We start from the raw sequence: 72089 nt of genomic DNA, 5'->3' as shown, positions 1-72089 counted from the left end.
CTTTATTTGCAGGAGCTAGGAAGTAGATCCTGATGAAGATTCCTTCTCTGACCGCATCGAAAACTCACATAGATATAGGTAAATCAAGAAGCATTAGTGGTGAAAAAGAAATCAAGAAGCACTAGTTTTTTTTTTTTTTTTTTTGAAAAGAACTGCTGATGTTAACAATGAAAAAAAGAATGCTGATGTTACGTTTGGTAAAATTGCATATAAGTATGCTGGAAAAGCAAGTTTTTTTCTGGTTGATTGTTTCATGCATTCAGTATATTACGTCTTAATCCTCTGCATCTGCAACAATAAGTTGCATTTTCGCAAAGTCATGAAAATTAAAATTGAAATGCCATTTTCAAGTTGCTAGTGTCAGTCTAGTTATTAGGAATAAAAAAAAAGGGCAGTTCGATGCACAAGGCATCTCGCGTTTACGCAGGGTCCGGTGAAGGACCACACCTCCCAAGGGGTGTACAAACAACCTACAATAATGCCAGCATTAGTGATTCTGTGATTGCTTTCACGGCTTGAACCTGTGACCTATAGGTCATACGGAGATAACTTTACCGTTGCTCCAAGGTTCTCGAGATGTAATGTAGACAGTCTACCCTAAACCTTAATGCAAGTATCAGTGACTGCTTTCACAGCTTGAACACATGACGTATAGGTCAAACAGAGACAACTTTAGTGTTAGCTCTAAGGCTCCCCTTCTTGCATATTATGATTAATGTCTCAAAATCACACTCTATTTGCTTTGTGATCTTTCTTGTCAATCCTTCCATCCTTTCAAGTTTGATCCTTAATTTTGTTCACAGTAGCTTTGCAAGTACCACTAATTTTCTCTAATGCAATTAAAATTACCATAGTAAATTACACAAATAAGAAAATCTTCTGTTTAAATACCATCAGTCAATAACTAAATAGTCTTACAATGCAACATCAAAATATAGTCAAGAAATTACTACGTACTATGCAACAAGTGGTTAAATAAATAATAACATTCTGCAACATGCAAACTCTAAATTCTTTCAAAATGTTGATCCTTCACCTTTGCCTTCTGCATTACCATATCCTTGTCAAACACATAGATACTCTCCATACCAATATAACCTTCAAAATTACTCTCCATTTTCTTAACCATAGTAATTTCTTCCCATTTACCTAAGTCAACGATTTTACCGCAATCTTTTTCATGCATTATCTTCTTCACACCATGAAGTTGTAAACTCCTTGTGAAACCTTTCACCTTACCTTTAAATTCTTCCATTTCCAACTGAAACTTCTTTTCCCTACCATAAAACACACGTTTATAGTATGCCATTACTCCTTTGATCCAAATTTTCCGGCTTTTCGCAACCTCAAATGCATATTCTTCAACTTTATCATCAATCTTGAAGGCAACCCTTCGAATATTATCAACCATTTGACTTATCTTTTTGTTTTCCATTTGTTTCTCTTCGGCATCTTTAAGAAATAGCCTCATTTTTATGAGCTCTGATTGAAGATCTTTCACACATTTTTTAGCACCACATAAGAGCTTCCCTTTGTTTAATTTCAATACTCCTTCAACCCTCTCAATGAGAAAGGAAACAAAAGCTTCTGCCATTGATGTTTCTTTAGCACTAAGTGAGTCTCAGAATGGTCATAGGATGTAAAGTGAATGATGTGTTGTTGGCTTCTGGCTATTTCCTCAAATTTATAATCTTGAAAATGAAGTTTCACTAATGACTAAGAAAGTCCTTGTAATTTGTTAAAACTATATAAAGCTTCCAGTTAACTTCACAGAATTACACTATTGGTTAAACTTTTGAAGAATCCTTTTATTGTTTTAAATCTTTAAGGGGTTGTTTTGTATGAAGACAAGTTACGTTGAGATTAGTTATGCTGAAATTAATTATATTGAGATTAGTTATCTTGGTATTATTTTTTATTGACTGTTTGGTATGTTGTATTAATCCTGAGATTATCAATTTTACTGCTTTATCCTGGGATAACTTAACCTGGGATTACTATTCTATCCTTTGATAGGTATAAGTTATCCTAGTACTATTTTTAATCCTAGGATAAGTTGTCCCATGATTAGTAACCTAATAAGGAATAAGGCGGTACTATATTTTTATTCCATGATTATTTTTGCTTATCCACCATACCAAACGATCCCTAAGAGAGTCGTTATGATTAATAGTCTGTTCGGCCAAGCTCATTTTTGTCCAAAAGCGTTTTTTATGCCAAATGTGTTGTTTTTCAAAGTTAAGGTGTTTGACTAAACTTTTAGAAGAGAAAAGAATAATTTTGAATAGAAGCAAAATTCGTTTTTGAGAAGCAAAAAAAAAATAGCTTCTTTCCAAAAATACTTTTCTAATAAGTATTTTTGGAAAAAATACACTTAGAAGCACTTTTAAAAAGTTTGAATAAATACTAATTGCTACTCAAAAGTATCTTTTAAATTCATTAGCCAAACGCAAATTAATTTTAACTAAAAATATATTTTAAAAACACTTTTCAAAATAATCAGCTTTTAGAATCTTGGCCAACTATGCTATAAATAAGAAAAAGGTTAAATTGATTGACTCCATTATTCGTCTAATAAAACGTCAACTAGCATTTCTATAAATTTGATAAACTTTTGAAGTTAAAGTGAAATAACCAATAAAAATAACTTGGCACTAAAATAGCTAAAATACACAAGGAATTAAAAAAGGCTCATCATTCAGTTCAACGTCATTTTCATCTTTGCCTAAAGGTGATAATACGGTTAATCACATACTCATAGGGCAATTATTATTACATTACATATTTAGGTGCCAACAATCAAAGTTATTACTAGAGTGTGAACTGCCATATAATATCCTATTTTTGGCAATTCTTATCCCATTTTACGCGTTTTCTTAATTCATATGTAAGAAAATGACAGAAAATGTAATTATCTTAGGGTGTGTTTGGTATCAAGAAAAATATTTTCCATGGACAATATTTTCCTAGAAAATGAGTGATTCTATCACTTATTTTTCCTTGTTTGGTTGGTGAGTTAAAAACTTTTTTCGGAAAATATTTTTTAGAGTTTGGTTAGAGAGTATAAAATATTTTTAGGAATAATTTTTATGCTATTCTCCTCAACCCACCATTCCTAAAGTCCCCATATTTTTTTGTACTCCTTCTCTCTCTCACAGGACTCTATTTTCTTCAAGAATTTAATTTATTCTTTTCAAAATTCACACAAACTCAAAGGAACTAATGTGCTACTTTACTTTTTCACACATGAACAACGTTGAAATTTGAGTTCGATAACTAAAAAGAAAATACTTTATTTTGTCGAAAAAAAAAGTATTCATTCTACAACATGAAAGAAAATTACTCATTTTGTTGAATGAATGAAAATATTTTCTCTACATTATGAAAAAAAATATTTATTTTGTTAAAATAAAATAAAATATTTTTTCTACATAAAAAAAAAATACATGAAAGAAAATATTTTTTCTACATCATGAAAACAATTTCCGGAAAATATTTTCCTCATACCAAACACACCCTTAATTACACTTTGTTTTCTCTGGTCTATTTGTAGATGCAAATATCTTTGTAGATGAAAATTAGATATTAAGTACAAACTTCCAATATAGATCAATATCTTTTGTTCTTTTGTAACTCTGCACAAAATGCTTAATTACGTCTTGTTTTATCTCCTCATTAGACAAATCAGATGAATTCAATATGTTATGTTCTGACTTTACTATTAACTAAATATCTATCCTATGTTTTGTGGATGAACAAAAAACAAAATTATTTACTTCTTCAAACTTATCAGTTGCATGTTTGGCCAAGCTATTTTTAGTTAAATATGCCTTTTTTTTTTCTAAAGTTAAGGTGTTTGGTTAAATTTTTAGAAGGAAAAAAGTACTTTTGAATAGAAGTAGAAACAATTTTTGAGAAGCAGAAAAAATAATTTCTCCCCAAAAGCACTTTTAAAAAAAATATTTTAAAAAAAAATACACTTAAAAATATTTTTCAAGAGCTTGGTCAAACACTAATTATTACTCAAAAGTACTTTTAAATTAATTAGCAAGATATAAATTATTTCTCACCAAAATACATTTTGAAAAGTACTTTTTAAAATAAACTAATTTTAGAAATTTGACCAAAAACGCTCTTAATCTTGCATCATGTGAAAGGACAGTGATAATGTAATTATAAATCCTGCGCGACTGTCATCATCTTAAGAAGTTAGAGTGACTTGTTTGATTGATGAATCAAGTGAATTCTATTTAGGGGCCGTTTGGCATATTTATTTTAACTTTTTTTTAAAAAAGAATTTACTTTTAATTCGAAATTAGTGTTTGGCCATGAAATTTTTAATTTTCATTTGAAGATGAATTGCAGAATTTTTTCAAAATTTGAAAAATTCCAAAAAACTATTTTTAAAACATTTCACTTCAAATCACTCACAAAAATTCAAAAACAGCCAAAAATTATATTCATGTCCAAACACAACTCTAATTTTCAAATATCATTTTTACTTAAATTTTTTTTCTCTACTTTTTTCGGAATTTTATAATTCTTATGTCCAAATGCCCACTTAGTACATCCAATTCGTAACAATTTAGTAAAATCAACCTAACTTTCAATACATATACTAGTATTTAAATGGGCCTAGAGTTTTGCCTATGCATCCTAGTAAAGTCCAAAAGTCTGTACAAATTGCCCTCCTAAGGAATTGGTTTTCAAATATTATCTTTATTTTTGACTTTGTTATAAAAATAAGCTTCTTCTTCGTCAAGAACACCGTAGTTTTTCAATACTGGAAGCTTGAAATTCTTATTTGAAGGTAGAAACGGGAAATTAGTGATTAATTATTATTAAAATTATTTGAATATTGGTAGTTAAAGGTTTTGTTTTAAATTTGATATTATTTGGAGCAAATTTGGGATGGTTTAATTGAAATTGGAATTTCAATTTCAAAGAAAACTTTGTTGAACATAAAAAAAGTATGTCAATCGAGTAGACTTTGATAAATAATTTAACAGATATGTCAATCGCAGATAATACAAAAGTCATGCCAATATAATAGAGTTTATGTTGGGATATACTATTAACCATGCAGTTTAGCTATAGTTTGTATTTTATTTTTTATGGAATAATTATTTATTTGATTTATCCAATTCAATAAAGTATTATTTTAAATAGATCATTTGTCAGATGTGTGTCCTTTAGTTATGTAGTAGACAATTTTGTGTATGGAGTCTTAGCTCATGCATAGAAGATTAAATTGTCGGTTGTCATAATTAATAAACTATGTTCACAATCAAAGATATTGTTGGGCAAAATATCTTGATGGTTGTAGCACAAGATTAAAGTATAATTTATCTTGATTATGTGGGTGGTTTTTCTCCAATTTCTTGTACTAGTATACTTAGTGTATATTGAACGGACCAAGTAGAGAAAAAATATTTTTGTACTTAATATATATAAAATATTTTCTCTGATTCATTAAATGAGCTTATACTCCTAATCTTGATATAGTTATTATGATCAATGTGATTTGTTTATTATTTTGATTTATCAAAAGGTACAACTCTATTCAGAGTTAGTGTATGCCTAATAGACTGGACAATAACGAATAATATTTGTGAAATAATAATTAGTTGATAGATCTGTGACTCGTCTTTGAGTTTGATGATACCCCTTTATGTAAGTTTATAAGTTTTCATGTGAAAATCCGGCTGGTGGATTTTGTATCCGTCACATAAAATGGTTTAAGCGAAATTATAAAGGATTTAATTAGTTGATTAAATTAAATTATCAGTGATTTAGTTTAACTAACTGGTATTTACAATCTTAACATGGGGAGTTAAAATAAATGTTAGTGAATTTTAAAATTCATATTGAGGAGTTCAATTATAATTTTAGTGGAATAAACTGTGATTAATTATAGTAGGATTTAATTCATCCGAATTTTGAATTAATACTATAATTGGTAGCCTCTTATTATTTCTGTGGTCTCTGTTATACCGGGTGGAAACCTGGACAGACTTGTGTAAAAAGTGACTTGGAAGAAAAGTTATCTGTTTGAGTTAGAGTATGATTCTATTTGCACTAGCAGAATCCTACACGAATTTTAGCCTCATTTTGCCCTAATTTCGAGTCTACAAATATAAGACTAGTTTCACCTAATAACTCACTCTTCAGAGTTGTATTATTTGCCCACTCAAATAATTTCGTCCAAGATCTTATTACAAGGAGCATAGCAGAAGACTACAACCCTGACTTTGGCTCTGTGGAGGGCCTGTGCAATATTTTCGAGAGGTTAGTGCTTTTAATCTCTGTAATTAAATCATTGTTTAGTTTGCATGTTTGTGATACCTGGATTATATGCTTGCTTCCGCTGCGCATTTTCTAACAGTTTAATGAATAATTGAACAAGACAAAATTATACCAAATGTGTAGAGTTTGTGAACAATCTAATAAATAGGTCAATATAGATAATACAAACTTATTCTAATATGGCAGAGTTTGTTGAACAATTAAACAATCACAAAGTCATGCTAATCGGGTAGAGCCTGTGAATAATTAACAATATGGTAGTGATAGGGTAAATAAAGAATAAAATTTACTAATCCGATGGAGAAATATCTGTCCAACAATAAGTGTGTGTAAGACCGGAGGTCATTTAATAAAGAGAAAATGACCCTCTATAACCACTTAAAATTTTAATAGCCCGTGTTTTTTTTCATTGACACAAAATGTCCCTTCGACCCAAACATATTACATCTGATAGCATGAAATGTCTATTATATATATTTTTTCTATAGTGACAGTCTATTTTGTATATTTTTTGTTTAGTGACAGTCTATTTTGTATATATTTTGTATAGTGACAGTCTATTTAGTATATATTTTGTATAGTGACAGTCTATTTAGTATATTTTTTGCATAATGACATTTTATTTTGTATATATTTTGTATAGTGACAGTCTATTGTATATAAATTATATAGTGACAGTCTATTTTGTATAATTTTTGTATAGTGACAATCTATTTTGTATATATTTTATAACATACCAATATTCAAATCTATTTTCACCGAAAGAAATATATAAATATCCATGTAAATATATACTAATGGTGGACCTGAAATTATGATTCCCATCAAAATTAACTAATGACATACATAGTCTAGTAGTGCAGGAGATTTCTTTTACAGTTCCGGCACAACTGCAGAGAAAAAGAAAGTTGGGCTTTTGAGAAGAACGTGCTCTATGAAGGGATTTGAAAAGTGGGTCAGAGATTAGGGTTTTCCATTCTTTGCAAACGCACCTTAACTGTCCCAATGACTTTGTGGTTAACCTTGAGAAAATATCCATAGTAACATCCTTTGCCGGAGAAGTCAAAAGTCAAAAGGAGTTGCCGGGGAATCGTCGGAGAAGCGGCTCAAGATAAAATCAAAGATGGAGGAAGAGAGTTAAAACTCTAATTCCAAATCTTTGGAAGAACAGCGGTGGCATCCGCTTGCCGACGTAGTGGGAGAGTGCGTTAAGTGGTGGTTTCAAGACACTCTTAATGAGGCTAAAGCTGAGGATACATCTATGCATGTGCTTGTGGGTCAGATGTATAATTCGGTGGCTAGCCACTAAAATTACTTTTGGGCTATAAACTGTATATTATAATTTTGGACTATCGGGTGTTATAAGTTTGGCCCGAGTGGCTATAAATGAACTTTTCTCTTTAATAAATACTTAAAAAAACGTGGACAATTTTAAATAGATTTACTGCCCTTATGATCTTCACTCGGCCCATCTTTTAAATTAAGACCCATTAGATCCAAAATGAAATCACGACCCACAACTTCTCTTATCCACCCTCCCTTCTGTTGATTTATTTATTCAATTTCAAATTGTTCTATTATATAAGGAGATTGGGAAAGTGGAAGTGACGAGGGATAGTGAAAATAATAATCATACTTATTACATGGGAAAATTTTCACTGAAACCATTAGACTTTAAGCTTTGATAGTCAAATAAATAAATTTACCAAATATGAGGGTCAAGTTGTTACACTAACTTATGGCCTCCTTGTATCATGACATTCTTACAGATTTATTCTGTTAAATGTGTCTATCTTCTCTTCTTTTATATATGTGATCTTGCATATTCTTAGTTTTTAAAGTTTGTGTTTCTCACTATTTAAAAGTCAATTATGTACTGTTTACTCGAAAAACGGTACAATTGAATTTGTTCGTGGTTTCTAGAAAAGTGAATTAATTTGATCCAAAAAGTAATGAAATAACTGATGAAATATTAAATACTTAGCCTTAGAATGTAGTTGAAACAATAGAGCTAATGAGTCCGGGCACAACAATGATAAGATCAAAAGCGAGAGAATCAAATTGTATTAAAATGCTGTATAGAATTTAACATAAGTTAGCCAGAAAATTCATGTCCTTACAATGATAACTGAGCTCTCTATTTATAGATATGCCTAGGGAATAAAGTCCTAGGACCATGTCCTTCTTTAATGTCAATTATGAGGGCCATTGATGCAGATGTAACGTTAGACATAAATGTTAAATTCCTTATAACGGGCCATCATCTTTAATGCTGCAAAATATTCCGTATTAAATGTTACCGGGCGCAAAATATTTAATACTCCTTTTATGATCGTTATTTCTTCCGGTGATAAGCGGAATAGCTATGTTCGGTGGCCATCTCCATCTTGTGTTCCACATGTCCTTCCTTTAAGCGGCCACATGTCATGTCGTATTTTTTCGCAAATTTTTTTAGTTATACGCATTATCCTTCTCTTATGTACTTCATAATCTCTCAAACTTCAATTTGCATTTTTATTTCCCAACTTTCCTCTGATCTTCTTCGAACCAGAAACTTCTTCGAACTAGAAATTTTCCTTCCTTCTATTCCAATGACTTCCTCTTCAAAACGTGCTAGTTCTTCAAAGGACAGGAACAAAATCGAGGATTCCGTTCCTCCAACAATGGGTTCCATCATTCCAAGAAGGCTCAGTACTTCGAAAGATTTTGAAGAGAAATTTCCTACTCCTAACCCTCGCACATGGGCTGTTAGTAGATACCCTTCTTCTATTCACCCTTTCAGTATTCCTATTGTGAAGGAGGACTGTCGCTGCCATGAGTTGGACATCATTGCTCCTGATCTATCGAAGCGAGGTTAGGAAAGGGTTTACATATTTTTTCACGTATCCCTTTACTTTGGGTGCGTTTTCTTTTAGCGGAGAGCTTGATTCCGTGATTGCGGAGTTTTGCCTTCGCTACCAAGTGTGTTTGGCACAGGTAAGTCCTTCAGTGTAGAGGACGGTCGCCTGAATTCGGCGTTTGTGCCTAGAAACTGGAGAGGAGCTAACCCTAGCTCATATGATGAATCTTTTTCCCCAAAAATTTTCCGCGGAGGAATGATAAACCTTTGCAAGTGTGGCCACCATGCTTTGATATCTAGCATGGATGATGACAACAACCGTGGGTGGATGGAACGGTTCGTTGCAGTTGCCACCAGTGACATTATTCCAACAACGACACCATCCTTTCCGGTTGCTTGGAACCGCTCTCGTAAGTTCTCTTTAATACATCTTTTCTTACTAAATATTCTTTCATGTTTGTATTGATCCTTCAACCTTCGTTTATTACAGAGACTCGGTGGATCCCACCGATGATAGAAGGCTTGGACCGGTTGGTTCAGAAGATCTTGGACATCACAATGCCCGAAATCCGTTTGTTGAAATAACTGTCTATTAAATACGGATGGAATACCAAAAATCATGGAAACTTTAATTTACCTCGTTTACACTTTTTGTATATGAAGAACTTAGTTGAACACTTCTGACTTGCTCACGAAATTAGGTCTACTTGAGGGTTCAGTTGATGTCCCCTAGGAGGATGTTTTGGCTGACCCTACTGATGCATCGAGGCTGCTTTAGGAAGCATTTACTCGAACAAGTGTTTCCAGGCCTGCTTCGGGCGCAAACGTTTCTTTACGGAGTCCCCGGCCATAGAACAAGAAACCAAAAAGAAGACGTTCCTCTGCGACCAGGGAAAAGAATAAGAGGGCAAAGGTTGATGTCCCCGAGTCATCTACGGTGGCGATGATGACTGGTCCTCCTTCCGGGCCGGTCATAGACACTATGATGATCGATGGTGACGAAGAAGCTAATGGTGAGGGAGCTTTTTTACATAGAAAGCGATGATCCTCATCATCTCAACAGGATGCTCAACCTGTTGAGACAGTCATACCAATCGAGGATGATGTCTCAGCACTTTGGGGAGAATTTGATTTGGTAAATAATGCCAACTCCCGTTCTCGGGCCCCAATTGTTGTGCTCGGTACTGCAAGGAAAAGTACCGGGTCCGTGCCGTCTTTTGTTGGCGAGCATCAAATAACTAGCACTGCATTTGATGTAGCTGCTTCACACTTTTCAACTCCATCAACTTCATCTCCACCTTTACCATCACCAGCAACTGCTACATCATTTTCATCTTCGTCCACTCTTCAAACATCGGTTTCTACATCATTTCCATCGGCCGCACCTGACCATGAAGAAGGTATCCCTCCTCCACGGTCCCCAGTTCATGGGAATTTGGGGTAAAATTATGATGCCCCTTCTGAAGATCCACAAAGGAGGAGGAGGAGTGTTACCCTTTCGGTCTCCACGGGGTGCAACTTGCTTTCGAGGCCGGTGGAGCTTTCTAACTATCTGAAGCCTTTGGCTTCAGAAAAAGATTGGGAGAAGATTTAGACACTCTCGAGGGAGTGTTTGTGGAACAATGCTATGCATAACGCCGCAGTGGTACGTTTATTTATTCCTCTGTTATTTCCCCTACTTTTGAATAAATGTATTTTGAGTTTTACCTCTTCTTGTTTTGCAAGCCAATTTTCTTGCTTCTGAGGGCCTTCAAAGGCTGATTCGTGAGAAGGAAAAACTTACTTCTGAACAGGATCAACTTTTGGCGGAACGGGACTAGACTGTTCTCCGCCTCTCGGAACTAGACAACAGAGTCACCAAAGTCGATGTTTTGGAAGCTCGTTTGCAGCAAAGCGAGTAAGAACTGATAACCTTCAGCCAAGAAATTGGCTCGCTTAGGGTTAGATTTGATGAAGCCAAGGCTAAATGGGATGAATTCCAGGACGCCATTCTTGCTGCAAATGATTGTGAGGCTGCCTCCGCTGAAAGAGTAATTAACTTAGAGGCAGCCTTAAACTCAGAAAGCGAAGAGCTTGCTGCTGTGGTAGCGAAACATGCCCAGTTAGAGGAGAAGTACAGAAAACAATCAAGCATAATAGGGTCTACAGTTCAACTGTCCGGGAGCTCGATGTCAGTCTCAAATCTGCTAGGTCTGCCCGGGAAAACCTTTTCACCGAAATTACTAAACTCAAAGAAGAACTCTAGTGCCGAGCGGCTTCCCTCATTGTTGAAAAAACTTATTCCGTTTATAGTATGAGGAGAAAAACCTTGGAAGAATCCAAAATCGGTATCATTGATATTGATGCCGAAATTGCTAAGGCCAGAGAGCTAGAGTTGGTTGCAAAAAATGGACTCCCGGTGCAGTCTGATGCTCCAGGTTCTTCTGATTCTGGTTATGAGTTTTCGGAAACTGAAGAGGGATCGGAAGGTGATGATGCCGAAGACCGAGCTGGGAAAAACGTTGAGCCATCGGTGGAACCAACTCCCGGGAATGCGGATACTTGTCTTCCTCCTGATTCCGGCGACGCTGCAGCTTAGCTTTTTCTTTCTTTTTCTATTTTATACCTTTATCACTCTGACGCGTCCTTGTAAATAAACCTTTATTTTCATTTTGAATATTCATGCAAGTCTTTAACTTTCGTACTTGCTTAAATATTATGCGCATGTTGTTATGTTCATGCTTTATTGTGTGTAATATCAGATGCTTTTTATTCGAAGCATTTTGGTTCCGAGAATTATCCCTTTTACATGAGGGTTTAAATAAGTATTTGTGCAAGTTTGCTTTTTGCGTCTTTTTCGTATGCAACTTCGGGTGTATTTTTCCCCAATGGCATTATGGATTCCGGGCATTGATTCTTCCGGAACCAACCCTTTAACGTGAGGGTTTTTATAAGAGAGGGCCCTCTTATGTTTACGGTGATCTTGAAGAGGACGTCTCTTGTTCATTACGACACAAACATTTGGAGTATTTGTTTAACTTTCAAATGGTAAAATTAATCATCGTTCAGTCAAGAAACAAGATAAAAATAAAAGGATTTCATTTCATTTAATTCCTTCTATTTTCAAACGTACATAAGCATTTTGCTATGCATAAAAGAAATTGCCATGACTTGTGGCTATAAAGAAATTGCCATGACTTGTGGCTATCTTGTACAACTTATTTCTACGAGGCTGGCTGCGCAGTCCCCGGTCCCGATGATGTATTATGTTTCGGATTTACGTTCCCCGGTTGACGTGTCATTCAATGTTGCCTAGCATTCGGTGTTTCCATAACCTCATATCATTCCCCTAGTGTTCAAATGCGAAGAATGCGAATTGGAACACTGGAAGCCTTGTACCTTCGAAGATCCCACTAATGAATTGCTAGGTAATACTTCACTCGACAATATATCTTGTTTCTTATTAGGAACCCATGCTATCGAGCGAAAGAATACCTAACAATCCTCTTGTTGTTTGTGCTCGTGAACGATTGGGTAACCTCTTTTCGGTAGCAAACTTAACTTTTCGGTGGGAATTTGCTGTCGAAGCAAAGATTATCTAATCGTTCCCGAGTGGTAACTTGCTTATCTACCTTGTTATCAAAGGTCTTATCACTGCTGTCTTCGTAGTATGCTTTTCGTCTCTACCTCATTAAAAACCTTGCGAGAAAAACCCAATTAGGACAAAAACTGAACCAAGGGAAAAAGAGTGCAGCACATACTTTTCGTTTGGCTGTTGTTCGTCAGCAGTAATATCTTTTGAGGTGAGCCATATAGTTGCTGGGAAACTTGTCTCCGTTTTGGTTCTCTAACTCGTATGATCATTTACCAGTGATAGCTGAAACACGGTAAGGGCCTTCCCATGTTGGGCCTAACTTGCTCGGGTTGAGTTCCCGGGTGTTTTGCGTTACCTTTCTCAAGACCAAGTCTCCTACTTTGAAATATCGGAGGTTGTCTCTTCGATTATAATAACGCTCCATTCTCTGCTTTTGGGCGGCCATTCTGACATGCGCCAAGTCCTTGCATTCCTCAAGCAGCTCCAAGTTGATTAGCATTGCTTCGTTGTTCGATCCTTCGCTCGCCTCGAAATACCTTAAGGCTGGTTCCCCCACTTCCACCGGTATCAAAGCTTTTGCACCATATACAAGGGAAAATGGGTTCTCTCTCGTACTTGATTTGGCCGTTGTTCGGTAGGCCCATACAACCTCAGGTAATTCTTCGGGCCAGTTGCCTTTTGCTACTTCCAACCTTTTCTTGAGGTTTTGAATAATCACTTTGTTTGTTGACTCCGCTTGACCATTTGCGCTCGGATGATAAGGTGAAGAGGTAATCCTCTTTATCCTCAAGTCTTCAAGGAACTTTGTAACTTTTGCGCGCGGCCCATTGTTGCATGCAATCTCTTTTGGTATTCCAAACCAGCAAATTATATTTTTCCACAAGAAGTCGACCACTTGGCATTCTCCGATCTTATGATAAGGACCTGCTTTTACCCATTTAGAAAAATAGTCAGTCAAAATTAAAAGAAACCTTACCTTTCCAGGAGCCGGTGGCAGTGGTCTGACAATGTCCATCCCCCATTTCATGAATGGCCACGGGGACAGAACCAAATGTAGGGGTTCTGCCGGTTGATGTACTAGTGGTGCGTAGCATTGGCACTTCTCACATTTTCGTACGAAGTCTTTAGTATCGTGTTCCATACGGGGCCAGTAATTTCCCGCCGGAACTAATTTCAGCACCAAAGAATCTGCACCCGAGTGGTTGCCGCATATCCCTTAATGTACTTCTCTCATGACATAGTTAACTTCTGATGCTCCTAAGCACCAGGCCAACGGGCCTGGAAAGGATTTTCTGTATAATTGGCCTTTCTTGAAGCTATAACGTACAGCTTTGGAGCGTAATGCTCTTGATGCATTGGGGTCTTCGGGCAACTTTCCATGCTTGAGATAATAGATTATTCCATTTCTCTAGTCCCAGACCAAACTAGTCAAATTCCTCTCATAGTAACCATCTGTGTCCAAGGCTGAGTTCATCAGTTGTACTATCGTCCCTGATTCCGATCCTTAGATTTCTGTTTATGAGCCCAAATTTGCCAATGCATCTGCCTCCGCATTATCTTCTCTCGGGATATGAGTTATTGAACACTCTCGGAATCGTGCCAATATAGCCTGAACCTTTACCACGTATTGTTGCATACGTTCCTCTTTAGTGTCAAAAATTATATAGACCTGATTTACCACCAACTGTGAATCACATTTGATTTCGATGACTTTGGAGTCAAGTACCCGGACCAATTCGAGCCCTGCAATCAAAGTTTCGTACTCTACTTTATTGTTAGTTAAAGAAATTGTTCTGATGGCTTGCCTTAAGGTTTCCCCCGAAGGCGTAATTAAAAATATTCCGAGCCCGGACCCTTTTACGTTTGAAGCTCCATCCGTAAATAAGGTCCAAACTCCCGATGTCAATTCTGATACTATTATTGCCTCCTTAGCTGCCAGAGGCAATAGTCCCAGACTGAAGTCAACCACGAAGTCAGCCAAGACTTGCGACTTAATACCAGTCCTCGGTTTATACTCTATATTGAATTCGCTCATTTCGACGGCCCATTTGGCCAATCTACCCAAGCGCTCGGGTTTATGGAGGATATTCCTCAAAGCAAAAGTAGTTACCATAGCTATCGGGTGGCATTGGAATTAGGGCCTCAACTTCCGAGCGACGACTACGAGATTGGGTACCTTTGTCCCAAATGTGGGTAGCGAGTTTCTGCTCCTGTTATAATCTTGCTAACATAATAAATGGGAGATTGCGTACCTTCGTCCTCTTTGACTAAAACTGCACTCACCGCAACTTCGAAACCGTGAGGAAGAGTAGCAACGTTTCACCTTTCTTTGGTTTTAAGAGCAACGGAGGGCTTGGCAAATATTTCTTCAATTCCCTCAAGGCTTGCTGACACTCCGGTGTCCACTCGAAATTGTTTTTCTTTTTGAGTAGTGCGAAGAAGCGATGACATTTTTCCGATGAACGGGAAATGAACCTGCTTAAAGCTGCCAATCTACCCATGAGGCTTTGGACTTCTTTTACATTAGACAATTGATCCGGGATGTCATCTATGGCATTGATTTTACCGGGATTTACCTTAATTACCCTTTGTGATACTAGGAATCCTAGGAACTTACCCGAACTGACCCTGAACACACATTTCTCGGGGTTAAGTTTCATATTATGCTCCCTTAGGATGTCGAATGTTTCTTGCAAATACTTCAAGTGGACACCTGGATTCAAAGATTTAACGAGCATATCTTCTATGTATACTTCCATAGTCTTTCCTATTTGTTTTCAAACATCTTATTCACGAGCCATTGACAAGTGGCTACGACGTTTTTTAGCCCAAAGGGCATCACATTGTAACAATATATCCAAAACTCGTTATAAACGAAGTCTTTTCCTGATCTTCTGGGTTCATCTTGATTTTATTGTACCCACAATAAGCATCGAGGAAACTCATTAACTCGTGCCCGATCGTAGTATCAATCATCTGATCGATATTTGGTAATAGGAATGAGTCTTTCGGGCACGCCTTATTAAGATCCTTATAATCTACGCACATGCAAAAGTTATTATTTTTCTTAGATACTGCTACTACATTGGCTAGCCAGTCCAGATATCTTACCTCTCAGATTGAACCAATCTTAAGTAAGCGAGTTACCTCTTATTTGATGAATTTATTCCTTGCTTCAGCAATAAGGCACTTCTTTTGCCTTACCAGAGGTATGTTGGGATCCAAGCTTCACATGTGTATGGCTATCTCCGTTGGGATGCCTGTCATATCTTTGTGCGACCATGCAAAATAATCGGCGTTAATTTTAAAGAGTTCAATAAAAGCAGACCTGTGCTCCGGGTGCAGTGTTGTTCCCAAATGGAATTTCCTTTCCAGGAATTCTTTGAACAATACAACCTGCTCTAGCTCTTCTGCCGTGGACTTCATCGCATTTGTCTCTTCTGGGACTTGAAAATATCTTGGTACATGATATTGTTACGACTCTTCTGTCCCCGAATTATCTTCCTCTGGCTCGGGGGCAGGTGCCGATTATGGTAATTGCTATGCCGTATGTTCCTTTCCTTTGCTATTGGAAACCGAAATTGCATTCATCTCCCTTGCTGACGGTTGATCACCCTGTATCTGTTTGATCCCCTCGGGTGTCGGAAACTTTAATAGTTAGTGATATATTGAAGGCACAACTTTCATCTCGTGCAGCCATGGTCTTCCCAAGATGATATTATATCCCATGTATCCATCTACCACGTCTAAGAGAGTTGTCTTCATTACTCCCTCAGCGTTCGAGAGCAGCAAAATTTCTCCCCGAGTTGTCACGCTTGAGAGGTTGAATCCAACGAGGAGTTTCGTTACCGGGATAACGCTTCCGGTGAGTTTAGCTTGTTCCAGTACTCTCTATTGTATGATATTAGCGGAACTTCCTGGATCCACTAAAATACATTTAATTTTAAAATCCAACACATTTAAAGAAATTACCAGTGCGTCATTGTGTAGCAGCAGTAATCCGTCTGTATCTTCATCCGTGAATGTGATATCATCTTCCCGGAGCCTTTTACTATGAGTTATCGATACTTTTGTCTTCTTTGCTGCCGAAAAGGTGACCCCATTAATTTCATACCCTCCGAAGATGATGTTGATCGTTTGGCGTGGAGGTTCTTCTCCTACTTTCGAGGTTTCAGCGTCGCCTCTACTCCGACCATAATTATTTTTAGCTCGGTTGCTCAAGAATTCTCTGAGGTGACCATTCTTTAATAGTGCTGCCACTTCTTCCCGGAGGTGTCGACAGTCCCCTGTCCGGTGGCCGTTAGTGCCATGATATTCACACCACAAATTGGGATCCCTCTAGCTGGGATCGGATTTCATAGGTCTTGGGAATCGTGCCTCTTTGATATTCCTCATGGCTGACACCAACTCTACTACACTGATATTGAAGTTATACTCTGATAACTTTGGGTAAGAAGAATCTCGCGACCCCCAGATTTCTTTATCCTGCAGCGGTCTGTTGTTCCGGCCACTATCTATCCTTCTATCAACGGTGAACTTGTCTGATGTCCGAAAACTCCTACCGCAACATTCTGTTCACTCGTAGGGCAAACACTAGCCCCTCAAAGTCCGTCTATCCGTGTCAATATCATCTTTTATTTTTTTCTCTATTCTTCTCTCGTCCTTTGGTCGACGATGGGAAGCCAACCTGATCGTCTTCGATCCTTATTTTTGACTCGTACCGGTTGTGGACATCCGCCCAAGTCATTGCTTGGAACTCGAGTAGACTTTCCTTCAACTTCCGGTAAGCGTCCGAACTTCTCGTATTTAAACCTTTGGTGAATACTTCAGTTGCCCATTCATCCGGGACTGCCGGTAGTAACATCCTTTTCTTTTGGAACCGGGTGACGTACTCTCCTAAAAACTCGGACTCTCCCTGCGCGATCCTGAATATGTCGGCCTTTCGGACCTGTACATTTCTCGCACCGGCATGAGACTTGATGAAAGAATACGTGAGCACCTCAAAGGAATCTATGGAATGCTTGGGCAATAGTAAATACCACGTTAAAGCTCCCCTCGTGAGAGTTTCACCAAATATCTTCAGCAACACAGACTTAATTTCGTGAGGAACCAAATAGTTTCCTTTCACTACTGTTGTATAAGTGGTAATTGCTCCTGCAGATCTGAAGTTCCATCATACTTTGACCCTTCGGACATTTTGAATCGCTTCGGGATTAGTTCTAGGGTTGCACTCGACTTGTACGGTAACTGAATATACTTCTTCGAGTTCGGGCCCTTCAATACTGGTGGTGCGCCAGGGAATTGATCCATGCGGGTGTTTACTTCCTTCATGAACAGAAAAAGTTCCTCCTTGAACGGATCGTTATCGTTGTTGAGGTCGAATCTACTCCCCCCGTCCTCATTGGAGCCAACTTCGCCCCTGGGAGTGTTGTTGTCGACTCTCCGCGTCGTTTGGTTTGCGAGAACCTCGAGAGGAATTAGACCTTGCCTGTTCGCATTATCTGAAGCACCTGATAGCGCCTGCTTTAGTTCCGTCATAACATGATCATGCCGCGTGAGATGGCCTAGAATGATTGCGTGTTGCTCTTGCAGGACCCTCACTGCATCCGCTACATGCTCCTCATCAGCATCATCAGGAGTCATCTCCCGAACCTGTCGAGGGTATTGCCTATCATGCGTCTGTGTGGCGTCATTCTCCTCATTGCGAGTGTCACTGATTGTATCCTCGAAATGAGGTTTCTCCCCTTGAATTTCAGGGTTACGTGTTCCATTAATAGTGTTATCTGCCATTTCTTTTGTGATTTTTGCTAAGACAAAAATAATCAAACTTGTTAGTAAAAAAGGCAAGGATCAATTTAATTTCACGGTTGTCTAGGCTCCATGGTGGGCGCCAAACTATTTACCCAAAAAATGGTACAATTGAATTTGTTCGTGGTTTCTAGACAAGTGAATTAATTTGATCCAAAAAGTAATAAAATAACTGATGAAATATGAAATACTTAGCCTTAGAATATGGATGAAACAACATAGCAAATGTGTCATGACCCAATTTTCCCTCCGTTTGGGTATCGTGATGGCACCTAGTCTTAGGGACTAGGTAAGCCTAACAATAATTGAAACAACAACATTATTTAAATAGAATCTCTTATAAATTTTCAAAATCGGTAATACAAGTCATAAGCTCTACATGGTTTGCTATAATTTTCTAAATACAACTGTTTGAAATAAAGTAAACAGTATGAATACAAATCAGAAGGTGACTCCGAAGCTTGCGAACGCAACAACAGGTTTACCTTGAGTCTCCACAATAATAGTCCACACAGCTAGCTAACGAACAAGTACCTGGATCTGCACAAAAATATGCAGAAGTGTGGAATGAGCACACCACAGCGGTGCTCAGTAAGTATCAAGACTAACCTCAGTGGAATAGTGACGAGGAACACCCACTGGTCTAATAAACTGAACATGCATACTTGAACAACATAAGTATGATGTCTGCATAAAGACTATGCAATATGGCTCACAATACAGTAATGGCAATAAGGAAGGAAACAACAAGTATCATCGGAATATCGTGGAAATGACACAAAAGAATGAATGGAACACAACCTAATCCGAAATCACAAATACAGCAAGGACAAGTAATAACTCAGCAACCATAACCGCTTTTACATCAGGTTTTAGTCAACAACTCCACGAGGTACCGAACCTCGGACAAATCATAACTCACGGGTCTCAATACCTCAACCCTAACACTTGGCATCTTGTGCCATCATAACACCTCATAACCGCACTAATGACTCACGTGCTAATAGAGTCATTCTCACGTAGAAGGCAAGTAAACAAGGGTGAGTATCTATGCTCAACAATATCAAGAATGCCTCTTATCCGATAAGAGTGCTTAACTATGTGTATGCTTGTGCAAGTGTCCTAACATAATACATATCAGCAAATAAGCATAAGGGAAAAAAAGAACGGATATCACGTAGAATATTTTCTCACAGCTTTCACAAGATAAAGCTCACACAGGTACGTATACCACTACACAAATATTAACAACAAGAATGTCCCCAGGCCACAAATTATCACAAATCAATCCCTGACACAGCCCACCTTGTCTTGCCACGTGTGCAATAATAAAGTAGATACCCGCCTTGTCTCGTCACACGTGCATAATACTATTTCCACCTTGTCTCGCCACATGTGCAACCCACACATATATATCCCGCCTTGTCACGTCGCATGCGCAAATATCAATAGTAACAATAGCACGGCCGAAACCTCGTGCAACCCCATAATAACATCCGCAAGGCAGAAATCTCGTGCATCGTAATAATAACAACCGCACGACAGAAACCTCGTGCATTACCACAACAATTAAACAACAACAACAATGATAATAATACAAAGTGCGACAAATAAATCAACTCAAGAACTTTAAATTACAAAGAAACGGTAGAACCAATTCACCAGGAATAACCATAGTAAAGAATGCTAGGCGTAAAGAGAACAACTCAACAAAGGAAAACTAATATGTAGCAACAATCCCACAATATATATTTCAACAATAGGGAATCTAACATGAGTCAAATAATTCCAAATTAAACAAGTCGACTAAGATATAGGATATCTAAAACTTCTCTTAAGGTTGAAGAATTATGAAGGATATTCAACAATTCAATTAAGGATAGGCAGCGGAAAGATAATCATAGCCTCAATTAAGACCGAACAATTATAGGATGAGGTAATAATAATTCCAAATAAAGATAAGCAATTATGAAAAGATAGCATGACAATAGAGGAGGTAAAATCTTCAGTCAAGTCAAATAAGAGTCGAATATGCAATAAGAGTGAATCCTGAAGCAATTAATTATAAGTAAAGCATGTAGAGGTGAAAATAGTAAATAGAAACTTAATCATATCAAGAAAAACTTCATACTTAGTGAATATAAGGACCTAAGAATCCTAAAAGGCCAACTTTCCACAAATAAGTCCGAGCACGCACTCGTCACCTCGCGTACATGGACTACAATTAACATAGAAGACTCAAATCCTAAGAGAAAATCCCCCCACACAAGGTTAGACAAGATACTTACCCCTAACCAAGCTCAATCAATCGATCCAGCCAAAACAATTACATATCATAAATACAACTATATTAGGCTAATCAAATTAATGAAATCAAGATTTTAGTAAAAATTCCGAAATCCATCCTAAAAAGTTGACCCGGGCCCACATCTCGGAATCGGGTAAAAATTATAAAATACGAACACCCATTCACTCACGAGTCCAACCATATAAGAATTACTCAAATCCGATCACAAATCCCTTTTCAAAACTCGAAATCTTTATTGAAAAAGTTCTTCCAATTTTTCCCAACTTCAACCCCAAAATTCCGAATTTAAATGGATAAAACAACTATAGATTAATGGAATAAAACCAAAAACAAGTTAGAAATCATTATCCCAAACCTTCCTTTGAAAATCCCTCAAAAATGCTCTAAAGAATCACCCTAAACCGAGTTTGCAAAGTCCAAAATGATACAAATCACGAAGCCCTTCGGTTTTGAACACTTCCCAGGCATTTCTGCACATGCGGAGCCTAGGTTCGCACCTGTGGGTGTGCTTTGTGCCAACACAATGAGCGCTTCTGCGCAAATCACTTGCCCCTCTACCTCCTAATCTGCGATGAAAGGGCCGCACCTGCCCGTGCGCGTCTGCGAAAATCCCTTCCGCTTCTGCGGAACTTCACACTTGCGATGTCCATTGCGCTTCTGCGTGGTCGCACCTGCGAGCCAAGTTCCACAGGTGCGATTGCACCAGAAGGCAGAAATTTTAGATTTCTTCTATGTCCGAATTTGATTTGTTAACCATCCGAAACTCACTCGAGGCCCCCGGGATCTCGACCAACATACCAACCAAATCCTAAAACACCATACAAACTTAGTCGAGCCCTCAAACCACAGCAAACAACGCTAAAATCACGAATCACCCTCTAATTCAAACTTAATGAACTTGAAACTTCAAATTTCCATAACGGGTACCGAAACTTATCAAACCACGTCCGATTGACCCCATATTTTGTACACAAGTCATATTCAACATTTCGTAACTTCTCCAACTTCCAGAATCGGATTCCGACTCCGATATCAAAAATTTTCCTACCGGTCCAAAACTCTAAAAACTCGACTTTCGCCAATTCAAGCCTAAATAAGCTACGGACCTCCAAAACACAATCTGGACATGCTCCTAAGTCCAAAATCACCCAGCGGAGTTAACAGAACCGACATAACTCCCTTCCAGAGTCGTCTTCATACAGTTCTGACTACGGTCAAAATCCTAACACTTAAGCTTTTGTTTTAGGGACTAACTGTCCCAAATCACTCTAAATCATCCGGTAACTAAATTCAACCACGCACGTAAGTCAATACACATAATACGAAGCTGCTCAGGGCCTTATGCCGCTGAACGAGACTTAAATTCTTAAAACGATTGGTCGGGTCATTATATAATGAGTCCGAAAATAAGGTTTTCGGGCACAACAATGATAAGATCAAAAGCGAGAGAATCAAATTGTATTAAAATGCTATGTAGAATTTAACATAAGTTAGCCAGAAAATTCATGTCCTTACAATGATAACTGAACTCTCTATTTATAGATATGCCTAGGGAAGGAAGTCCTAGGATCATGTCATTCTTTAATGTCAATTATGAGGGCCATTGATAAAGATGTAACGTTAGACATAAATGCTAAATTCCTTGTAACGGGTTATCATCCTTAATGCTGCAAAATATTCCGTATTAAATGTTACAGGGCGTGAAATATTTAATACTCATTTTATGATCGTTATTCCTTCAGGTGATAAGCGGAATAGCTATGTTCGGTGGCGATCTCCATCTTGTATTCCACGTATCCTTCCTTTAAGCAGCAACATGTCATGTCGTATTTTTCCCTATAGTCAAATAAATAAGTGTACCAAAAATGAGGATCAACTTGTTACACTAACTTATGGCCTCCTTGTATCATGACATTCTTATAGATTCATTCTGTTAAATGTGTCTATCTTCTCTTCTTTTATATATGTGATCTTGCATATTCTTAGTTTTTAATGTTTGTGTTTCTCACTATTTAAAAGTCAATCATGTACATAAAATAGAGAGTGAGAAAAGATTATCAATGAACTAGTAAGCTACAAACTCTATTTGGGCATTCACCCAGTACACTTTGTTCCCTTCTAACTCGAGCAATAATACTTAAATCAATTAGCAATGAAGTTTTTAATATCAACTCACATAAATAACTTCTATATGGCTCTAGAAAGTGCAGGATTCTCTGCTTAAAGCATAGTAACGAAGGGGTAAATTTTCAAGATTATTTTTTGAAAGGAGGGATCTATGAAAATACAAAGAGGTTCAAAGATTAAATAGTTGACAGCATATAAAAATTAATTCTAAAAATCAATATATATATATATATATATATATATATATATATATATATATATATATATATATATATATATATATAAATAAAAATAACCAAGCCCTGGAGCCACAATATAAGAACCAAATCAGATTTTTACTAACAAAGCCGGGTTGTCAAATGGATGGGTTGGACATATTTGGATAGGTCAAAATGGGTTGAGTCAATAAATGGGCAGATCAATGACCCGTCCAAAAATTACTTGGACTGAGATGGGCTAGGTCAAGATGAGCTAACATGTGGGTCATAGTCCAATCCGCTCAACTCTTACCAAACTTTAGTTAATATGTATTATTTTCTTAAGAACTGTTTAGTCACCAAATAAGATTTTTTTCTTTTATTATGGTCATATATAATATATCAAACAAAAAAGAATTATTTTAAAGATATTTTAGCAAAGTTGCTCGTGAATTATTTGGGCTAAAAATCAGCCCAACTTTAGATTGATTGAGGTAGACTGAGTTCAACAATGGACGGGTTAATGAGTGGCCCAACCTTGAGCAAGTTAAATGAGGTTGGACTTAAATTGCCACTCCTAGAAAAGGGGGGATTTGGCATGGCATGACAACTAGGTCCAATAATTGGTATAAAAAAACTAACGTTTTAGGATTTGACATATGGTAGTCTAAAATTATTTTCTCTCTTCTAATGGTTCAACCACCATCCTAAAAATAAGCAACATCAAAATTATTTTCCTTAAAAATAGCAAAAAATATTTAAAACCCTCTCTCTCTTCTCTCATAGAAACCATCATCCTAGAAATTAGGTTCCATTTTCTTTAGTAGTATCCGAAAAAACTCTCAAATATTTTTAAATTATTTTTCCAATTTTTTATCTGTATATCCAAATATATAAAACTCAAGTTCAAGACGACTCCACATATATCCCTTGTTGTATTCCGTGTATATCTCTATGTACATAAGTGATATATAATGTATATCATGTGTATCTGTGTATATCCATGAAAATTTGTGTTATATATAAGATATACAATGTGATATACACGGGCGTCCATAAAAAAATTGTGTTGTATACACGATATACAAAGTGATATACACAGACGTCCTTAAAAACCTGTTGTGATATACACTAATGTACACGATATACAACGTCATATACACATGTCTCAGTAAGATTTTTAGGTCTGATATTTTACACGATATACAACATGATATACACAAACGTTCTTAAAAGTCTGTGTGTGATATACACTGATGTACACGATACACAACGTGATATACACAGATGTACACGATATACAATATGATATACATATGTCGCAATTGGGTTTTTAGGTCTGATTTTTTACCTGAAACCAATCTAAATCACTTATAATCTTGCTTAAATTTTGTATATTGTCTTGTTTAGGTATTTTTAACCAATTTCAATCACACCCACTCGTTCAATCTAACCAAAAAAAATAAGAGAGAAGAAAAACAAAGTTAAAATGTATTTTTTCTCTCTTAGTTTTTGCTTCTGATTTTCTCTGATGTGACATCAACCTTATCTTTTCATTCCACTGATTTTTTTTGTGTGCATAATTTGCAAGAATTTTTGCCAAACTATTAGAGCGAAAGAGAAGAGATAGAAGAAGAAATACAAGGAGAGAATTGGGGGGGGGGGGGGAGCAGTGAACAAGAAGAGAAGTGAGCGGCGAGGGGGGGAGGGGGGAGCAGACAGTTTGGGGCCAATTGTTTGAAAGAGAATATATAAGAGAGTAGTTTTTTTTAGCATTTGGCTATATAATGCCAATTGTTTGGGACTATCTTTGCCAAACTTAATATAAGGCTAAAACATTGTCAATTCATGTTATGAGTTGTCACCTAGTGCCATTTTATCTAGAAAAAGACTTCACATAACAATTTAAAAAGGATCTTTACATAACTAGCTTGCCGGATTCATAATTTACCTTTTTTAGCTGGCATATATAGATTGTACATTGATCATACAAATACTACACATGAAGTATTTAGGTTAATTCTTCATTTAATTTAAAAAGTTAATCAAAGCTGAAATTCATCTGACTCCCCGGCAGGCTTTTCCTTCTTATCCTCCTCATTAGTAGCAACAGAGTATATAGTAAGGATTGATCGTCAGTGCCGGCTCAAGGCTAAAACAACTGAAACAAAGGCTTTAGGCCCCGCAATATTTTTGGAGGCCCCACTTTTTATTAAAATAAGCTTTATGATTAATTTTCATAATATATTTAATATTTTAATGTAAAAATTTACAAGATTTGTAAAAAGAAAAAAGAGAGAGAATTGTTTAGCTATATGATTGATTAGCTATATTGTCAATTAAAAAAATACTAGAAGAAATTGATTATAAAAAATGTTGAATATAGATTATATATATAGGCATATGAATGTTGTCCATTCTATACTTTCTTCATGCATTTTTACTTGCCAGTATCCTGATTTACAATCGAATTTACTAAATATCTTTTTTCCTTGTATGAGCACCCTCCACTTCCAACCAAGAGATTGTGAGTTCGAGTCACCCCAAGAGCAAGGTGGGGAGTTCTTGGAGGGAGGGAGCCGAGGGTCTATCGAAACAACCTCTCTGCCCTAGGGTAGGGGTAAGGTTTACGTACAAACTACCCTCCGCAGACCCCACTAGTGGGATTATACTGGGTGTTGTTGTTGTTGTTGTTGCACGTTCTTTGGGATATAGTTTTTTAATCTTTTCGTGCACCATTAATTACAGAGATAAAGATTGACAATTAAGATACAATATGCATTTTTAAGGTAATTTTAGTTCATATTGTATTTGTATTATTAACTGCAACTTCTCAAGTTCTTTATGTTTTGAGAGTAACGAAGAAAAGTTATGTTATTAATTTCTTTTGTCACGTCAACTAGTTTTACTTTTAAGTATTTGTTTTGTGTATTGGTTGTTAGCGGAGGATATTCAGGTGTTCAATAAATCGAAATGAAAAATAATGCCAAGCTTAAGGGGCCTTTATATATAATGATCAATGTATTTGTCCATTCTTACGTAGTTACTTTTATACAGGAACTTTATTAGTGGTATAAAGTTTAAAATTATTGCGGGTATATATACAATTGAGTTATATTATTACGTGTTGGGAAGTCGTATTTGAATTGCGTATTCCCCGTAGGTGTCCCTTTGTCGCTGCGATTAACAAAAAGTTATTTTGTTGTTGCTGGCATTGAACACATACTAGATGGTAAGGATGAGAATTCGTATGAATAGAAAAAGTGTGGTGAATATTACGACCCCATAACCCGTAAATGCATACAAGACAATTAGTCACTCTTTTTTTCGGATACCTAATCGAGGAGAGAGAAAGACCAACATTTCTCTAACTCGAAATTAACCACACAGCCACCCAGGAATGGCCACATCCCCACTCCCCGATAGAGATCCTCCTATTGAAAAACCACCGGAACCTCCTGATATATCAATCTTAGACCAAGCTCTGCTATGGATGATGACAACACTGTAAAAAATTTCTTCAAGGAAGTCCTACTGGGAAAAAATCTAGTTTCTTCAACAAGCTATGATCCATACCAATTCGAGCTGCAAACACAGATTTTTTAACTAAATCCGGGGAACATACCAATCCCAACGTCGATTGAAGACAAAATAAGGCTTTAGAAACCTTGGAAATAATCGTTGATTATCAAACTATTTGAGAAACAAAATCCCACACTATCTACTAAAGGCTAAACTCTTAAATCTGTGAAAACCAAACAAACCATTTACCCGAATTGATCTAGGATGAGACTTCTTCATTGCCAAATTCAGTATGGAGGAAAGCATGAGCAAGGTCCTGAGCGAGGGGTATGGTTTGCAGCTGGGCACTTCCTATTAATCCGCAGATGGGAACCAAACTTTGTTCCAGCAGAATCAAAATTAGCCATAACGGCGGTATGGATAAGGCTCCCACATTTGTCAACAAATCCTATGACAAATCAATACTAGAACAGATGGACAATAGAGTGGGTAAACTACTAAAGATTGATACCTACACCTCTTCTACACTAAGAGGCAGGTATGCCAGAATATGCGTACAAGTTCTATTAGATATCCCAATAACCACGAACATCACTATTGGCACCCATAACCAATCGCTCGTGTACGAAGGGGAAGGGATACTATGTACGGGATGTGTGAGCATTTTCCACACCCTAAGGAGTTATGAGTTCATTTTCATTCCCACTCAAGAAAATCGTCAAGCAACACCCACCGCCGGCTCCAGTAGCGATGCTACCACAAAGGACCAAAGTTCACAATGGTGCACTGTAAGGCCCCGAAATTTTTTTCTACTGATTTAATATTTTAAAGTACGTCAACGGTATTTGGGAATAACATGTTAGAGTATTAAAGGAGACCCATAGGATAGAACTACATTATTTCTAAATAAAAAGTATATGTTTAAGGTGTGTTGAAACATACTAAGGAGTTTTGTGAATGGAAAAAATTCGTGTGGAACAAGTAGGATACATTAAGTGGAAAGGATGTCTCAATTCGCATAAGATCCTACTTCAAACGTATACTGCTACCCAACTATAATGACTTATGCGGTGATCTACTAATCAAATTAAAGCCCTTTGAGTCTAGTTTCTAACGCTTCAAACCGTTCGTCATTCGGACATTCTTACAAGAAGTTATGATCAAATATCCAAAGGCTGGCCTGTAGCTCGCTACAGAGCTCGCGAGGCCAGGTGTAAGACCAAGCTTTAGCTTGGCGAGGCCAGGCCTGTAGCGCGCTAAGACCAGGCTTTAGCCTCGCGAGGCCAGGCCTATAGCACGCTAAGACCAGGCTTTAGCCTCGCGAGGCCAGGCCTGTAGCACGCTAAGACCAGGCTTTAGTCTGGTGAGGCTAGGTTTGTAGCCTGGTCCGGAATTTTGGAGTATCCATTCTTCTATTGTTATAACCCGACCCAACTTCGATAAATAACCCTTGAAGATCATTTTGGAGCAAAAATTTGATATTTTTAGAGAGAAGTGAGAGTGTTCTAGAGAGAGGAAGAAGCTCAAGTGCTTTGTTTATCAAGATCTTGTCCAAGCCTTGAAATCCAACAAGAAATCCCTCAAGTTCTTCATCTAAGAGGTAAGGTTCCATACTCTAGTTTTCAATTTCGAATTTGGGTAAAAAATAATTGATTTGGAGTATGATTCTTGGGTGTGAGAGTATTATTTATACATTCATGTACCAATAAGTTTTATGGGAAGATTGTTGAGCTCAAATGGGTAAAGATTGGGTTGTGAAGTGAAAGAAACATTGTGGAAGAATCTTGTAACCAATTTGCACATATATTGTTAGATAAAATGATCAAATGAGCTGAGACCATGAATATCTTCCTAATAATGGTTTAATTTTGTTATGTCTCAAAATAGATTGGGATTGCTAGAATTTTCAGAACGTTGTAGTAATTTAAGGAAAGCTCAAAGCAAGGTATGTTGGCTAAACTTTCTCTCTTAGAATAGATATCCATAATGTTTCCGTAAGATCAAGTATGATTGGCTCAAGATTCCTAACTTCTATATTCCGGGTTATTCTCTATAAACTTGTTTATTCCGAATCAGCCTTTTGTCAAAAGATAGATGTTCAAAGTATGGTTTGCATATTAAAATGTTGTGGCTTTGAGTCAGTTTTAGATGAGAACTAGTATACTAATTGTGTGAGAAAATCTCAATATTCTTAAGACTCAAAATTGCTCATATGTGTACCTAAAGTCTGAATTGAAAATGTATTATTGTTGATAGCCTATAAAGGTGGTTGGAAATTAAATAATTGAATTGGGATATAAAGTGTGGCCAATGTGCAAGAGTGAAAGTTATACTTATGGCCAATGGTGCCAATGAAATGAAATGATGTGAGAAAGGTTATGAAATGAGTCTCGACTCAAATGTTTTAAAATGACTTCGAAAATAAAATTGCCTAAAAGCTTTCGTACTCAAGTCATGCCATAAGTGGCTGTTTTAACAAATACTATGCTTTGTGAGTATTTCTAATATGTTTTGCGTTCTTACATATTCGTGAGTGAAAATTATGTATTATCCTTTTTGGAAAAAAGTATTTCAAGAATAAATGATGTGTTACTTGTTGATGATTTTAACTTGTGCATCAATTGCCAATTATATTACTCCATTTCTCGAAAATAAATTGATTGTGCTTAAATTGTTCATTTCTAATGAACTTAAAGTTGTGATTTTCGGAGTATTATATGTATGTTGATATTTATGATGATGATACATGAGAGGGAAGAAATAAAAGTGTGGAATATCAAATATGACCACTGTGCCTTGAATAAAGAATCTTGTGAATAGCCAAAAGAGCCAAGAAAATATTGTTATTGTAAATAACTGAAAATACTAGTGAAGATTTATACAATGTGAAAGATGATGAGGTAAATACATTTGCACCTATGTTATTTTTGTGAATTATTCTCCTTATTAGGGATGAGATTGATGTGATAAAATTATTCCTCTTAATTGAAATGGAGATTTTGGTTGATGTCTTCAAATAAGACAACCTAGCCGATCTGATTGTGATCGGACTCCATACTAAAATTACGGTGGTATTGGTATTGATAGTAATTGTGTTTGATTCTCTAAGGAGATAGCCTAGCCGATCGGGTCGTGATTGGACTCCGTGCTAAAATTACGGTGGCATTGGTATTGATAGTAATTGTGGTTGATTCTCTAAGGAGATAGCCTAGCCAATCGGGTCGTGATTGGACTCCGTGCTAAAATTACGGTGGTATTGATATTGATAGTAATTGTGGTTGATTCTCTAAGGAGATAGCCTAGCCGATCGGGTCGTGATCGGACTCCGTGCTAATATTACGGTGGTATTGGTAATGATAGTAATTGTGGTTGATGTCTCTAATGAGATAGCCTAGCTGGTCGGGTCGTGATCGGACTCCGTGCTAAAAGTACGGTGGCATTGGTATTGTGAACACTGGTATTGCGAACATGGGTATTGTGAATAGTGATATTATGAACAGTGGTATATCGGTGCTAATGATCTCCCAACCAAAATTGCATATTAAGTTCGTATTTTGAAAATTGTTATGTTTTAACTAAACATTTGGATATTGTTGATTATGACTTGTTGTTTCTAAGTGTTGCCTTTTTCTTATATGGTCATTTTATTTTGAAAGAGGACTTTTAGCTATGTATACTAGTACTATTTGACAATACTAACGTCCCTTTTGTCGGGGGAACTGCATCTTTAATGGATGCATGTGGCTCTACAGTAGGCGGCATTGATCAGTGATAGTAGTGCACTCTATCGGGGTCATGTATCTTTTGTTTCTCTTGTACTGTGTTTTGAGGTATAGCCGGGGCCTTGTTGCTGGCATTTCCATATTAATCTTCTATTGTACTTAGAGGCTCCGTAGATAGGTTGTGGGTTGTGGTTGATGTTGGGAACTGAACTAGATATGTTGGTATTTGGAATTCATGTTTTTTATTAATTCTATAAACTCGTAATATTTTAAAAGTTATGAATGAAGTTGCTAATGGGAATGAAAAGGAAGTTGTTAATAAAATCTTTTTAGTGTTTAATTAATGTAGTACATCTCCTCTTTATTCATGGATGAGTTTGGGTAGAAGAAAATCTAACAGGCTTGCTCGGCCAAGTTTACTCGGTTGAGCGCCGGTCGTGCTCCTCGGTTTTGGGGCGTGACACGCACTATCCCTTTCTCCAAATACAGATGCAATCCAACCAAGGGTACCCAACCCCATAGACAGAAGCAACAGATATTGCTAGATGAATCCAATACCCAGGTAAAGAGGTTCAATACCTCCTCGGGTCCGTTTCTTAATCTTAACCACAATTTGGCTATGGATTCCGGCAAACTTAGCCCAAATGCGAGGGGGACTACATATGTGATAGGCCCCAATAGTCAGCCTTCTAACCCAACCAAAATGGGCAAATATGTGGGCCAAAAAAGGGGCCTATCCCAAAAGAGCCCAATACCAAGCACTAGCACGGGCAACACACACCCTAGCCTAGAGCAAAAATACATGGGGTTAAAGAGGCAATTATACGCATCTGACTTAATGATGAAAGATCCTTTTTTGGGAAAACGGGATCCCCCAAAAATCCTACTAAATATACATGTCAGGGAGTGGGGAAAAAGGCCGACCCCACCTAAATCCTAGCCACTGCCCCCCTCCCAAATTGAGTAATCTCCCAAAGTCAGAAGTGTCACGCTCCGAACTCGGGGAGCGCAACTGGTGCTCAACCGAGCGAAGCCTATTAGATTTTTTTCTACTCAAACTCTTCCATGAATAAAGAGAATACATATTTTTGTTAATTAGACAATAAGGTGACCATGTCTGCAATACCGATTTTTTACCATTAGTTACTTCATTTTAAAGTCTCAAATTACACACACTTTCATGGTCTGAAGTGGAATATGTAATTCAAACACAACATAAGTAGTTTTACTTCCCCAGTACCAATATATAACCCACACTATGTCTACAGAGACTCTATAGATAGAGAAGAGTACTATGATAATGCCGACAACAAGGCCTCAGCTATACCTCAAACACAATACACAAGGAACAAAAGATACATGACCCCGAAATGAAGTGGGGCTCACCAAGTCTACTGGGAGGAGGGTGTACCACTATCACTGATCAGTGTCTCCTGCTGTGGAACCACATGCATCCATTGGAGATGTAGCGGCCCCGGCAAAAGGGATGTTAGTACATATGGAATAGTACTAGTATGAATGACAATACCCCCACAATAGAAGGATAAATAATACGAGCATGTACAATCATAATATCAGTGGAAGCCTCAAACAATATCAAACCTCAAATTAGGATCAAGACAATGTTCAAATAAGTTTCCATATTTTAAGTTGAGAGGTCTTTAGTACCAATATGCCACCGTTCACGATACCAATATTCACAATACTAATACCACCGTACTTTTAGTACGAAGTCCGATCACGACTCGATCGGCTAGGCCATCTCATTAGAGACATCAACCACAATCAAAATTTCCAGCACAATCACCACCATTTGTACGGCATGGCGTCCGATCATGACCCAATCGTCTAGGCCGTCTCATTAGAGACATCAATCTTTTTATACCCATCATCTCATTTCATACTTCTTTCACATTTTTTTTTTCATTTCATTGGCACTAGTAGCCACAATTACAAAATTATTCTTGGCACGTTGGCCGTATTTAGTATTCCATACTCACCTTTTTCACTTTCAAACATCATCAACAACAAGACATTATAAATCAAAGTTTTTAGTACGCATGTGAGCAATTAAGAGTCTTAGGCACATAGAGATTTTCATACAATTTGGCATAATAGCCTTCGTTTGAACTTAACTTAAAGTCGCAACATTATTAATGCGCAGCCCATACATTGAACATATTCTCAAATGATAACATATCATGATAAAAGTATTTTTGGATGCATATTGAATATATATCTTTCAGCACAAGCTTATTCGGAATAGCCACTTTCATAATGAACAATTCGGGACTTTACATAAATTATATGAATATCGTGGGATTTAATTCTAGGAGAGGAGTTTAGCCAACATACCTCAATGGAGCTTCCTTAAACTCTAAAATTTTCTGGAATTCTTAGCAACTTCAATCTATTTTAGAAATATAACAAATTAAATCAAAATTAGGAGGATGATCATGATTCTAGCTCATTTGAGCATTTTATCAAACACTAGGTGTGCATTAAGGTTTCAAGGCCCTTTTATGGAGGATTCCATCATCCCACAACCCATTATTTACCATATTTAGCTCAACAATCATCCTGCAACCCTTGATAACACATGAATGCAAAATAACCAACTTCCATACCCAAGAATTATCTTACTAATTACCCATTTCTAGTTAACTTTCGAAATGAAAGGTTAGGGTGTAGAATCTTACCTCTAGTATGAAGACCTTGTGAGTTTTCCTTGTGAATTTTCCCAAATCTTGAGTAAAGATTGATGAAAAATTAGCCTAGGGTTTCCTTTCTCTCTAAAACACTCTCACTTCTCTCTAAAACATCAGATTTTTGCTTCAAAAGAGACCCTCTACCTCAATATATCGAAATAGGGTTGGCTTAAAAATTTTAAAAAAATGGCCCCGACATAGGTCTACCGTCGCATATACTACTTTGCAAGGCTAGCGACCTACCTTCTTCACCAAGGTCTGTCAAACTTCAGCCACTAGCTCTGGCTGTCCACCCTCCTCCAAGACCAATCTATTAGCACCCAACAACCTCTGTCACTGAAGGAGCTCAAAAATCTGATGGGGAAATTGTGCCAAATAATGCCTTTTTTACTTATGGACCTGAACACACCACTCCCATCACATGCCTTCACCATATGGCCTCAAGTAAACCAGTCGGTCCCCCCAACCTCGACTCAGTCCACGGCAATGGACCAACTAATCAAAGAGAAGAACCAGACCCTAGTGTACCTCAAGGAGTCCAATGCAGATCTGGAAAACATTCTGAAAAAACTAGGAGGCCCAAAAATAACAGTCATCCTCATGCAGGAAGCTTAGGAGATCGGGTTCAAAGAGCTGTTCGGAGAAATGCTTATTGCACTCTTCCCCAGAAAGTTAATAAGCTGCAAACTAAATCTTCGAGTTCCCTCATCTCCAAACTCAGGGAACTCGGCAGTATCCCTAAGCCATATGCTGGGAAGAGTGAAAGCGACCCCTGTGGGAAAGGGGACGAGCCTTAAGAGGAAAGCCACATCTCAAAATCCATTAATGATGAATTTCATAATATGGAATGCGAGGGGAGCCAACAATGTTGAGTTCCGCAGGCACTACGCCTCCATGGGCATATTGTACAACCCTACTATTCTTGGTCTCCTTGAGACAAGAATGGCTGACCATATGCACCTGACTACTGAGCTCCAATTCACAGCCCAGTTTCAGTCCTCTGCCATGGGGAAAACTGGGGGTATTGTTGTTATATGGAAGGATGACCTAATGAATCTAGAGAAAATCTGTACCACACATCAGAGAGTGCATGTCATGGTTAAGGTAACCCTTGATGACTCTAAATGGCTTTTCTTTGCTATTTATGCTAGTAGTCACATTCATGATATAATAAGATTATGGCAGTCCCTTGAGGACATGACCTTTGTTTATAAAGGTAGCTGGCTTGTAGGAGGAGACTTCAATGAAGTCCTAAAAGCTTTAGACAAATTTGGTGGCAACAACATTAATAATAGTAGAAGCACACGATTCTGAAACTGTTTGAACTAGTGTATACTAGTTAACCTAGGCTTCAAGGGTTCTAAATACACTTCGTCTAATAAAAGGTACACCAACAGGAAAGACCTTATGCTAGAAAGGCTGGATAGGTGTTTTGCCACTGATGACTGGATTGATTCATATCCTGAATCAATAGTAACCCACATCCCAAGGACCCACTCTGGTCACTGCCTATTACTCCTCACCATTACTAGTCAACAACACAATGATCATAAGAGGCCTTTTAGATTTGAGTCTATGTGGTGTAGTCACCTTGAATTTCCTTCCATTGTTCACAATATCTTTCATTCCACAAATGATCTTTTGGGGGACACAAACACTTTTAAAGCTAATGTGACCACCTGGAATAGGCATGTCTTTAAAAATATCTTCCACAAGAAGAAACACATTTTGGCCAGGCTCAATGGCATTCAGAGATCTAATGCCTACCCTTTCAGTAGTTACCTCCAGGACTTAGAATCCAACATTGAAATTGAATTCTTAGCAATCCTTAAGAATGAGGAGGATTTTTGGAAGCTCAAATCCAGGATAAGATGGCTGTATGAAGGAGATGCCAACACTAGATTGTTTCACACCACTACCATTAACAGAAGAAGGCAAAATAGGATCCTAAGCTTAACATATGAAGCAGGTAATCAAATCAAAGACCCCAAGCTCATCAAAGAAACGACCAGAAGGTACTTTGCAAACCTCTTCACCACATCACATGCCTCATCTACCTACAAAAGTAGCTGCTGTGAGGACATCTGTGCATCCCTTGAACAACCTTTTAGGTACTCTGAAATTAAGAAGGCCATGGATTTTTCAAACCCTTTAAGGCACCTGGACCTGATGGGCTTGACCCTCTCTTCTACAAAAAGTACTAAAACATTCTATCTACCCAAGTCAACAACTTCTGTTAGAAGGTATTCAAAACTTCAACTATGTCACTTGAAGTTAATATGACTCTCCTGTGCTTGTTCCCTAAATGCCAAAATGCTACCATGCTTATGAGCTTTAGACCAATTGGGTTGTGTAACACAATGTACAAGCTTGTCACAAAGATCATATTGAATAGGATAAAGCCCTTACTTCAGACCATTATTGGCCCCACATAGGCCAGTTTCCTATCAAATAGGAGGGCTGCTAATAATGCCATAATTATTCAGGAATGCACCACCTACTTCCAAAAGATGAAAGGTAAAAATGCTAACATGGTCCTAAAATTTGACTTAGAAAAAGCCTTTGACAGACTTGAGTGGTCCTTCATTAGGGACTCCCTAATATTTTTTAAGTTTCCACCTAAAATGACCAATCTGTTCCTCTCATGTATCTCTTCTAGTTCCATATCCATCCTAGTCAATGGGAGCCATACTGAGCCTTTCAACCCTACTAGGGGAATTAGGCAGGGTGACCCCATCCCTCCTACATTTTCATTATTTGCATGGAAAGGCTTTCTAGGAATATTGACCAAGCAGTCCTAAGAAAGGTCTGGCTACCCATTACCATAAGCATGAATGGTACTAAAATATCCCACCTTTTCTTTTATGATGATCTCACCCTCTCTGGTAGAGCCAATAGGAAGAATTGTGATGCTATCTTGGCAACCTTGGATGAATTCAACAATGCCTCAGGCCAAAAGGTTAACTTCCAGAAATCCAAGGTTATCTTCTCAGCCAGTTGCAATGAGGATTGGGCTAATAGATGTAGCTCATTGCTAGGAATTAGGAAAAGTTGTGAATTTAGTAAGTATCTAGGTTTCCTCATTTTTCACAAAAGTCCTACCAATAGAGACTTCCAATCCATTATTGATAGCATGAACACTAGGCTGGCTAGCTGGGAAACTAAGATGTTAAACATGGCTGGCCGTACAACCCTGGCAAAAGCAAGCCTGGGAAGCATCCCCAATCATATGATGAATTACATAAAGCTACCCTCCCACATCACCTATCAAATAGACAAAATCCAAAGGAACATTATATGGGGGTACCACAGCTGAGAAAAGGAAACTGCACATGATCAAATGGGATACAATTACTAAGCCAAAGAACATGGAGTCTTGGTCTTTGTCACACCTCCTTTTTTACGAGGGATAGGGAGTTTTTTCAATTTAAGTGACATTATTGAAATGAGATTATTATTTTATTATTATTTTTAAGAGGCCACTCAGAATTATTGAATTACGGTATTTCGAGTCACCATTTATTTTAAATCTCAAATCAAGAAAATATGACTAGGGGTGGGCATAATACCGGCCAAACCGAAAAAACCGTCCGAACTGTGAATTTCGATTTTTCAGTTTCGGTTTAATCGATTTTTTGGTCGGTGCACAATTTTTAAATTATTAATTTTCGATTTTTCGATGCGGTTTACGGTTTTGGTATTTCGGATTAACCGAAAAACCGAAATTTTGGGTATTAGTTATTTCCCATTTTAGGCTGAAGCCCAATACCTATTTGAACTTTGAAGACCAATTTAGTTTACCCAAACCCAAACTTACTGATAGTCTATCTAATACCCAAGCCCATCGGTTACACTGACTAAATCACTAATACACATTACACTTAGTCGCCCAATTCCCATTTCCCAAACTTAAATAAAGAATTAGATTTAGGGTTCCCAAACCTACATCAATTGAAAAGTTCGACTCTTTGGTTCTTCCTTCTTCCTGTGCGACTGCTGCGAGCCTGCGACTGCTGCGACTCGTCGTCGCCGACTGCTGCGACTTCTTCTGAGTTCCTGTTAGTTTTGTGCCTTGTTCCTCAGCTTGACTGTGATGCCTTCTTCCTCAGCTCGTCGCTCATCCTTCATCCTCAGGTTAGTGCGAATTCTTCTGAGTTTCGTGTTAGTCTTTTGTGTATGAAGAAAGAAAATGTCTCATGGTCTTAGTCTTTCACTTAAGTATATTTCAAAATCAGGTCTAACCCTAAAGGGTATGGACAGTTTTACTTTAGTATTAAGCACCACAATTTCTCTCAAAAAATCAAAAAGCAATCAAGTACACCAATAAAATAATAAGGTACTTAGATATTTCTGCCAAATGAGGTTTCCAGGTAGATAGCCAACCTAAAAAGCAAAGGATTTGCTTTACATACCACTACAATAAATAAGTATTGTAAATAAACTCTAAAGTTAAAAGAGAAAGATAAAGATTAAACAACATGTTTCCACTTATGAACATAGGAAAATTAGTATCTACACATAATCGTTTGATGAATGTTGTATGTACTAGTAAATGGAAAATTAATAAATGTTTCCACTTATGAATGTTGTATCTATACATAATTGCACTAATGCCACTGAAGGCTTCCCTGTTCTTTGTGTGCTTGTTCTCTATAGTTTATTCTCGATTTCATTTATAGTATAGTTTCAAATTTGAGCGTTATTGTCAGCAAAACTTGTGTTAGACTGCCGTCTGCCACTGTCTTTCTCTGTTGCTAGGCTGGACGAACAACAACTAAATGACAATTTGTTGGGTTGTCTTTCTCAAAAGTCAACATGACAATTTGCTGCTAGGCTAGACGAAAAGCAAATAAATTACAGCCTTGTTTATTGATGTTCCTACAAAGCGTAAATACTTGTTGTTCCTACAACCATTTAAAATCGAAAAAATAAACCGGAAATAACCGAATCGAACTTTAAAAAAATCGCACCGAACCGCAAATATTTTGGTTTGATTTGGTTATTAATATTATAAAACCGAAAATCGATAAACCGAACCGTACTTTCATAATAACCGACCGAACCGACCGACTCCCATCCCTAAATGTGACTCTGAATTATGGTCAGTGAACACAGAAGACTGAATAAGGAATTCTGTTAACTCGGGAGAATGTGTTAGGCATTTTCGAATTCCGTTGTTCTAGCACGTTCGCTTTAATAATTATACTTGGCTTAACTAATTCTGGATATTTTATGTTCTAGGAAAATTTATGCACTTTTGCCTTAAACCGCTTTTAATTGCTTGATTATTCGTAATTATGAAATTATCTTGAAACGAGTTACGTGTACGTGTACTCATTTTGTTTGGCGCATTAAAAATCATGTCACGCATGCATGTACACAATTGATAACACTTTTATTATTATTCAGTCAAAGTCGCGTGAACGCGTACCTTGAATTATTTTAGAAATTATAATTGTGTCACGCGAATGTTTACATAACTACGATGATTTGATTAATTTAGAGCGCACTTAAAATATACTACCGTGTTTATGAATTATTTTTCCTAAACTAATTTGAAAATCATTGTAAAGTCAAGAGTTATGAAATGTATTTGTGTAGAACTAGAAGTATGGAATTTAATTACTAGAATTATTTACAAAATGAATTACTTTACTAAGTTATGAAAAGTATTTGCAATTATTCATTATGGAAGAAATATGATCTAGTTTATAAATTTTATTACCATGTGCCATAGTAATTAAACCATCCGACCCAAAAATTCCTAAAGGCCCGATCTTTCTTATTTTAAAGCCAGAAAATTCCATGGCCAATTCTTCCTTAACATCAAAATTATTTCATCAACGTTTGTATGGTCCAATTCCCTTTATACATTATTGCCTTTTGCACCTTTATACATGAATTTTTACTTCTCTAAAATTATATTAAATAAATAATGACAGTGAAAGTTTTATGCCTTACTAATTCATGGAACTAAATATTCTATAAAACTAATCTACCAAAAATAGCTAGAATATTTAAGAAAAACTAACCAAGAACAAGAAAACTATTGTTTATGGATTAAAAGGAAAAAAACATGTTCTTGCTAAAGTTTTAAACTAACAAAAGATAACAAACTAATTTATGCTAACTATGAACAGGAAAAGAAATATGGTCAAATAATCAGTAAGTATGAACCATAAAATTTTACTCAAATACTCATCATAATAAAAAAATCCAAACTTATATATTAATCAAGGATAAAGTAAGAAATGGACCTCGATATAGCTTCTCACAAAATCGAATGAAATGAAGAAAGGAAATCTGACTAGAGTCTGGCTCGCCGGAGACCTCAACGAAAACGGAGAGGCAAAGTCGGAACCTTGTTACTTTTATTAGGATACTTCAAAGGTGTTTTTAGGCTTGAATTTGGGGCATTTTTGAGTCTTAAACGGGATGATGAATTGCTGGATTTTTTGGAAGAAAGAGGAAGAAAGAATGATACGAGTAGAAAATCCCTTAGCGTAGAAGAAGAAACAATTCTCTCAATTCCCTCCTCTCTTCTTTTTTTTCTTCTCTTTCTCCCCTTTTCTCCTCACATTTCTCTTCTATTTATAGAAAAATTTCCGGAATTTTTTGAGATTTTGTTTTTATTATTTTATTATTTTTTAATTAAAACAATTCCCACTTCCCATTTTTCTTCTTTTTTTAGAAAAAAATAATTCTCCACTTTCTTTTACTTTTATTTTTTAATTTCTCACTTTTTTTTTTACTTTTATTATATTTAAATTCTCAGTTTTTTTACTTTTCTTTTTTTATTTTTCACATTATTTTACTTTTCTTTTTTTTTTTAATTTCCACTTTCTTTTACTTTTTTTTTTTTAAATTTTCAGTTACCTTTTGTCACGACCCAAATTATCCCTTCGTAGGGGGTCGTGATGGCACCTAGTCTTTACGACTAGGTAAGCCTAATATTTTGAAAAATATAAAGAAAACACAATATTTTAAAGATAAACAGCATATTATAAATAGCCAAGAGTAGCACCACTCGGCAAATACAAAATAGTTTTCCAAGACCCGAAATATCACTAAGTCACAAGCTACTATAATCTATGTAGCTCCATACAAAAGTCTGAAGATAATAAGGAAAGTCTCTAGACGAGGGAGTAGAAGGGGACTCCGAAGATTCTGTGGATGCAAGCAGAAGTACCTTGAAGTACAGAAGTAAATATAATAAATTAAACAGTAAAAGATATAAGTAGAATTTACGGTAACACAGTTAAAGAAATTCTCAAAAATTTAACAGTTAAGGGAGCCCTCGACTCAAAACAATGTAAACACAGTGGAAAATCTCTCGGGATACCGTCTCGTAATTTCAAATGAATATGCAGTATAGGGGGATCTCCAGGAATACGTCTGTAGTCCCAAAGTAAATATGCAGTACAGGGGGATCTCCCGGAATACGTCTGTAGTCCCAAAATAAATATACAGTACAGGGGGATCTCCCGGAATACGTCTGTAGTCCCAAAGTACATATACAGTGCTAGGGAATCTCCCGGAATACGTCCGTAGTTCCAAAGTAAATATGCAGTACAAGGGGATCTCCCGGAATACGTTCGTAGTCCCAAAGTAAATATGCAACGCAAGATGAAATGACAGGTATAACATCGAGTTATACAGTTTATACTAGACACAGATAAGGCAAATAAGGACTTAGCTAAACATGACACACAGAATGTCAATTAGGCAGTTAAAACACGTAAAGTCCGTGTACGTACTTGTCACCTCACGTACATGGCGCCCACACACCAAATAATATCAAGATATCCTAAGGGGAAAGTCCCCAACACAAGGTTAGGCAAGCCACTTACTTCGAACCGCTCAAATCAACTCGATATCATGTTCTTGCCACGAGTATCCGACTCCAAATGGCCCGAATCTATTCAAAACAGTACAATACCATCAATACGCGCTAATGAAATGAATCCCACAAGAAAAACTAAAAAATTAGGCCAAAACATGAAATTGGCTGAAACCCGGCTCCCGGGCCCACGTCTCGAAACTAGACAAAATTCATGAAACTAGAAAGCTCATTCACTCACGAGTCTAACCATATAAAATTTACTAAAATCCGACATCAAATGGTCCTCCAATCCACAATTCAAACTTCCAAATCCCTAGCCTCCAACTTCCAATTTTTACCTTAAATACACATTAACTAGGTGGAAAAACACATGACAAGGCAAGATTATTGACCAAAAATAAGCACAAGGAACTTACCTCAAGAAATGCCTCAAAAATGCTCTCAAAAATCGCCCTAACCCGAGTTTGCAAAGCCAAAAATAATAAAAATCGCGAAGCCCTTCGGTTTTAATCACTGCCCAAGTATTTCCGCACCTGCGGAACCTGGGATCGCACCTGCGGGTGCGCTTGTGCGGAAAACGTGTGCATCTACGCAACTACTTGCCCCCTCTTCCTTCGCACCTGCGACGAAAGGGCCGCACCTGCAGACGTCCCTTCCGCTTCTGCGTATCTTGCGCATTTACGAACAACCTTGCGCATTTGCGGGCATCGCAGATGCAGAACTTCCTCGCACCTGCGACCCCAGGCTAACTCTCAACTTCTCGCATCTGCGCTTCCATCTTCGCATGTGCGCCTCGCGCACCTGCCGTCTATTTTCCTAAGTCCAAATTTCTTCCCGTTAAGCATCCGAAACACACCCGAGGCCCCTGAGACCTCAACCAAACATGCCAACCAATCCTAAAACACCATACGAACTTATTCGCGCCTTCAAACCACATCGAAAACCACCAAAATCATGAATTAAGCACAGATTCAAGCCTAAGAATTTAAAATTTTCCAAATCTACAAACGACGTCGAACCATATCAATTCTAGTCCGAATGACCTCAAATTTTACACACATGTCACAAATGACACTACAAACCTACATCCACTTTCGGAATTCCATTCCAAGCTCGATATCAAAATTTTCATTATCGGCCGAAATCGCCGAAAAACTAACTTTCGCCAATTCAAGACTAAATCTACTACAGACCTCCAAAACACATTCCGGACGCGCTCCTAACCCCAAAATCACTCAACGGAGCTAAAGGAGTCGACAGAATTCCATTCTGGATCCGTCTTCATATAGTTCAAACTACCATCCAAACTCTAAGGCTTAACTCACAACTAGGGACTAAGTGTCCCAAAACTCCCCGAATTCCATAACCAAACACTCCGGCAAATCCCAAAAGAAGAAACAAATATGGGGAAGGGATATATTAGGGGATCAGGGCTCAAATTCTCAAAACGACCGACCGAGTCGTTACATCCTCCCCTTCTTAAAACAATCGTTCGTCCTCGAACGAGTATAAAGACATACCTGAAGCTGTGAAAAGATGAGGTTACTAGCTGCGCATATCCTGCTCGGTCTCCTAAGTCGCCTCCTCGACCGGCTAACCCCTCCACTGGACCTTTACTGAAGAAATATTCTTTGACCTGAGCTTTCTGACCTGCCTATCCAAAATGGCTACTGGCTCCTCAACATAAGATAGATCTTTGTCCAACTAGACTGAGCTGAAATCCAATACCTGAGTCAAATCACCGTGATACTTCTGGAGCATAGACACGTGGAATACCAGGTAAACTCCTGCTAGGCTGGGAGGCAAGGAAAGCTCATAAGCAACCTCCCCAACTCGCCGCAATATCTCAAAAGGACCAATGAACCTCAGGCTCAGCTTGCCCTTTTCCCGAACCTCATGACACCCTTCATAGGCGATACCCGAAGCAAGACCCGATCACCCACCATAAATGCCAAATCACGAACCTTACGGTCTGCATAACTCTTCTGCCTGGACTGGGCTGTGCGAAGTCTCTCCTAAATCACCTTCACCTTATCCAGGGCATCCTGGACCAAATTTGTACCCAACAATCGGGCCTCGCCCGGCTCAAACAATCCCATAAGGGACCGGCACCGCCTACCATACAAAGCCTCATACAGTGCTATCTGAATGCTGGACTGATAACTGTTGTTGTAAGCGAACTCAGGCAAGTATTGGTCCCATGACCCTCCGAACTCCATCACACAGGAACAGAGCATATCCCAAGAATCTAAATCGTGCGCTCGGACTGCCCGTCCGTCTGAGGGTGAAAGGCTGTGCTTAGCTCTACCCTAGTACCCAACTCCTGCTGTACGACTCTCTAAAACCGGTATGTGAACTGTGTACCTCTATCTGAAATGATGGATACTGGAATACCATAAAGGTGGACAATCTCTCTGATATAAATCTCAGCCAATCTTTCTGAAGAGTATGTAGTCAACACCAGAATGAAGTGGGCTGACTTGGTCAGCCGATCCACGATCACCCAAATAGCATCAAACTTCCTCAAAGTCTGAGGAACTCCAACCACGAAGTCCATGGTGATCCTCTCCCACTTCCACTCTGGGATCTCTAACCTCTGAAGTAATCCACCCGGTCTCTGATGCTCATATTTAACCTGCTGACTGTTGAGATACTTGGCCACAAACCCAAATATATACTTTTTCATTCTTCTCCACTAATAGTGCTGCCTCAAGTCCTGGTACATCTTCGCAGCACCCGGATGAATGGAGTACCGCGAGCTATGGGCCTCCTCAAGAATCAACTCCCGAAGCCCATCTACATTGGGCACACAGATCCGGCCCTGCATCCTTATCACACCATCATCACCAATAGCCACATCTCTGGCATCACCTCGTCGAAACCTGTCCTGAAGAACTAGAAGATGAGGATCATCATACTGGCGCTCCCTGATACGGTCATAAAGAGAAGACCGAGCAACCACACAAGCTAATACCCGGCTAGGCTCTGAAATATCCAATTTCACGAACTGACTAGCTAAGGCCTGAACATCCAAGGCTAAGGGCCTCTCAGCTGCCGGAAGATATTCCAAGCTCCCCAAACTCTCTGCCCGGCAACTCAAGGCGTTGGCCACTACATTGGCCTTCCCCGGGTGGTATAATATAGTGATATCATAGTCTTTAAGTAGCTCCAACCACCTCCGCTGACGCAAATTAAGGTCCTTCTGCCTGGACAAGTACTGCAAATTCCGGTGATCAGTGTAAATCTCATAGGGAACACCGTACAAATAATGGCGCCAGATCTTCAGGGCGTGAACAATAGCTGCTAACTCGAGATCATGAACTGGATAATTCTTCTCATGCACCTTCAACTGTCTAGACACGTAGGCAATCACCCTACCGTCCTGCATCTATACCGCTCCGAGGCCAATCCTCGAGGCATCACAATAGACAGTGTAGGACCCCGAACCTGTAGACAATACTGATACTAGGGCTGTAGTCAAAGCTGTCTTGAGCTTCTGAAAGCTCTGCTCACACTCTTCGGTCCACCTGAACGGAGCACCCTTCTGGGTCAACCTGGTCATAGGTGCTGCAATGGATAAAAATCCCTCCACAAAGCGATGGTAATATCCCGCCAAACCAAGAAAACTACGGATCTCCGTAGCTGATGACGGTCTAGGCCAACTCTGCACTGCCTCCACCTTCTTTGGATCTACCTTGATCCCATCACAAGACACTATGTGGCCCAAGAATGCCACTGAATCAATCCAGAATTCACACTTAGAAAATTTTGCATATAACCTCTTCTCCCTCAAGGTCTGAAGCACGGTCCTCAGGTGCTGCTCATGATCTTCCCGAGACCGGGAATAAACCAGGATGTCGTCAATAAACACAATGATGAAGGAATCAAGATAAGGCCGGAATACACTGTGCATCAAATGCATAAAGGTTGTTGGTGCATTGGTCAGCCCAAATGACATGACAAGAAACTCATAGTGACCATATCTGGTCCTGAAAGCAGTCTTCGGGATATCCGGCTCCTAAATCTTCAACTGATGATAGCCAGAACGCAAGTCAATCTTGGAAAACACCCTGGCACCATGTAACTGGTCAAATAAGTCATCAATACGAGGCAATGAGTACTTGTTCTTCACTGTAACCTTGTTCAATTGCCGATAATCAATACACATACGCATAGAACCATTCTTCTTCTTTACAAATAAGACCGGAGCACCCCTAAGGTGACACACTGGGCCGAATGAAGCCCTTATCAAGCAACTCCTGCAACTACTCCTTCAACTCCTTTAATTCAGGAGGAGTCATACGATATGGAGGAATAGAGATGGGCTGAGTACCTGGTAATAAATCAATGCCAAAATCAATATCTTTGTCGGGCGGCATGCCCGGAAGATTAGCTAGAAACACGTTTGGGAAGTCCCTCACTACTGGAACTAACTCAACTGTAGGGGTATTAATACTGACATCTCTCATATAGGCCAAATACGCATCACACCCCTTTTCAACCATTCGCTGAGCCTTAAGAAATGAAATGACCCTGCGGGGAGTATACTCTAAGGTACCTCTCCACTCTAATCTTGGCAAACCTGGCATAGCCAACGTCACAGTCTTAGCATGACAGTCAAGAATAACATAATGGGGCAACAACCAGTCCATACCCAAGATAACATCAAAATCTACCATACTGAGAAATAACAAATCAGCTCAGGTCTCAAAACCACTAAGAGCAATCAAACACGACTGATATATGCGGTCCACAACGAGAGAATCTCCCACGGGAGTAGATACATAAACAGGGGAACTCAAAGAATCTCGAGATATCCCCAAATGTGGAGCAAAATAAGAAGACACATATGAGTATGTAGAGCCTGGGTCAAATATTACCGATGCATCCCTATGACAGACAGGGACGATACCTGTGTTGACTGAATCTGAAGCAACGACCTCTGATCGGGCTGGAAGGGCATAGTACCTGGCCTGGCCTCCCCCTCTAGGGCGACCTCGACCTCCCCGATCTCTACCTCGAGCTGGCTGAGGAGGTAGGGTAGCAGCTGGTGCTAGAAGAATGGTCGGAGGACCCGGTGGAGCACGTGGAGGCTGATAAGTTCGTGGAGGTGCACCCCTCCTGGATCTAGGGCAATCTCTAACCAGGTGACGAGTGTCACCACACTCAAAACAACCTCTCAGAGGACGCGTCAGCTGAGACTGACTCGGACCTGGCCTGCTGGACTGGCCGGTAATAGCACCTCGAGTAGGAGGCATACTGGATACTGGCGGTGCATAATAGGGCTCCTGAGGTCTAGAAGGAGCTGGGGACACCGTTGGCTACTGGAAGAGCCGAATGAATAGGGCGACTCACAAAACCCCTACCATAGCGTGCTGCCGGTGCACGAGCTCCTGAATAATGACCAGTCTCTCAAGACCTCTTGGCCTCTCTCTCCTCTCTATCCCGGGCGAACATGCCCTCCAATCTCCTGGCAATGGTCACTGCCTGCTGATAAGTGATGTCCATCTCCAACTCCCTGGCCATACTGGTCCGAATACTGGGGTGGAGTCCCTCAATGAAGCGACGAACCCTCTCTCTGACTGTAGCAACCAGAGCCGGTTTATGGCAAGCTAACCTACTAAAATGGACTGCATACTCCGACACAGTCATAGAACCCTAACGCAACTGCTCGAACTCTGCACGCTAAGCATCCCTGAGGCTCTGAGGAACATACTCACGCAAGAACATCTCTGAAAACTGAGTCTAAGTGAGTGAGGCTGTCTCGTCCAGACTACTGAGCTCATAGGCACACCACCACTGATATGCTGCTCCCCTCAGCTGGAAAGCAGTGAAAGAAACCCACTCGTCTCCACAATGACCATAGTGCGGAGAATACGAGGACACTCCTCAAGAAAACCCAGAGCATCATCTGAAGCTAGTCTGCTGAAAGTAGGTGGGTGGTATTTCTTGTACCTCTCAAGTCTGAGCTGCTCTACCTCAGAAGCAGCTACCCTGATCTCATGCTGAATCGGAGCCACTGGGGGCATAGGAATATACTCTGGGGCCTGATCAACCTGGACCCTCTGCTCAGGGGTGCAGGCTACGGGAGTCTGTGCCTCTCCCCCGGCCTGATATGTAGTGGGAGTTATCGGAAATAGTCCAGCCTGAGCCAGAGTGCTGAACATGCTCAAGAATTGAGCTAAAGTCTCCTGGAGGGCTGGAGTAGCAATAAGTATCTCTGGTGCTGGCCCTCCAGCTGGAGCTGCAGGGGGCTCCTCTGACGCAGCTTTCGCAGGTGCTCGGGCTACACCATGTGGTCATCCTCTACCCCGACCCCGGCCTCTGGCGGCTCTGGCAGGGGGCTCGGGTGCCTGATCGTCGGTCCTCCCATTGCGGGTCCTCACCATCTGTGAGAAAGAATAGAATAGAATCTTAGAATTTTTTGGTGTCAATAACTCGCACGACAAGGAAATCAAAGAAATATGATTGTTCTTATTAGTTACATAACCTCCCGAAGATAAGTACGGACGTCTCCGCATCGATCCGCGAGACTCTAATAAACCAGCTTGTGACTCGCGACTCCTACGAACCTAGTGCTTTGATACCAACTTGTCACGACCCAAATTATCCCTCTGAAAGGAGTCGTGGTGGCACCTAGTCTTTACGACTAGGTAAGCCTAATATTTCGAAAAATATAAAGAAAATACAACATTTTAAAGATAAATAGCATATTATAAATAGCCAAGAGTAGCACCACTCGGCAAATACAAAATAGTTTCCCAAGACCCGGAATATCACTAAGTCACAAGCTCCTATAATCTATGTAGCTCTATACAAAAGTCTGAAAATAATAAGGAAAGTCTCTAGACGAGGGAGTAGAAGGGGACTCCGAAGATTCTGCGGACGTAAGCAGAAGTGCCTTGAAGTCTCCTAGAATCAGCAGCACGCATTAACCCCAAGGCTGATAGCTCGTACCTGGATCTGCACACGAAAACATGTGCAGGAAAGGGGCATGAGTACGCCACAATGATACCCAGTAAGTGCCAAGCCTAACCTCGGTCGAGTAGTGACGAGGTCAGGTCAAGGCCCTACCGGAGTAAATATAATAAATTAAATAGTAAAATATATAAGTAGAATTTACGGTAACACAGTTAAAGAAATTCTCAAAAATTTAACAGTTAAGGGAGCCCTCGGCTCAAAACAAGGTAAACACAGTGGGAAATCTCTCGGGATACCGTCCCGTAGTTTCAAATGAATATACAGTACAGAGGGATCTCCCGAAATACGTCCGTAGTCCCAAAGTAAATATGCAGTACAGGGAGATCTCCCGGCATACGTCCGTAGTCCCAAAATAAATAAGCAGTACAGGGGGATCTCCCAGAATATGTCCGTAATCCCAAAGTAAATATGCAGTGCTGGGGGATCTCCCGAAATACGTCCGTAGTCCCAAAGTAAATATGCAGTACATGGGGATCTCCCGGAATACGTCCGTAGTCCCAAAGTAAATATGTAACGCAAGATGAAATGACAGGTATGACATCGAGTTATACAGTTTATACTGGACGCAGATAAGAAAAATAAGGACTTAGCTAAACATGACGCACAGAATGTCAATTAACCAGTTAAAACACATAAATATGCTTTTCTAGTCTAAACTACACAATTAAACATATTAGTACAACTTAATAAGAGAAGCAATTTATGATTTAAAAAGGTTAAACAGGATTTTTGCAATAATAGCCCGTGTACGTACTCGTCACCTCACGTACACGGCACCCACACACCAAATAATATCAAGATATCCTAAGGGGGAAGTCCCCAACACAAGGTTAGGCAAGCCACTTACCTCGAACCGCTCAAATCAACTCGATATCACGTTCTTGCCATGAGTATCCGACTCCAAATGTCCTGAATCTATTCAAAACAGTACAATACCATCAATACGCGCTAATGGAATGAATCTAACAAGAAAAACTAAACAATTAGGCCAAAACCCAAAATTGTCTCAAACCCGGCCCCCGGGCCCACATCTTGAAACTCGACAAAATTCATGAAATTAGAAAGCTCATTCACTCACGATTCTAACCATATCAAATTTACTAAAATCCGACACTAAATGGTCCTCCAATCCACAATTCAAACTTCCAAATCCCTAGCCTTCAACTTCCAATTTCCACCTTCAATACACATTAACTAGGTGGAAAAACACATGGCAAGGCAAGATTATTGACCAAAAATAAGCACAAGGAATTTATCTCAAGAAATGCCTCGAAAATGCTCTCAAAATTTGCCCTAACCCGAGTTTGCAAAGCCAAAAATGATAAAAATTGCGAAGCCCTTCGGTTTTAATCACTGCCCAGGTATTTCCGCACCTGCGGAACCTGGGCTCGCACCTGCGGGTGTGCTTGTGCAAAAAACGTGCGCATCTGCGCAACTCACTTGCCCCCTCTGCCTTCGCACCTGCGACGAAAGGGCCGCAACTGCGTACTCGCGCCTGCGGACGTCCTTTCCGCTTCTGCGCATCTTGCGCATTTGCGGGCATCGCAGATGCAGAACTTCCTTGCACCTGCGACCCCAGGCCAACTCTCGACTTCTCGCATCTGCGCATCCATCTTCGCATGTGCGGCTCACGCACCTGCGGTCTATTTTCGGCAGGTGCAAAACACCAGAACCAGCAAAGGCACCAGATTTTCCTAATTCCAAATTTCTTCCCGTTAAGCATCCGAAACACACCCCGAGGCCCCCGGGACCTCAACCAAACATGCCAACCAATCCTAAAACACCATACGAACTTAGTCGCGCCTTCAAACCATATCGAACAACACCAAAATCATGAATTAAGCACGGATTCAAGCCTAAGAATTTAAAATTTTCCAAATTCTACAAACGACGCCGAACCACATCAATTCTTGTCCGAATGACCTCAAATTTTACACACATATCAAAAATGACACTACGAACCTACAGCCACTTTCGGAATTCCATTCCGAGCTCGATATCAAAATTTCCATTATCGGCTGAAATCGCCGAAAAATTAACTTTCGCCAATTCAAGCCTAAATCTACTATTGACCTCCAAAATACATTCCGGGCGCGCTCCTAACCCCAAAATCACTCAATAGAGCTAAAGGAGTCGATGGAATTCCATTCCGGATCCGTTTTCACACAGTTCCGACTACCGTCCAAACTCTAAGGCTTAACTCACAACTAGGGACTAAGTGTCCCAAAACTCCCTGAATTCCATAACCAAACACTACGGCAAATCCCAAAAGCAGAAACAAATATGGGGAAGACAGATATTAGGGGATCGGGGCTCAAATTCTCAAAACGACTGGCCGGGTCGTTACACCTTTACTTTTATTTTTTAATTCCAACTTTCTTTTACTTTTCATTTTTTAAATTTCCACATTCTTTTATTTTTATTTTTTTAATTTTCCACTTTCTTTTACTTTTTCATTAAATAATTCCCACCTACTTTTACTTTTACTTTTTAGTTCTGTATTTCTACTTTTCCTATTTTTTTAATTCCCATCCAAAATTTAAAAAAAAATATTTAATTTTTTATTTTCGGTTTTTTAATTTATTTTATTTTAAAATAAAGATAAAAATAAAAATAAAAATAATACTAAGAGTAATAATTGACCTTTTAAATTATTATTAATTTTTACCCTATATAAAAAAATGTAACAAAGCTAAAAAAAATATATTAAATTTCTAAAAATATTTACATAGTAGAAGGTGATAAAAATTCAAATATAGTCAAAAATTAGGTGCTCACAGCTGTCCCTCTTTACTTGGAAACACGAAGAGTTTTCAGGCAAAGACTAGGTGAGCCATGTGACTAATTTTTGACCAAACCATTATTCAAAAGGAAAATAAATAAAGATTGGGTGCAGTCGAGTCCTGGATTTGGACAACTTACATATTCCGGGTTATAGGGGAATCAGATCGCGTATAGTTCAAGCAGAATGGTGGAATGATGAGTTGAGGAGTCGGGTGAGGTTCTGTCGAGGCTCCGGTTCGTTGTCCTGCTATTATATAAAAATAAAAAAGAAACTAAACAAGACTATCAGTTATGAGTTACAAGATTCCTATCTATGAATCTTCTGAAATTTGATCTTGAGTCTTGACTGGTTCTTCATGCAGACTCTGATCTAAACCTTGATACTCGCTAGCTGTAGGTTCTAGTTCATTGTTCTATAGCTTCTTTTAATCAGAACGCGACTCCAATGCTCGTGGCTTCAGTCATGTCTTGAGCATTCCACATCTTTTCAACTGCATTTGCATTTTGGATTCACTTATTTTTTCTTTTCTTTTATTCTGAATTGAGACTTCTTCTTTTGATCATCTCGAACCCTGTGCCTTGAGGTAAAACCTACTCAGACACTAAACAAACAAACGAATGAAATTTTTCTGCCCTAGTTTGCACTAGAAAAATTTCGTGAGTTATTGTAACAAAATTCTAAACTACTTCTTTATTGAAAGCAATAAATGGTCGGGAGTGGTGTACCCCGAAAAAGTCATGTTGTGTTTTGTTTTTTTGGATGGTGTTCTTTTATTGTCAAAAGGATGTCTCAACTAAGGATTGGTGTACCTTATGTTGGGAAAATATGGCCAGGGTATGGGATACCCTATATTGGCAAAGATATCAGGGAGTGGTGTACCCTTCATTTAAGATCAAATCAACTAGGAAGTGGATACCCTATGTTGGAAAAGAGACAAGGGAGTAGAGACCCTATGTCTAAAATAAAATCAACTAGGGAGTGGAGATCCTATGTTGGAAAATAAGATTAGGGACTGGAGACGCTATGTCTAAAATAAAACCAACTAGGGAGTGAAGACGCTATGTCTAAAACAAAATCAACTAGGGAGTGGAGACCCTATGTTTGAAATAAAATCAACTAGGGAGTGGAGACCCTGTGTCTAAAATAAAACCAACTAGGGAGTGGAGACCCTATGCTGGAAAAGAGACTAGGGAGTGGAGACCCTATGTCTAAAAATAAAATCAACTAGGGAGTGGAGACCCTATGTTGGAAAGGAGACCAGGGAGTGGAGACCCTATGTCTAAAATAACATCAACTAGGGAGTGGAGACCCTATGTTGGAAAGGAGACTGAGGAGTGGAGACCCTATGTCTAAAATAACATCAACTAATGAGTGGAGACCCTATGTTGGAAAGGAGACTAGGGAGTGGATACCCTATGTCTAAAATAACATCAACTAGGGAGTGGAGACCCTATGTTGGAAAGGAGACTAAGGAGTGGAGATCCTAAGTCTAAAATAAAATCAACTAGGGAGTGGAGACCCTATGTTGGAAAAGAAACTAGGGAGTAGAGACCCTATGTCTAAAATAACATCAACTAGGGAGTGGAGACCCTATATTGGAAACATGACTAGGGAGTGGAGACCCTATGTCTAAAATAACTTCAACTAAGGAGTGGAGATCCTATGTTGGAAAAAAGACTATAGTGGAGACCCTATGTCTAAAATAAACATCAACTAGGGAGTGAAAACACTATGTTGAAAAAGCGATTAGGGAGTGGAAACCCTATGTTGGAAAAGTGACTAGGGAGTGGAGACCCTATGTCTAAAAATAAAAATCAACTAGGGAGTGGAGACTCTACGTTGGAAAATGCAGCTAGGGATTGGAGACCCTATAATACTATGATTTGGAACTTTCTTTCTTCTTTTTTTATTTTATTTTTTATTTTAAGAGAATGAGTAAAATGCGGGAAAGAATTTGGAGAAAACTTCCCTTTTGGGGTTATTGTTGCTGCAGAGCTATTTTAGTCTCCATGCGGTTTCTTTTGGTTGCACCTGCTTCTAGCAAGGTTGCTTTGGATTGCACCTATTTCCTATGGTTCAAACGAAGAACAATTTGTCAGTTTGAAACGGAAGTTGGTTTTGCGGCCTTTAGTGTTTCAGTCATTTGATCTTGGCCAGCTTCTTTGATGATAGTTTCAACTGTGACTGGTTATTTGCTGGATATCGATTGCATTTCTGGCCCCGGAGAACCTTTGGATTTTCCAAAATTTTACCATGACGGTTGGTCGCGTGGGACTTAACCTTTTTTAACTTTATTTTGCCTTTGTGGGCATTTGACTTCTATCTTCCAATATTTTAACTTCAGAGCATTGGGGAACCTTTGGCTCTTTAAACTTTGCCTAGACAGTTAGCCACTTGGATATTAACCTTTTCAACTTTATTTTGCCTTTGTAGGCACTTCAATTTGATTCCCTTCTTCCAAGAGTTTTTGATTTTGAAGCATCGGCCGCCATGGCCAGTCGGGGTCGACTTGCTGCCCCTGCCGAGGCTGGGTGAGTTTTTTGCATATTAGCTTATATCAAATGAGAGCCATGTATATCAATCTTGATATCTCTTCTTTGCCTTAGTCTTTAGTACAAAGGTAGACCGAAAAAGATTAAAAGAAAACGAACAATGGAGAGAATGAGTTTAAACAAGAGGCGTCCCTTTTGGGAAAGGAAAGAAGGACTTATCTGGAGTACATGAGGACTTCAATGAATATGACATGCCTTTTGGACTGGATGCCTGACCCATGTAAACCATCCGACTCTCAGAAATTCATCACAACTTTTACCTCGCAACCGAGAAACCTTGCCTAGGACTGTGTCGATGCCGATGGCTGTGAGGATCCTCTTTTCGATCAGTGGCGCCCTTTGCGGGTTTTTACCAGCTGACCTCTCTCATTTTTCTTCACACCATCGCCTTATAGTGCTCTTTGTAAGTTTTCACTAACAAGACTCTCTCATTTTCAGTTTCTCTACTTACTATCGCCTTACGGTGCCCGTGAGAATTTTCACCAATAAGACTCTCTCATTTCATTTCTCTCATTTGGTTGTATCAGATCCGAGTGGCTATATCCTCCAATTCTTGAACATTCCTGCCAATTGATCGAAAGGACTTGGAAAGGATTTGGGTGAAAAGAAATCAGATTGAAATACAACTTTGGAACCTTTTAGGCAAAACTATCGCCGAATCATCTGCCCCAGTTTCAACTTTTGGGGAAATGTAGATTTTTATTTTGGTGTGACTGACCCCGAAGAGAGGTTACCTACGTATCTTTTCGGAATCAAGTCGAACGTAGTTCAAGGAACCTTTTTTCCGATTTTGTTTTGTTTTTCCTTTTTTTTCTTTTTTTTTTCAATTTTCATTTTCCCTTTTTTTTCTATAACACTTTCAGGTTCCAAAGAGGGTAATCAAAGAAAGGGAATCGGCTCAAAGGGCTTGCAAAGGATTGGTAGTGTTTGGATAGTGAGAAAGAAAGCCTTCGTCATCCCAATCGGAGCATGTTAAAGCTGTGAAAGTAGTCAAACGTAATACCTTTTGACCGCATCTGCATTGACAGTTGTCTCGGGATCATTTCCTTCGATGTCTCCCAAATACAGCGCTCCCTTCAGCAACACTCTTCTTATAATGTATGGACCTTTCCAATTAGGAGCAAATTTTCCTTTGGCTTCTTCATGATGCTGGAGAATACGTCTCAGAATGAGTTGCCCCATTTCAAATTTTCTGGGCCTCACTTTCTTGTTGTAGATACGGGCCATTCTTTGTTGGTACAACTGCCCATGGCAAACTGCAATCAAACATTTTTCATTAATCAGTATCAATTATTCCAATCGGTTGGACCCAATATTTTTCCTCAATCTCGACTTCAACAATGATCCGAAGAGAGGGAATCTCAACTTCGTTCCAATTTTCTATTTATTTTCTTACAAGCCATGTCTTCAAAACATTATGTTTATTGATTCATTATTTTGGGGTCTGACAGCATTTTAGGATCTGGGCATGAAGTCCGTAAGCATGTCATGTCATTAAAATCTGCATTAATAGAACTGAAAAGAGAATAAGAAAAGTGACAAGATTAAGAAAAGAGACATTCGTGGACAATGAAATATTAATTTCATTTGATTTGATTTTTTGATTTTTGATTTTTTTAAAAGATAGAAGGGTTTATATCAGAAAGTAAGACAATAAAAGTAAAATAACTGGATTACACCCTGAAATAATCCGGACACAGAAAAGATAGCAAGACTGGCTACCGAGACTCCCGTCTGACAGGGAACTTTCAGGTTTGGTGCCCATTTTTAGGTTTCTCTTCTGTCATGGCAATGACTACTGTGGCTTTCAATGCTGGATCATCAATTCTTCAACTGCCCTATTGAGGGTCCAACACTCCTCTGTATCATTTCCCACTGCTCTAGAGTGGTATTCACATCTAACATCAGCTTGGTACGAGTGGGATTTGGGGTTTGGCCGGTTTGGGGCCACTGGCTGCAGCAGATCTAGCCCGATTAGCTTTTGAAATAAACTTGAATATGATTCACCAGTAGGGGTGAACTGATTCCTTTTAAGGGGATCTCTTGGGTGAGAATTGTATTGGGGAACATTTGGTTGGGGATTATACGAAGCTTGGTAAGGACGGGCATTTCAAGGAGGTGGAGCTCGATTTTGTGTATAATGTTGTGGTCGCGTGTACTATTGCCCGTTCATCACCGCATAGGGAGGCGGTGCCACGGCATGAGCAATATCTTGATGGGGATAATAGTGTTGTGGGACCATAGGAAGTATATATGATTGGTTGAATGACCTGCGGGCCCCCTCGAGCTAGAAGCCATCTTGGCTCCCTCTTCCCTCCTGTTTCTGTTCATCAAACCCCCCAAACCATTCTGAACGGTCTATGATGTGGCCTTAAAGGCAGCATGACTCATGATTTGGCCTGTTTTTAAACCATTTTCGACCATCTCCCCAATTTTGATAGCTTCTGTGAACGGATTACCTATAACAGACATCATGTTCTGGAAGTAGTCCGCCTTTTGGGCCTGTAGAAAGACCGTAACCATTTCTACTTCGTCCATTGGAGGCTTTACCCTGGCGGCTTGCTCGCGTCATTTGACAGAATACCCACGAAAACTTTCCGCGGTTTTCTTTTTCAAATTGGACAAAGAGTTCTCTTTTTGGATTTTTTCACTCTTGCTTGTTTTTTTTTCTTTTTATTTTGGTTGTTTTTCGCTCTTTGTTATTTTTTTGTCACTCTTTTCTTTCTTTTTCACTCATTTATTTCACTCAATTTGTTTATGGCTATGATCGAATCCGATGGGGATTACCTACGTATCATGACGCCGCATGAATCAGATCATTACGTAGTTCAAGATACCAGAAATAAAGTAAATAAGCTAACTCTTTTTCTAATTTATTAATCAATCTTTTTTTTAAATCATACCAGAAAAGCTCCTAAGAAGGAAAATATTTTGAATTTTGAATTTTCTTTCCTTTGTTTTATTCGAAATTTTCGAAAGAAAGACTTTTAAACAAAAAAGAAAATATTTTGGACTTTTATTTTTTTATTTTTTGATAATTTTCGAAAGAATAGAAAATATTTTTTTTTTAATTTTGATTTTTTTAAAAAAAAAATAGAGAAAGGCTTTTTTAAATTTTTTTTTTTTGTATTTTTGGATTTAACGTCTCAAAGAACGACTTCTAAAGAAAGAATTAAAGGAAAATATTTTTGGATTTTTAAAAGTTGGGGGCCGGAACCGATGAGGTTTGCCTACGTATCTCACATCCGATGAGAATCAGACCCGCGTAGTTCGATCAGAAAAGCATGACTTGTTTTGAAAATATTTGGCGTATTTTGAAATGACTCTTTCTTTTCATAATTTTGGCAGAGTTTTGGGATTTTCAAATACCTGGATTTTCAGAAACTAGGTAAATTTCTCTCTCTTGCCTTACTCTTAGTTTTTCTTGATTTTATTTTCCTATTCTAGAAGTCGATCAACATGCAAGCCGAAGCAAACATATGCACAAATAGCACGTAAAAATGCATCATGATGGTCTTTTATAATGGGTACACCTGTCCTAGATGGACTCAGCCCCTATGTTGAGTCCCCAAAGTCAAATGCACGTGATGAAAACAAATGTTCCAACTAGGGATCCGGTATGAGGCTATGTTATTCTAGGTTTAAATCTTGGAGTGTGTTGTTCTAGACCTGACTTACCCGAGAGGACAACTCCAGCCGAGGGAGGGCAGCCTACTGGGAATACAGAAGCTTTACTGGCTTTGCAACTTGTCCGATCTTCGTTCTAAAATTAGGGGTATGACTCTAACAAAAAAGAAGTCACGCGAAGCGCACGCTTCCCGGAAGATTTAGAAGTCTCAAAGAGAAGAAGGGTTTTGTAACAGTTTATATACAGTTCACACAATATCAAAGCGGTAAAAAGCGGCATTTAGCACATTAGGCTCAAACACGTAAAAATCAGATAATAAATAAAAGCCAAGTATAACAGTTATTCTAAGCTCGAATTTTGAACCCTGAACCAGAGATTCTGAGTTCTTTTCCCCAGCAGAGTCGCCAGAGCTATCACACCTCCTTTTTTCCGAGGGGATATGAGAGTTTTTCCAATTTAAGTGACATTATTGAAATGGAATTTTTTTTAAGAGTTGCCACTCGGAATTATTGAATTACGGTGTTCCGAGTCACCATTTATTTTAAATCCCAAATCAAGGAAATTTGACTCTGAATTATGGTCCGCGAACACAGATGAGCGAGTAAGGAATTCTGTTAACCCGGGAGAAGGTGTTAAGTATTTTCGGATTCCGTGGTTCTAGCACGGTCGTTTTAATAATTATACCTTGCTTAACTAATTCTGGATATTTTATGTTCTAGGAAAATTTATGAACTTTTGCCTTAAACCGCTTTTAATTGCTTGATTATTCGTAATTATGGAATTATCTTGAAACGGATTACGCGTACGTGTACTCATTTTGTTTGGCGCATAAAAAATCATATCAAGCATGCATGTACACAATTGATAACACTTTTATTATTATTAAGATTACTCAGTCAAAGTCGCGTGAACGCGTACCTTGAATTATTTTAGAAATTATAATTGTGTCACGCGAACGTGTACATAACTACGATAATTTAATTAATTTAGAGCGCACTTGAAATATACTACCGTGTTCATGAATTATTTTTCCTAAACTAATTTAAAAATCGTTGTAAACTCAAGAGTTATGAAATGTATTTGTGTAGAACTAGAAGTATGGAATTTAATTACTAGAATTATTTACAAAATAAATTACTTTACTAAGTTATGAAAAAGTATTTGCAATTATTCATTATGGAAGAAATATGATCTAGCTTATGAATTTTATTACCATGGGCCATAGTACTTAAATCATCCGACCCAAAAATTCCTAAAGGCCTGATCTTTCTAATTTTAAAGTCAGAAAATTCCATGGCCCATTCTTCCTTAACATCAAAATTATTTCATCAACGTTCGTATGACCAAATTCCCTTTATACATTACTGCCTTTTGCACCTTGATTTACTTTAACATGATTTTTTACTTCTCTAAAATTATATTAAACAAATAATGACAGTAAAGTTTCATGCCTTACTAATTCATGGAACTAAATATTCTATAAAACTAATCTATCAAAAATAGCTAGAAAATTTAAGAAAACTAACCAAGAACAGAAAAACTATTGTTTATGGATTAAAAGGAAACAAACATGTTCTTGCTAAAGTTTTAAATCAACAAAAGATAACAAACTAATTTTTGCTAACTATGAACAGGAAAAGAAACATGCTCAAATAATCAGTAAGTATGAACCATAAAATTTTACTCAAATACTCATCATAATAAAAAAAATCCAAACTTATATATTAATCATGGATAAAGTAAGAAATGGACCTCGATACAGCTTCTCACAAAATCGAATAAAATGAAGAAAGAAAATCTGACTAAAGTCTGGCTCGCCGGAGACCTCAACGAAAATGGAGAGACAAAGTCGGAACCTTGTTACTTTTATTAGGATACTTCAAGAGTTTTTAGGCTTGAATTTGGGGTATTTTCGTGTCTTAAACGGGGTGATGAATTGCTATAGTTTTCGAAAGAAAGAGAAAGAAAGAATGACACGAGTAGAAATTCCCTTAGCATAGAAGAAAAAAAAATTCTCTCAATTCCCTCCTCTCTTCTTTTTTTCTTATCTTTCTCCCCTTTTCTCAATGACTATCCTAGCTTGGAGATTATACCAGAACACAGATACAATGTGGGCTAGGGTCCTAATGGGTAAGCACTATAGTGGTAGCCAGGTTAGGGCTAAACCAAAGACTAGGACATGGCAATGCATTCAAGAAAGATGGAAAGTATGTATTAAGGCTTCTAGATGGGTAGTCTATAAAGGGGATAGAGTCAACTTCTTTGATGATAACTGGATCTCCAATATGCAACTCCTTAACTCAATCCTCCATGGGCCTTGGCACAACTCGGACTTGACCGTAAAGATAAGCTCAATCATCCACAATGGGGAATGGAACCTTGATGTTATTCACTACCCCATCCCCCTGGATATTAAAAGTGTTATCAACTTCACTTTCATCCCTTCTTCTAGCAGCTCTGAGGATAAACTTATTTGGTACCTCAATAGAGATGGACTTTCTAGCACTAAATCAGCCTACAACCTCATTAGTTCTGAGCTAAACCCTAGAAATAGTCAGGATGACTCTGTTGGCTGGATTTGGAAACTAAAAGTCCCTAATAAGATAAAAATATTCACTTTGATGATGCAACACAACAGACTGCCTACCGCTAAGCACCTAAATAGCATAGGCTTAAATGTAATCCCAATATACTCTTTTTTCTTCCCGGGAGTGGAAGACATAAACCACATCTTTTTTGAATGCATCAATGCAAAAATATTCTGGCTATCCCTGTCACAGGAGTGTACAAACCATGATTGTCACCCATACTTTGTCTTTTCAATGGTTCATTTGGAACAAACATGGTACAAAGTCAAGAACATGCGCTTCAATGCTACTATTGACTGTAAATCTCTCCTGCCTTTATGCTTTTGGAGCATATGGCTCACCAGGAACAATAGTGTCTTTGACAAAAAGAAAAATTTCACCCATATTGCCCAAACCATTGCTAGAGCTACTGAGTACTATCATGTTGTTGTCCACCACAGGGACAAGGGGGAAAGCACTGCAATACACATTAAATGGGAGCCTCCACCTAATGGCTCCTCCCCTCTACAGACCCCGCGATGTGAGATAATACTGGGTATGTTGTTATTTTTGTTGTAGATGGGGTTGCTTGCCATAAAACATGAGTAGGAGGGGTTGGGGGAGTCTTCAGGAACAACAGGGGTGACTAGGTGCTAGGATGTATAAGGGGTTTACCACATACTACCAGTATAGAGTCTGAACTTCATGCACTCTGGCAGGGTCTCAAAATAGCCCTTGACCACAACTTCACACCTCTACAAATTTGCACTGATTCTAAACAAGTTGTAAGGATGGTAAATGAGGGAAACCTCTACTATAACTCTATTATTTTTGAATGCAGGTCATTGATAGAGCAAATGGGGAATCCAACACTAGGACATAATTTCAGAGAGCTGAACCAGGTGGCGGACCTCCTAGCAAACGAAGGAGTAGCAAATAAAATGTTTGAAAGGATAGAAGTTTTGGCAGTTCCTCAGATATTTGTAAACAAGGCCATGTGGGCAGACATCCTAGTAACTGTTTTTTTTACGTTATATCAGGGGTAATCCCAATATAATGCAAAACAATTACAATGCAACTCTTGATAGCTTTAGCTCTCAAACAATGGTGTAACTATTTTTGTTATGTTTATATAATTATCAAAATTGTAAGATGCATTTCTTGAATTCCTCAATGGTGCCTTTTTATTCCTAGTGTATTTTTCCAGCTACTGTTATGGAAAAAGATGGTGAGACAACAGAAGAAGTTATTTTTTATAGCTCTATGCTAATTTTGGATGTAGATAATGATTGTCTATATGTTGGTGCAATTCTTTTCCTTGCTTTATGGACTATAAAGTCTCCTCTAAAAGTTCTTGAAAATAAATAAAACATAATCACTAATCCAATTCTTAATGTGTTGATGCAATTCGTTCTTCCCCTGACATTCTTATTTTACTTCTTTATGTGGATGATATTATTTTTTCCAGGAGCTTGTTTACTTCACCACGTCATTTCTCTTCTTTCCAATCAGTTTCCAATAAAGGATCTCATTGACTTTATTATTTTCTGGAGGTACAGGTTGTGCAGTCTCTATTTGGGCTTATCATACAGCTTAGAGGAACACATTTCCATCTTGTGTCGTGAATAGGCCCGCGAATGACGAAAGAGGAGAATTTTTTGTTTGGCGTTTGGTTCAAAATTTTGAAAAGAGAATTTCGAAAAAACAATTCAAATTCTAGCAAAAACTGTGTGACTAAATACACAAATTGACATCGCGATTTACCAAGTAAATATTAATAACCGTCTATTACTGCTTTCGTGAGGAGAATGCATCAAATTGTTAAAATCAATGTTAGTTTGCTTGGAATTATGACGCGGTTAAACATAAATGTTATCGTTGTTGCAGTGGTTACTCCTGTAGCTAAAAAGTTTATAAGAATGACAAAAGCGAGACACGACTATGAGAAGAAGAGTCTGAGTGAGGACACAAGCTCAAATCCTTTCTAGTTGTTTTGGCATGATCCAACAAGAAACAATAATTAATTAGTTTGCTTGATACTTCTACCAAAACAAAAAAGAATCATAGTTTTAAACATATATATGTTGGCCCAAATTAAGGTTAGTTTTGAATATTGACAAAGGAAACTCAAGCATTAACCAGGTACATTCCTTGTGTGCATAGACACGGGCAGATTCGAGCATGTGGGATGCACGTGAAGGAGATAAACTTAACTTGGTATAATTGATCTCTCCTGATCGAAAAAGTTGCATAATTGAGAAGGAGAAGGACTCCTTACTCAAAGAGAACACTACCCAAGATAAGGGAGGAGTTAGAAGTTGAGATCAACTAGAACTCTTCCACCAAGGAAGAGTAGAATTAAAACTCTAGTTATTTCTTCATCTACTAACTCTATATATTGCAGGATGTTCTCATTCTACAGGTAACGCACAAAAAGTAGATATTAAACATGAATTGAGAGCAAAATAGCCAGGCATTTTGCAAGCAATTCGTGTGAGATTCAAGTGTGCGAATCTGAAGCTACATGAACCAGATAGAAGAACCAGCTCCAAGTGTCTGTCTTTTATTCTAGTTCAATTATAGTAGGTGCTTTCATATTGTATCTTTCAGCTTTATCTAGAGGCATTTGTAATAGGTACTCAGAGTATTCAAGTTAGAGTTAACTTGAAGTTGTCACAACAGTTAGAGGTTATTTGCTACAACGAGATTAGAGTTAGTCCTAGGTTTAGAAAAGTATTTTGTAAATGCAGTTTTTGGCTCAGTGATTTAGTGGAGAGTTTGGAAAAATCCTACTGGGAAGTAGATCGTAGTTTTTTCACCTTTTGAGCCAGGTATTTTCCACGTAAAATACTTGTATTCTTTACTTTTCGCGTTTACTGTTTCAGCAATAGTAGGTTAAGGAACACATAGAAGAACCCGGTCCTTTTATAATTAGTTTAGGTAAAAATTTAGGTACCACACAAATCACCCCCCTCCCCCCTTGTGTGGTATTGAAGTTAAAACATCAATTGGTATCAGAGCGGGTTATCCTTGAAGAGGCTAACACCTTAGGAGAAGATCAAGATGAGTGCACCACCTGGAAACTGGGAAGGGCAATCCACTACTAGGCCACCACTCTTCAACGGCCAGTATTACTCTTGGTGGAAAAACATGATGAGAGATCACATCATAGGAGAAGACTATGAGCTATGGGACATTATCACAGATGGTCCACTGGCGACTACGAAGATAAATGCCGAAGGAGAAGAGGTGCCAAAGACAAGAGCTGACTGCACTGCTGACGACATGAAGAAATGGGAGAAGAATGCTAAAGCCAAGAAATTGCTAGTTTGTGGACTCGGTCCAGAGGAGTGCAGCAGAATTCAAAGTTATACTACTGCTAAGGAATTTTGGGACACTTTGCAAGTGGCCCATGAAGGAACACCTCAAGTGAAGAGGTCCAGAGGAACACTACTATATTCTCAATATGAGAATTTCACCATGAAGGAAGAGGAAACCATCCAAGAGATGTATAGAAGGTTTACTACACTGACAAATGAACTTAAGTCTCTTGGAAGGATTATTCCTGAAGAATACAAAGTTGAGAAGATTTTGACAAGGGTTCTGCCAGTTACTTGGGAGAGCAAAATCACTGCCATTCAGGAAGCAAAGAACATTGTCACTCTTAAGTTGGATGAGCTAATTGGAAATCTCACTGCTTATAAACTTAGAAGTCAAACTATGAAGATGGATGTACCCAAGAAGGAAAGGAGCCTGGCACTCAGAATCACTGAAGGTTCTGATCTAGAAGATAATGAAATGGCTATGATCACAAAGGACTTCAAGAAGTACCTAATGAGAGGAAAGGGTTCTTCAATAAGTGGAGGCTACAGCAAACCAAGGGTTCCTGAAAAACAGACCAATGAGGGCTGCTACAAGTATGGGAAGACTGATCACCACATCAAAAACTGCCCTCAATGGGAAATTAAATTGAAGAAGGAAAGAGCTGAACAAAGAAACAGAAAGAAGAAACAGGTTCAACCCAAGAAGAACAAAGGATCAACAAAGGCTATGGTTGTTGCTTGGGAAGAAAGCTCATATGAAAGCTCAGATGATGAAGATGGAGATGAACAAGAACTTATGGCCATTGGGGAATCTGATAAGGAATCTGAGGTCCAAGTGAAGGGGAGCAACCAAATATGGTACATGGATAGTGGCTACTCAAAGCACATGACAAGAAGCAAGAATCAGTTACTTTCACTTGAGGACCCCAAAGGAAGTAATGTCTCCTTTGAAAATAGGAAGAAAGGTGAGATCATTGGGGTTGGAAAGGTAGATAAGACTTATTCTCACTCTATTGAGAATGTCTACTTGATAGATGGCTTAAAATACAGTCTAATCAGTGTATCACAACTGTGTGATAGAGGTAACTTGGTAGCATTCACCTCTACCAAATGTTTTGTGATTAATCTTACCACTGACAAGATTGTTTTGCAGGGAAAAAGAGTGAACAATATATATATTGTAGATTTGTCCACACTTTATGGAAAAAGAGTGAACAATATATATATTGTAGATCTGTCCACACTGTCAGAAAATGAACTCACTTGCTTAAGTGTGTTGGACAATGATCCCCTCCTTTGGCACAAGAGACTTGGACATGCAAGTGTGAGTCAACTCAACAAATTAGTCTCCAAGGACCTGGTGATAGGGTTGCCTAACATCAAGTTCAAGGAAGACAAAGTTTGTGAGGCTTGTGCAAGGGGGAAGCAGGTAAGATCCTCTTTTAAATGCAAGAAAGTGGTAAGCACCACCAGGACGATGGAACTGGTCCATATGGATCTCTGTGGTCCAATGAGAACATTAAGCAAAAGTGGTAAAAGATATGTGATGGTGCTTGTTGATGATAACTCTAGGTTTACTTGGACATTGTTCTTGACATCTAAAGATGAAGCATTTGACATGTTCACTTCTTTTGTTAGAAAAACTCAGAAACAACTAGGTAATCAACTTGCATCAATTAGGTCTGATCATGGCAATGAATTTGAAATGCTAAATTTGCTGAATTTTGTGATGAGCATAGCATAGATCACAATTTTTCTGCTCCTAGGACTCTACAACAAAATGGAGTAGTTGAAAGAAAGAATACGACACTTGAAGATATGGCTAGGACTATGCTTCTTTCTAGTAAACTGCCCCATAGCTTCTGGGCAGAAGCTGTAAATACTGCATGCTACATCATAAATAGGTGCATGACTAGACCTCTTGTAGAGAAGACTCCCTATGAGTTATTTAAAGGGATAAAACCAAACATACCCCATCTTAGGGCATTTAGATGCAAGTGCTTTGTGCACAACAATGGTAAAGACTCCCTAGGCAAGTTTCATCCCAGAATTGATGAGAGAGTATTCTTGGGATATTCTTCACATAGCAAAGCTTATAATGTTTATAACAAAAGAACTATGTGTGTTGAAGAAAGTGTTTATGTGGTTTTTTATGAAACTTATATTTTTTTTGAGAGACATGAACATGATGATGAGGCAATTGGGCTGGTAAGAAACTTAAATGAAACCACAGTGTCACGACCCAATTTCACCTGTAGGTCGTGATGGCGCCCAACACTACAGCTAGGCAAGCCAACTAATAAATTAAGCATACATTGATAAAATTTAAAACCAAAAAAATATAAACCCAAACTCTACCAATGTGTGTGCCAAGACCTGGTGTCACAAGTGAATGAGCATCTAGTAGATTATACAATAGACAGAATATAAACTCCAAATACTGTCAGAAATAAAATAGACAGAATATAAACTGGTAGCTGCAGAACGGCTCAGAAAGGCAGCTCACCATTATGCCTCGGGATGACATGGGTATGTGATGATAGGTCCTCCACTAGTACCTGTCTCAGATCCTGCACAAAAAGTGCAGCAAGTGTAGTATGAGTACTTAAACAACGTGTACCCAGTAAGTATCAAGCCTAATCTCGAAGTGGTAGAGATGAGATGGCCGACTTTGACACTCACTATGGTTCAATAATAATAACTGAAATAAAACTAGGATATTTAAATAAGCATGATTTACAGAATTTACAATAATTTATTTAATCAGCGAAAATAATCAAATTCCTTCAAATGTAACAATTATCAATATATTAATTAAATTCCTTCAATTCAAATAATTTCCAATTTATCAATTAAATATTATTTACAGGAGTAACAATTAATTCCTTAACAAGCAAGAATAATAATTCATTAAATTCCAAAGATTTTTCAATTTATTAATTAGCTTCACAAGCTGAAATAAATTATTAAAGTATCGTGTAATTATTATTATTAAGCACGATTTCTGCCGAGGACGTACGACCCGATCCAGAGTGTCGTGTACACTACCGAGGGACGTGCGGCGCGATCCATAGATGCATCTATCCTGCCGAGGCGTTCGGCCCGCTCCACAAGAAAGGAGGACATTTTTTTATGTGCCTCCAGAAGGAGAGTATATTTATTATAAGATAAATTCGTGAGGAGAAAAAAAAATTTAACAATTAATTGATTTAAAAAAAATTAAGTATATGAAAATTTCATATTTTTCTACTTTTCATAACAATTCACAATATATACGTCAATTATTTTAATTAATAAAGAATACAATTCACACAAGTACATGATTTGAGTCTTAAACTACCCAAACTTTAGCATTAATAGTAGCTACGCACGGACTCTCGTCACCTCGTGCGTACGTAGCCCCCGCAATTAGCAACAATTATTCAATTTAATCCCTATGGGGTAATTTTTCCCTCACAAGATTAGACAAGAAACTTACCTCGTCTTGCTCTAATTTAATCCACTATAAGGCCTTTTCCTCTATTATCCAAGTCTGTCTGGCTCGAATCTAGCCAAAATAATTCTATACAATCACTAAAAAAATTATAGGAATTAATTCTATAAGAAAATACTATATTTTTTAATAAAAATTCCGAACTTAATTAAAAATTTGTCTGTGGGGCCCACATCTCGGAATCCGGCAAAAATTACGAAATCCGACAACCCATTCAATTACGAGTCCAACCATACTAGTTTTACTCAAATCCGACTCCGAATCGATACTAAAATCTCAAAAATTCGTTTCTATGAGATTTCTAAAAAATTTCAAAATTTAAATCTCAAAACACTAATTTATGGTGAAAACAATGATATACTTATATATGTAGACCAAATCCGAGTTAGAATCACTTACCACAATATTTTTCCCTTGAAAATCTGTCAAAAGTCACCTCTACTCAAGCTCAAGTTCGTCAAAAATGACAAATGGGACGAATGTCCTCTTTTATAAACTGCCCAGGCAGCCTTCGGAATTGGGCCTCGATCGTGGCTTCGATCGTGGCCCTCGAGCCTGGACTTCGGTCATGGCCTCGAGCTTGGGACTTGGTCATGGATTCGATCAGGCCTCGAGCCTAGGACTCGGTCATGGCCTCGATCAAGTTCGATCTTGGGTCTTGATCCTGGCCCTCGAGCCTTGCCTTCGATCATGGCCCTCGAGTTGGACCTTCGATCGTGGCTTCGATACTGAGCCTCATCCCTAGCTTCGACTCAGGCCTCGATCATAGGCTCGATATCTGGGTTCGATCTGGGGCTCGATCACAGCCCAGAATATACAGCAGAAGGGAAAAATGCAGCAGCTTTTTAAGTCCAACTTTTGATCCAATAACCATCCGAAACTCACCCGAGGCCCTCGGGACCTCAACCAAATATACCAAAAAGTCCTAAAATATCATACGAACTTAGTCGAACCTCTAAATCACATCAAACAACGCTAAAACCATGAATCATATCCCAATTCAAGTTTAATGAAACTAAGAGTTTTCAGCTTCTACATTCGATGTCGGAACCTATCAAATCAACTCCGATTGACCTCAAATTTTACACACAAGTCATAAATGACATAACAGAGCTATGAAAATTTTCAAAACTGGATTCTGACACTGGTATCAAAAAGTCAACTCATCGGTCAAACTTCCAAACTTAAATTCTTGTTTTTAGCCATTTCAAGCCTAATTTAACTACGGACTTCCAAATAAAATTTTGAACATGCTCCTAAGTCCAAAATCACCATACAGAGCTGTTGGAATCATCAAAATTCTATTCCGGGGTCATTTTTCTCAAAATGTTGATTGAAGTCAAACTATGCACTTTAAGGCCAACTTAAGGAACCAAGTGTTCCGGCCAACTTAAGGAACCAAGTGTTCCGGTTTCACCCCAACCACTTTCAAATCCCGAACCAACTATCCCCGCAAGTCATAAATCATTACAAGCATATACGGGAAGTTTTATGTTTTAGGGAACGTGGTTCTAAAAGTTAAAATGACCGGTTGGGTCATTACACACAGCCCAGACTGAAGCTACACTGGAAGAAGGAACATGTGATGGAACAGGTTTTTCCACCCAGAACAACATGACAGGGGGAAGAGAACAAAAAGGAAATGATCCCCAAACCTTAATGGAACATGTCCATGAACCTGTTCCACAACAACAAAATACTGAATGAACATCAAGGGGAAACCAGTTGGTTATAAAATCTTACAAGTATCAAAGTTCTCATCCCATTGAGAACAGAATTACTGATCCAACCTGTGAAATCAAAACCAAATCTTCATTAAAGAATCTTTGTGATTTTGATGCTTTCTTATCTCTTATTGAACCTAAAAATATTGCTGAGGCTTTGTAGGATGCAGACTGGGTAAATGCAATGCAAGATGAACTCAACCAATTTGAAAGGAGTCAAGTTTGGCATCTGGTACAAAGACCCTTGGACAGATCAGCAATTGGCATAAAATGGGTCTTCAGAAACAAGCTTGATGATGATGGAACAGTTTCAATGAACAAGGCAAGATTGGTGGTTCAAGGATATAGTCAGGAGGAGGGCTTAGACTATGATGAAACCTTTGCCCCAGTTGCAAGGTTGAAAGCAATAAGACTCCTCATAGCCTTTGCTGCTTACATGGAATTCACCCTTCACCAGATGGATGTCAAGAATGCCTTCCTCAATGGCTATCTAAAGGAAGAAGTGTTTGTCAAGCAACCTCCGGGGTTTGAAAATAAGGAGTGTCCTGATCATGTGTACAAACTTGACAAGGCACTTTATGGGCTCAAGTAGGCTCGAAGAGCATGGTATGAAAGATTATCAAAATTTTTGCTTGAGCATGACTACAAGAGAGGTAAAATTGACAATACTTTATTCTTGAAAGAAAAAGGTAAAGATATCTTGGTAGTTCAGATATATGTTGATGATATAATCTTTGGAGCAACTATTGATAAGCTAAGTAAAGAATTTGCTAAACTAATGGGGAGTGAATTTGAAATGAGCATGATGGATGAGCTTAATTTCTTTTTAGGCTTACAAATTAAACAAAATTCAAATGGAACTATGATCCATCAGCACAAGTATGTAAAAGAGTTGCTTAAAATGTTTAAAATGGAAGATTCCAAAGAAATTGACACTCCTATTGCAACAGCTACAAAGTTGGATATAGATGAACCTGGTTCATCTGTTGATCAGAAGTTGTATAGGGGAATCATTGGCTCATTGTTGTATCTCACTTCTAGTAGACTTGACATTGTTTTCAGTGTAGGCCATTGTGCACGATTTCAGGCAAATCCAAAGGAGTCTCACTTGACTGTTGTCAAGAGAATTTTGAGATATCTAAAATGCACCACTGATCATTGTCTTTGGTATCCAAAAGGTAGTAATTTCAATCTAGTGGGATATGTTGATGCTGATTATGCAGGTTTTCTTATGGATAGAAAGAGCACCTCAGGTATGGCACACTTTCTTGGCTCATGTCTTGTGTCTTGGGCCACCAAAAAGCAAAAGTCAGTGGCCTTATCTACTACTGAAACTGAGTATGTTGATGTTGCTTCATGTTGTGCTCAATTGTTGTGGATCAAACAACAATTAATGGACTTTGGAATTGATGTTAGTTGTATCCCCATTTTCTATGATAACACTAGTGAAATTAGTATGACCAAGAACCTGGTTCATCACAAGAGAACTAAACACATAGATGTTAGGCATCACTTTTTGAGGGATAACTATAAAAAAGGGCTGATCACTGTGGAATTTTGTGCTACTTACAAGCAAATAGCTGACATCTTCACAAAAGCCCTAAGTAGAGATCACTTTGAAAGGAACAGGTTAGAATTAGGGATGATTAAGATCACCTAAAAGGACCAGTTCACATTTCACAACGAAAAAAAATGAGAAAAAAAATGGTTAGAAAATCTGTAAATTGTGTATATGATTAGATTAAATTTTGCTCAGTCTCATACTTTTAATAGTATACTCTTGTGCCATGTGCTAAAATGACTCATTAATATCTAATGATATTTTCTCTATGTTGGCAAATATAGACTTACACAAGAGAATTCTCAGTGAAGAACCTGGTTCATCAAGATTACTCGGTATATTTTCTACACTCTGCATAATTTGAAATAATAATATTTGGATCATGAGCAGAGTCCTACCTAATTCCAAACTTCTTTTGGACTTATCCATTACAAGTAAACCAGTTTCGTTCAAAAGATTCCTAACCGAATTGAATTACCTAGATTCTAGGGATAGACTCCAACGTCTGTTCAAAACTAAAATTCAGTTTGATTAGACTTCTAGAAGTCTGAAAAGTTGTCGTTACCCATTAATTACCTCTCTTTAAATTGATCAGCATTATTTCTTTCTTCACTCCATCTTTTTCAAGTCGTCAAATACTCTCCATCTTCCTTCATCTTCCAAACACAACCCAATTTTCATCTCTTCCATACCCAAGCACAGAAATGGCTAACACTCCTAAAAACCCTTCATCACCACCACAAGAAACCACTTCCACATCTACTGTCACTCCTTCCAACACCCCAACCTCTAAGAAAAGAGTAAATATGCTTGCTCGCAAGGTTGTTACGGGGAGAGAACAAATCAAGAAAATAAATAAAAAATTGAAAGCATGTAGGGAAGAAGAACCCCAGAAATCTGATGAATCATTCAAATCTGCTACTGAGGGGGAAGAAACTGTTTCTTCTGAAACTGAGCAGGTAGCTTCTGGCCCTATATTTACTCCTGAAACAATTTCTGAAGTTACTACAAAATTGGAGAACATGTTTGTACTAGTAGGGTCTATAGCAGGCGTTGAAATTACTGAATCTGGAGGAGTTGGTGGTAAAAATAAAAAAAGGAAAGAAAAAGAGAGCAAGGGTGTTTGAAGTGCTGTGAAGGGAAAGGGTAAAAGAGTGGCTAATTCTTCACCCACTCCTGTGAGTTTAACCAAAGACACAGGTGCAATTGTTGTTTGGGGAGAAAAATATACTGGAGTAGAGGAGAGTGTAAAGAAAATAGGGGGAAGTGGGTCTGGCGAAGCCACTGAAGGGCTGGTTCAACTTGAAAAAAATATAGATGAACCTGTTTCATCTGTAGAGAAAACCCTAGCAGACCTACTGAAGAAAGTGACTGAGAGCTATGATCCATGAAGAAAGGAACTTCCAAAGCTAAAACCTCTGGCACTACTAGGGCTAACAAGAAAAGGAATGTTGCCCCTTCTGCTACTGTTAAAATTCCTCCCATAAGAGGAAGAGCCACAAAAAGCCAGCTAAAGCAGAATGAGGCAGATTTCCAGAAAGTCTTAGAAGAAAGCAAAAGAAAAGCGGTTGCTAAGGGAAAGAAGAAGATGGATGAGCCTGTTGAGGCTGTTGATATTGATGAGATGGACCTGGTCCTTCGAGATGAAGAAGAGATTGAAGAAGTGGAGGTTCTGACTCCAAAACCCAAGAAAGCCAAGACTTCCACTAAGAAGTCTATTTTTGAGTCTAAGTCTGCTGAACCATCCGCCCTGGAAAAAAGAACCAGGTCTGCTGTGAAGTCAAAACAAGTGAAAATTGTTGAGGAAGAAGAATGGAGTGGAGAGGAAGAGGAAGGTGATTCTGACACTGAGAAAGACAAGATGGCCAAGTTTGGCAAGAGGACAATTCTAAAGGGTAAACTGCTCAGGGATTTGGAGGAGGAAGGAATAGTGCTGCTTTTGGAAAAATTGGAGTTGTAAGGCTGGAAGGACATGGTCCTTCAAATGGATGGTAGGTTGGCCAGGAATGAGATTGTTGAGTTTATGGCAAATGTTGAGGTGAAGAATGGAAGGGTTACCAGCTTGGTGAACGGGGTGCAAATCTCTTTCAATGTGAAGGAGTTGGGAGATATTCTAGGTGTACCTGCTGAGGGATACAATGACTACACAAAGCTTAAATGGCCAAGCCTAGAAAACCTTCCTACTGCCCTGTCCATTACCAGAAAATTCAGTGACAATGTGGAGGAATCGTAGACAAGAAGGTAAAATTTAAGACAAGAAGGTAAACTTTCAAGGACGTACGACGTGTAATACTTTTGGGAGATCTAGAGTTCATAAGTAGAATCGTAGGCTCTTTGCACTTAACATAAAATAAAATATAAAAAAAGCTCGGTGCATTAAACTCCCGCTATGCGTGGGATCGGAGGAAAGTCGAATCACAATTGGTTTATTGCACGCAGTCTTACCCTACATTTCTGCAAGAGGATGTTCACTACTAGAAATTCGGGAAACAACGTCCAAAAAAACCGACCAAAGTTGGTC

The 72089-nt window shown here is 38.4% G+C and overlaps 2 protein-coding genes across 4 annotated transcripts in view; both read left to right on the top strand.

Moving 5' to 3' along the window:
- The window catches only part of LOC107831101 (putative inactive histone-lysine N-methyltransferase SUVR2), an 8926-nt gene extending 8683 nt beyond the window's left edge, over positions 1 to 243 (top strand). For all 3 annotated transcript variants that reach the window (XM_016658829.2, XM_016658828.2, XM_075229389.1), the window contains one exon: positions 13 to 243. In XM_016658829.2, the coding sequence (XP_016514315.2) occupies positions 13 to 26 (14 nt within the window). In that variant the 3' untranslated portion in view covers positions 27 to 243. The remainder of the gene's footprint in view (positions 1 to 12) is intronic.
- A 33810-nt stretch (positions 244 to 34053) lies between these two features.
- LOC142168837 (uncharacterized) lies at positions 34054 to 60580 on the top strand. Its single transcript, XM_075229997.1, has 7 exons — positions 34054 to 34327; positions 34460 to 35354; positions 35881 to 36307; positions 37195 to 37245; positions 53154 to 53251; positions 60309 to 60410; positions 60508 to 60580. Exons 1-7 carry the CDS (start codon positions 34054 to 34056, stop codon positions 60578 to 60580), a joined length of 1920 nt encoding a protein of 639 aa, XP_075086098.1.
- Positions 60581 to 72089: the final 11509 nt, after the last annotated feature.

Source organism: Nicotiana tabacum, chromosome 14 (genome assembly GCF_000715075.1).
Source record: "Nicotiana tabacum cultivar K326 chromosome 14, ASM71507v2, whole genome shotgun sequence".
NCBI classification, from domain to species: Eukaryota; Viridiplantae; Streptophyta; class Magnoliopsida; order Solanales; family Solanaceae; genus Nicotiana; species Nicotiana tabacum.
Note: the sequence above shows the minus strand (reverse complement) of the source record. Positions and strands in the feature narration are given on the sequence as shown.

Bases quoted from the DNA above. Each gene is read 5' to 3' on its own strand.
- LOC142168837 (XM_075229997.1), top strand. From the start codon at position 34,054: ATGGCTGACCATATGCACCTGACTACTGAGCTCCAATTCACAGCCCAG. The intron at 35,355-35,880 runs GTATTCAAAACT...TTGCATGGAAAG, and splicing joins TCAACAACTTCTGTTAGAAG to GCTTTCTAGGAATATTGACC. The intron at 53,252-60,308 runs GTGAGTTTTTTG...TTTTGAATGCAG, and splicing joins GCTGCCCCTGCCGAGGCTGG to GTCATTGATAGAGCAAATGG.